Below are 65,940 nucleotides of genomic sequence, written 5' to 3'. Positions count from 1 at the left end.
TTTAATAATCAAATAATCATTAAAAAAACGGCCAAGTAATCACATAATCAAAAACCCCATGAGGGCCCTCATATTTTGAAAGAGCAATTTTGTCCACAATTCAAACAAAACAACTAATTTTACAATGACTTAAGAATTATAAAAGTATGAAGAAGCCAAAAAACAACATTAAAATGTATTTGCAGGCCCCCTTGAAGTTTTTTTTTAGGACTATGACATGGGCATTTTGAAAAGTTGGCAGGTATGCATCTATATATTCCATTGAATATGTAGCCATGTCAATCTCTTCAAGGATTTGTATAGTAAGATCTTACTATACAAATCTTTGATCTCTTATATCATTATTTTGTATATATGTATGACATGTACATACGTGTTATTGTTTATATTCACATACCCCTGATGGGGTCTAGGAAATAAAATAGTTTCAAAGTTTCAAAAGTTTCATTATCTACTTTTAATGTAATAGTACATCCACAGAGAAACATTGTAGTGGCGGATAGGGGATATGTAGTTGGAACCCCCTCTTTGTCCTGGGTTAGGAACACCCCCCTTTTAAAATAGCTGGATCCGCCCCTGCATTGTCTCCTTATGTAACAGTGGTTTGATTCCTCCAGTGAACAATACAAATCCTTGGTGTACTTTATCCAGAGGATGAAAATTCCTAGTGTTTTTTTTGTTTTTTTTAGGTAAACGGACAAAAAGTCCCAGGACATAAAGTCACAAATTTGATAGGACAAAAAGTCACAAATGATTTGTTGACAATTGATTGAATATTTAAGAGAAAGATCTTGAAATATTTTCTTTTTATTCATTTCTAAGTTTAGGAAATTGTTCATAAAGCTTGATAAATAAAAAAAAAGAGAAATTTTAAACATGTTTAACCCCGCCACATTATTTTGTATGTGCCTGTCCCAAGTCAGGAGCCTGTATATTCAGTGGTTGTCGTTTGTTTATGTGTTACATATTTGTTTTTCGTTCATTTTTTTACATAAATAAGGCCGTTAGTTTTCTCGTTTGAATTGTTTTACATTGTCTTATCGGGGCCTTTTATAGCTGACTATGCGGTATGCGCTTTGCTCATTGTTAAAGGCCGTACGGTGACCTATAGTTGTTAATGTCTGTGTCATTTTGGTCTTTTGTGGATAGTTGTCTCATTGGCAATCATACTTCATCTTCTTTTTTATATATAAGAATATATTTCTTGGCAACATGAAGTCGTTTAATTTACAAACCACTTCAACATTTTGTTTTCATAACAATAATATCATCATTATAAATATAAATTGAATAAATTTTAATTACCAAGTTGCTCTATATATAATATTTCAAGAAAAACACCAAAAAATGTCTTAAAATTAATTTTTTTCTTGTTCAAAGAAATATATTCTCAAAACCGAATTGTACCTTTTTGACCTGTGACTTTTTGGCCGTGACTTTTTGTCTGCGACTTTTTATCTGTGACTTTTTGTCCTGTGACCTTCTGTCCTACATTCTTTTTTTTTAATCCACCAACAAAAATTCACTAGTTTTTTTTGTGTATTTGTATTGACTAAAACTTGCATAGCTGATTTAAGTAAAATATGGACAAAATAAACTAGTGTTTTCATCCATGGAATGTTCACAAAAATGTTTTGAACCGGGAATGATTGCACTGGTGATTTTGAACCAGGAATTATTACACTAGTGATTTTGTACCAGGAATGATTGCACTATATAGCTAGTTACGTTGATTCAAGCTTTGATTACACTAGTATTTAAGATTCATACATTGATGGAGTGGTTAAGTACCCACTTTGAATACATGACAGTGGCGGATCCAGAACTTTTCATAAGGAGGGCTCGCTGACTGACCTAAGGAGGGGGGCTCATTCCAGTCATGCTTCAGTGATTCCCTATATAATCAACCAAGTTTTTCTGACAAAAGGGGGGCCCAGGCCCCCCAGGCCAGAGCCCCCTGGATCCGCCTATGCATGATGACACAATATAGTGCTTAATTTATAAGAATTACATGTAATTTTTGATAATTTTTCTAATCAAATCCATCAAATCTTTTAAATTTTCACTAATTATAATATTAATATATACTAGATTGCCAAAGTTTTTCTGTGCATTTGCGTTGTGGTAGATTTTGATATGAAATCATATCTTCTATGTCAATATCTATTAATCAAACTGGTTTCTTGAAAACTATTCAAATTTAATCCATTAATTTTTGTATACAACAAATTGGTCTAATATGAATAAAACAACGCATATCAAGATCAACACTTTCACTCTATTTACATCTAATATTCTCTAATGCGGTCTCACCAAGGATTTGTATAGTCTAATCAAGGATTTGTATACTCTCGTATACTCTTTTGTTTCTTGTGTACTTGTATAACATTTCTCCTCTGAAATATTCCTTCATGTTGGGTTGTCCTTGGTACTTTGTGTTCTCAAGCTGCATTGTGTTGGAATGTAAAAGCACATTTTCAGAAGATCACTCTTTGTCATATCGGGTCAGAATTATTTAAAAGTCAGGGTGTGAATGCATGTTGCTAAGAACACAATTCACACAATGCAATAAGGCCCAACATGTAAATTTAAGATAACCCCAAGGTGACTGGGGTATAAAACTATGGTAATCTTGGCCTTCGTTTGACAGGCAATTAATCCTTTGCCAAATAGAGGTTTCCATCTGGCTACGAAGGATGTATTTGATGCAGCCATATCAGGTCAGAATGGGGACATTAAATATGATGCTTCATCTTGAGAGAGTTCCATACCCTCTGCAAATTAAAAAAATCCCTAGGAATTTCCCATCTAGTAGTCACTATATGGCCTGTTGAAAGCTGGTCAAGTTTTCCCCTAAGCAGCATGCCATTGTTTTCCAGTGCCAGTCCAATTTTCCTGCCCTTCCATGGTGTCCAACCTTTAAAACTTTGCTATGGTGTTATTATTAGTTTCTCATCCTGATAATCACAGCCACTTGTCTCAGAAAAAAACCCCATTAAGGTATATATGGGGAAAAAAATTCTGACACAAATGCCTGTGCTGATAATACAAGAAATTGCCACTGGATGTTAAGCAAACATTAATCAATCAATCAATCAGTTAATTTAAAAAGCTTGTACAAAAAGATGACTTATAGAACTAGAATTTTGCAGCTCTTTATATTTTATTTACCCACTCTTACTAAATGTGTGGAATAAATTTTTGACTTCTCTCTCCATTGGGAAAGAGACATTTGACAACTATACATCATGTTGGCCAGATTATAGATATTGGATAAATCATCTGGAAATAAAACCCGAGTGCACACATTGAAATGTCTTGCCTGCTTTACTGAACAATGGTTTTTTGTTGAAAGTCTTACTTATAAAGGTTTCACTACAAGTATCACACAAACTTAACAAGTTTAAAGGTCCATGACAATGATGTCAAGGTCAGATGAATCCTATAAGACAGACATGTACACCTTACAATCATTTCTGACCAAATAAAGTTGACCTATTGCTTATGGTAAGTGACACAAAAACTTTACATTAACCAATGAACCATAATAGTGAGGTAAAGGTCAGATGATACCTGTCAGACAGACATGTATGTACACCTGTCCTCACAATTATTTCATACAATAATTATAGATGTGATCTTTAAAAAACCCAGACCAAAACACAAAAACTAATTATTGACAATGAAGCATGAAAATGAGGTCAAGATCAGATGTTACCAGCTAAACTGTCATGTATACTATAAAAATCATTCCATATAACCATAAGATGAGGTCGTGGTCAGATGAACCCTGTCTGACAGACATGTAGACATTTGCAAGGAACCAATATACCAAATATAGTAATCCTATTACTTATAAGTGAAAAATTGACATGACACAAACAAATTATTTAAAGCAGTCCATGAACCATGAAAATGAGGTCAAGGACAATGGACATATGACAGACCTCAGGGTGCTCGAGTTTCTCACTGCATTGAAGACCTATTGGTGGCTTTTGGCTGTTGTCTTCTTTTTGGTAGAGTTGTTGTCTCTTTGACACATTTCCCATTTCTTATCTCAATTTTATAAGCTTTGTAACATAAGGTACTCATACCTGTAGCCACGGGGGTTGGAGGGTTTCGGACGAACCCCCCCCCCCCCCCCCCCTTGAAAACAAATAAGCACTGTTAAAGTCAACATTCTGTTCCAATTGTGACTGTTAAAGTCGAGTTTGTGGGTCCAAATACCCCCCCCCCCCCCCCCCCCCCCCCCTTGGAAATTCCTGGCTACGGGCCTGGTACTAGTATCTACATACCAGATATGAAGCATCCAGATTCTCTACCTTTTTAAATGTAAGGCTGTATACAATATAAAAATACCAGTTTTTGTAGATCTCATAATTTGTAGAAAATTTAGAAAAATGTCTCAATAAATTCCTGGACTTCTGGACAGTATAAAGTGAAGAAATATACCCTTGGGCTACCTTGAAGTAGGAATGGGGAAAATCTCAGACTGAATACAAAATAATTATCATTTAAAGTTGGTATGGGTTTTACTATTAAAGGTACTTCAATTGTATGCAAATTTGTCTGTCTTCACTGAAACAATTTGTCGCAATTTTTGCATCACAATTTAAAATATTTTATGATTGAAAATGTGATTGTTGCATGATGCCAGAAGGTTATTTACAAATTAATGGGGATTTTGTCCATGGGACACAGATGGTTCCCCAGCTTGCATACATTATAAAGGGACATAACTCAATGTGGTTAAAGTGACACTACCAAAACTAAAACTTGATGTAATAAGCATTGTGTACAAGTTTCATAACATTTGTGTGATGCAAATTTAAGATAAAGACTGAAAAAGAAAAAGTGAGCAATTTCTCCATTTGTAAAGGGGCATAACTCTAAAATGGTAAAAGTGACGCCACCAAAATTCAAACATGATATGTGTTTCGTGGTAATCAGCATTGTGTACAAGTTTCATTACATTTGGATGAGGCAAACTTAGAGAACAATAAATTGGAAACACAGATATATGTCTCGACTATTTGTTATTTTGATTATGCAAAAGTTATGAAAATATTCAAAGTCAATGAACCATGACTAAAGGTACAGGGATAAACAATCCCCATGGAAATAAGATGTGCCAGTGCTTATATAACTGTGTACCAAAAACCACTGAAATCTCATAAGCCTTTCCCTTTAAACAAACATAAACATAAACATTAACTTGTAAACTATGTAAAAGTTTCAAAGTCAAAAAACCATAATGAGGATGTGGGGTTATATAATCTCCCCGGATATGACACTTGCAAATACCAATATATTTGCATACCAAATACCATTATAAACTTAACATTCTTGGTTCATCTTAAACTGATCTAATCACAAATTAATACATGTAAAGTAAGCAAAAGTTTAAAAGTCAATAGACTTTGACTGAGGGAAGCCTGGCCAAATAATCTCCATGAAAACGAGATATGCCAATGCTTCCACAACTGCATAAAATATTATTGACCTACCACTAGTCTAGTGGTTCACTATAGACTAGACATAATCACAAACTAATTCATTGTTGAAGCCTCCCGAAACAGCATACCTATTTCTCGCTTGTTTTAACTCCCTCAAAGTGAGACAAAAACTAATTTTGGGATGTACATACTGAAATACACACCGACAAGGTTAAAACATAATGCCCAATCTGCTACAGCAGTGGCATAAAAAAACTGCAAAATACATCAATGGTTAAAGGTTGTGCAATAATCTGTAGTTTTTCACTATAACGTCATTTCTACTTTGATCTCATTGGCAAAAATACCACATCTCCTTGTTTTTGTACATGCATATGTGTGTTTGTTAGTTTTTCCCAGTAAATTCTAATACTGATCTTTTCAAACAATAATTGTAGTATTAAGATATTTAATAAATAACATATATATTGCACAGTAACAACACCAGTATCTATTCGTCACAACAAAATTTTGTACTTTTCAGCCCGAGGTACTCTGTTTATAACTAATCGTCCATCATAACTAAGAGAAGCAAACACCCAAGGATCTGCCGCTGACCAGTCCACAGCATAAACACTATCTTCATGTTCTTCATACGTAGATATTATACCATCTTGTTGGGGTTCTTTAGATCTGTTGGACGATAAAAGGTTATAATAAAAACAAAGGATAAGGGGTATCCATTCATGACACAAAATCAGCACATGCACAGCAAAGGAACAGCACTTTTATTGCTATTATTCATTGTACTTTATTAACTAGTAACTGCAAAATTACATTGTATACATTCATCTCATAAGTAGTTTCTTTTAATTTCTCTAAAGAATTTTTGTGTTTTAAATCATTTGTATTTATAGCATATTTATGTAAATCTGATTAATCTACTCCCAAATGTCTAGGGTTTTAGAACTTGATATATGCTATTGACACATGTATACTGTTGAAGGCAGTATATTAACCTCTTATTGTCTTTTCTGATTTTGCTGTGATGTCGTATCATGGAGATTATATCCCACATATCTTTTTATTTTGATTTCTGTGTTGCCATCTAATTCAGATATAACCCTCATTTTTTTATATTCATATTTCTGTGTTGCTGGCATGGTACCTAATTTAAGGTGGTACCTAACACTACAGGGAGATAACTCTGTAAAGTCAGCTAAACGTTTTAATTACGTTGTGTTGTAAAAGGAATATTAAGCTTCTCAATGATCAAAATTGGTGTTTGTCAAATTGCTATATAAGCAGTGTAATTTTTCTGACAAAACAGTTGGTTCAAAAATTGGTTGTGGTCAATGGATGTTCACGAAGAACCTGCAGTACAAAGTATATCACTGGATTTAGCTCTTTGTGTAAGTGTATTATTAAAGTACTTTGCTTTGAGCTCAGTTCATTGTTATGCAATTCATTCTTTGTGAAATAAAGATGTGACTGACAACTCTCATGTACAAAGATTTGTCAAAGTAGTATCACCTCTATGTACAATGTAAGTATTAGTGAGATAAAAGCATATCTTTATTAAAGTCTCAAAGTAAATACTTTGACAAAATTTTATGAAAATTAAACGAGCCAAATTAATTTTAGTGCAAGTGTTGGGTACCACCTTAGATATTCCAGACATCTCACCAAATTTGAAATATAATTACACAATTTCTTTGAAAACACAAATCATGAAGAATGTAATAAGTGCATTATACAGGTGCAGATCAAGGATTTTGAAAAAAAGGCCCCTGACAAGGCAATATTAGGAGTAATTCTTGTAAAAAATCTATGCATTTATCACATATAAAGCTATCTAGCCCCCTATATCCAACTCTGTTATAATTCAGATTGCATGATGATATAAGTAGAAAAGCACATGAAGCTTCAACACAGTCTTAACAAAGTGCATTACCAGTATTTCTTTGAACAAGATATTTTAAAAGGTTATACGGTACCATTAATTTCAAGTCATTTTTATTGTCTCAAGCTGATTATGTTCACATTTGTGTCTAGAATTTTCACAGTCAATTAAGAAATAACAGTACTGTAGTTGAAGAGTTACCACCGTCAATTGCAGTTTTACTGGCAATGCGTAGCAGAGACAGTAAAACGGAGATTTGCGACCGTCAAATCAAAATTGAAGGTGGCATCTCTTCAACTACAGTACTGTTATTCCGATTCTAATGCATTTCAAAAAGAAATAATATGATAAAACTCGGAAAAATGTCTAAATTTGACAAATAAAAAAAAATCCATGAACTTCATGAATGATTTTGGCGCAAAGATGTCATGGATAAACGTGACGTAAGACAGATGAAAACTTACACACTGGAGGTTATAACGTTACCTGTTCGCTTCAAATTCGGATAAAATAACTTTAAAACGGCGAATTCGAGGTAGGTGTTGTTTTATTTGGGATTATATAGTAGTAATCGAACATTTGTTGATTAAATCATTTCAAAATGGTTGTCACTCCTTAGTTACGCCTGGTCAACTGTGGATTTGACGGCAACTTTTAGCCAATGAAAAAAAATGTTACATACAAATTGCATTAGAATAAACAATTTACTTGTAGTCTGGCACCATTGTGTTATCTTTAATCTAAGTGCCAAATCTAGAAATTCTACAAATCTATATAACCCCATTTAGTGTTTGTAGAAACAATCTCATCACAGTGCTAAGGTGGTATGAAAAAGAAATACAGTAAATTCATAAACTATTCATGGATTTTTATCATTGAAATAATGATAGCTGAGACATGGGTCTGTATACTGACTTTTTTTAAATTGCAATAATTGAACTCACATTTTCGTCCATTAAAATAAACAACAATAAAAATGCATGCAATATACAGTAACCATTTAGACCTGAGTTGTAACTAATAGTTGTTTTGAAGCCTACCTTTCAATTTCATCATGATCATCATCACTATCACTATCATTATTATCTGCTAGATTACCATAGGGTTCAGATGACAGGGATACAACACTGTTCAAAATAACTCGGCTATCACTACTGGACGATAATATCAACTGATCATGGAAATGGTTGTATTTCACAGACCATACCCTGAAATAGAAAAAGAGACAGGTTAATCTCTGATTACTTCTAAATATTTATCATATCAAAATCTTGAGAGGAAACAAAACTGTTGGGGACTTCCTGTCTGGTCCTCGTACATATCACATAATTAATATGAGACAGGTGCAAGTTTTGATTAAAACTGATATCAATCTGATATGATTTTCATGTCTACAAATACTTAGTTTGATAGAAGTTTTATTTTAGTTTACATTTCGATTGTCAAAACTACTTTGGTAACTTTCACTGGGGTTTATTCATATGTTATACACATGCCTTGGATCCATAACTGTGCAACAAAAAATAAATAATGCATCAATCTAAAGCTCTGAAAATGGATTTACATGTATGAAATCAAAATAATGCAGAGAAATATCATGAATGAAAAAAATATATAAAAATTTCTTATAGACCTATTTGTTATAATTACCAATGAGAATGTTGTGACAGAACAGCTAGTGACTCTGTGGGATTTCTGATGTCCCAGAATTTGACCTTACAATCATCACCACAGCTTACTATATAATATTGTTTATTTGGATTGAAGTCCAAGTCTCGGACCAGCTGACCATGAGCATTCTCTATTGTATAAACCTGTCTAATGCAAAAACAGTAAATATTAAAAAAGTAGAAAAATCAAAATATAAAATACATTTAAAAACTACAAGTATTTTAATCAAAGCTCATAAATTGATATTCCTGCTCAATATAAAACAGTCCAATATTTGTAAGTGAGTCAGTGACGGTACATATGCACCTTATGTTTATTTTGGTAGCTGTACAGAAAAGTAACTTGTGTGGTTCTAATGTCCCCATCCTTATTGTAAGAAGCAACGTATATAATGGTTCTGATTAACACCCTCTTTTTTATGTTATTAATGAAGACTGCATGAAAACTACATGATTTTATATGTATCAGTTAGCAATTGTAGACAAGATTTTTTTATGGTTACAATGTTCTAATATGAATATGTCAGTAGCTGTAGATATGTTTACTTACCGGTAATGTTCTTTTGTTCTAGTCACCCCTGTTCGTGTAAAAAGTTGTTGACACATTTACTATTTGTCAAATGCCTATGTCATTTGTGTTTGCCTATGTCATTTGTGTGTATCATTATGCCTATGTCATTTGTGTGTATCATTATGGTTTTAGAATAGACTTTGTGAGTCATTTATAGCGGTAAAGACTTACTGCATAGTCCTAATGTCCCATCCTCGTATGTGTGTGTCATTTGCAGTAGCTATCTGTGTACAATTATGATGAGGATTCCATTGACCACAGGTAAATTTGGAGTTACCTTTACTATCTAATCCTGTGGAAGCTGTCATCTGTTAACAGATTTTTGAAAAATAAATACAAGCAATACTTACACATTTTCAGGGTATGAAAAAATATTATTCATTTTATACAATTAAATCATACTTGCTTTTTATTTGAAAAGTTTAGATCACTAAAAAAATGTAATTTATTAACTGTAAAATTGGAAATTCCAAAGACTTTACAAGTAACAAGACAAAGGGAGGTAATTCTGATCCTGGTGTGATTTTGCATGAGAAAAATAAATATCAGTTGCAAGACAAAATATAGAAATATTGGATTATGCTGTTAATGTACCGGTATGATGTCAGATGATAACACAGTTTAGTTTTTGTTTCAAAAAAAGTTCTGACAGATTATTTGACCACAATTGAAAGAAGGGTTGAAATGAGTACCTTTGCAGTACTTGAAGATGTGTCAATATCCCACAATACTATATGGTTATCTGCAAAGCCTATCACAGCTGAAGTATCTCCTGTTGGGTGCCATAAAACACTGTAAAAAGTAGGATATTGTTCATTTCATGTAGGTAAATACCAGCTCAGATATAACATTTGAAAAAGAGGCTGATGATTCTTTTACATTCACAAGCAATTCAAATGTATATATTCAGGACAAGAAAGTGTTAAAGTGATTTGAATGTTTACTCTGCTTTTTTGGAACTATATGAGGCCTTTTTTTTGTTGTTGTTATTATTTAAACGTGAGGAATACAAAATGTGCATTTGACATTCCAAATTTTAATCCTGGTGTCTATATATGATGAGTTTATTGAGCTAGACAGACACACACAATCTGTGAGTTTGAACATGAATATTATTTATAATGCTTTTTTCTAACTTTTCTGTGACTGGTTTAATACATTCATGATTTACCTCTGATTAAAACATGCACAAAATTATAAACAGACCTTTTCATGTCACCATATTCTGAGTTATTCAGGTGACAGACCAATCGTACAGCCGGATGTGCTGACTGGTCATCTGCTTGACCACTATCAAAATCAGATGGTAGTCTCCAAATAGCTGCCTTCATTTCTGTCTTTGATTCTGAAGCTGCAGATAAAAACATATTAATGTATTTATGAATATAAACACTGCTTGGTAATAAACTGACACACAGAACTTTTAAACTTAATTTTCAACATACTAGCTTACAAGTCTGTAAAGGGATGTGTTATCCTACGTAGACATATTCTGACTCTGTGCAAACCAGTATTTGCTCTTACTGCTAACTGCTGTGTACTTAGCAGACAAGCAGCAAATATGAATTTTCAAGCCTTTGATTTGCTGTGACTTGGGATTGAACCGAGGACCTTCCACACTCAAAGCAAGAATTCTACTACTTAGTACTGAGGTGTTTATACCATTGAATGATGATGTACAGGTATCATCATCATCTTAGTTATTGTTTACTAATATTTTAAACACAATTTAGTTAACTCTTTATTTATCTGTAATTTTATAAAGAAACAGATGACTAGGTTGTCCTTGATGGTGATTTTGTATTTTTTAAATTTTAGTTTCTATGCAATACATGTATACCAGTCGAGTCCATGATCTGAAATAAGTGGCAGGATGGTAAACAATTGTTTTTCATCAACTTACTTTTTTATTATATACAGTCATTTTATTTTATTTTGATGACTACAGGGATTAAGGTTCTTTGTCAATTTGATTAGATACTTGTTATGTGCCCCTTTAATACCCATTCCAAATATTTAGCTTAACTTAAATTTACTTTTGTTGTAACATGTTGTCATTAAGTCTTTATCAATGGTTGAGGCCTTAATATTCCAGATCTCTCCTTCAGGATGTAGGTAAATGTTTTTGTTAATGATGTTGTTTTCATCATCAAAATCAATGTGATGAATCTGGAAAATAAAATAACATCAGAATTATTTTTTTCCTGATGGGATATCATTCAAAACTCAATTAGACTTCACACATGTATCAGGTTATACTGAAAATTAGGTTTTCCAGTGAGCTTATGCATAATTATAAAATTGACAGAATCTTTAGGTATCATATCTGTTGTTATACAGACATGTAGAATAGCAGTCTCATTTTTAAAGGCCTTATTGTTGCCTATACATGCTATAATTGCTGATATCCACTTCATTTGAACTTTGGTGGATAGTTGTCTCATTGGCAATCATACCACATCTCCTTATTTTTATAGTGTTATTAAGTTTTAACTGATTAGCACAGATTTTATAACCTCAAGTGTACCAGAACCCATCAGGCATGTCATCATATTTGACCAAGTAAGCAATAGAAAATGAAACAAAGACATAGGATAGAACAAAGGTAGTGAAAAAAAATCATGCTTATCAAAATTACTTCTTTGCCCAATTCAGTATATTAAGGTTTCAATAATAATACAATGTGTCAAGATATTTAAATAATGATTCATGTTTAATGAAGAATTTTGTTCCTGCTGATTTACCTGATTTTCTACTTGTAAAGACTGAGTTCCAACCAGAAACCTGATCTTATCAGTTTCTCCTGTTTGTGCAGTTAATGCTTTGGCCTGTTAAATGAGAAAAAAAATATCATTCTATTAATAACTTTAATTTATAGAAGAGTTATACAAATAATAATTGTGTCACTGCGACTGCATGCACTGTTTCTTTAGGTTTAATATTGTTATTAAGCTTTTACATGTTAAACATGTACTCATATCATATTTCATGTGTCATGTACTGATTATCATATTACATTGACGAATGACAACTCCAAATCAAGCACACCTTATTACTAACATGCTCTCTACTTCCTGCTAAAAAAATACTGTCTTACCTGCAAAATCTTCTTATACCTGTGCTCTAACTCTGAATTCAGGCATTGAAACCGGCTGATAGCCTTTGCTAATAGCAATATATATTTACAAGTTGTTTTTTCTATTTCTTAGATTTGTGGTTTGGATCTAAAGTTTTTGTTTTTAACTTTTTTTTGTATTCTTTGAATACCATTTGTTTAATGTTATATTTATACTATTTGTAACTATCATTGCATATATAAATTTTTTGTGGGCACTTGCATGTATAAACTTATATACACCTTATCGCTATTTGTCCGCCATTACTGGATATCACACAGGTTCCTGTAAAATTATGACGTCATAAAACAAAATAGCTGACGCCACAATGAAAAAGTGATTGTTGTATGCGTCAAAAGTTCAAGCAGCCAAGTCAGCCGGAATTAGCGATAAGGTGTATTGTCCTATCCATGTGCAAACAAGAATGTGTCCATAGAACATGTACAGTGGACCATGAAATCGGGGTCAAATCTCTTATTTTAAAATTAAAAAGGTCATACCACAGAGAACATGTGTACGAATATTCAAGTTGATTGGACTTCAAAGTCATCATAAATTACCTTTACCAAATACTTTAACCTAAAGCAGAACAGATGGATGGACTAACACACAAACCTGAAAAACATAATGCCCATAAATGGGGCATGAACATTAATATGGGGACAATGTCCCCAATTACAGTAGAAAAATCAATAAAAAAAAATCCAAAAAAAATAAATCAGGAAAATTTCCAGATTTTTTCATTCTACTAATGAACTCAAAAACGTTAACTTTTTTTCAGATTTACTTCCTGTCCCAGTTTTCCCCGCATTTGCGCAGAAATCCGCATTTGCGCAGAAATCTACTTCCGTTTCTGGTCTTGTATGCATGAGACTTTGAATAAAATATATATTTATCAGTCTAGTAAAATAAACGACAATAAAGACAACAACACCCATCAATTACCGCATGGTGATTAATTTATTGTGGTCGACATGTTTCGCCAACAAGCGTGGCGTCTTCAGGACAATATTATACATGAAATCAAACAGTGAAGTACAAATTTTGCGGTTGTGCGGTTTGCCTGAACAATAGAGGTTGTTATGACGACGTTATACAGGTTGGGAACAAACCCCCTGTATGGTGATTATACCTGTATAGAGGGATAATCCTTCTATAGAGGGGTAAAATTATCCCTCTATAGAGGGGTATTTTTGTTTAGACTGGATTTAAATCAAATTAGGTCAGAATGGCATTCTCTACTTATTATGGCAGTAACCTGGAACAGTTGATGCACCAATTGATGTACTTAATTTAATATGCACATGCCCAGTTTGATGCTTATCTGACTAAATATAAAATCTATTGTTCACCATGATTGAAAGCTGTGATGATCAGGTAAATTCTACTCACTTATGCCTCACTGAACAGAATTTCTATTGTTAGATTTAACATGAAATTTAAAGGTCAACTATTCCTTTTGTTGTTGATCAGGTGTTCAGATAGGTATACAATAGATTGCAAGTTTTGTAACTTTAGCAGAAAACTGGTTATCCCAATTTTTAGTAAAGTGCATATGTTGATGCATATAATGCTAGAGATTATAGCCAATATATCTAGAAAATGCCATTCTGCCCTAATTTGCTTTAAATCCAATGCAAACAAAAATACCCCTCTATAGAGGGATAATTTTATCCCTCTAAAGAAGGATTATCCCTCTATACAGGTATAATCACCATACAGGGGGTTTGTTCCCAACCTGTTATAGATATAAATAGAAAGTGAAAGTGAAAGTAAAATAAGAATCTAGTATAGTTAAAAGAGAAAGTTAGTCAATAAAGTTATTAACGATGTGGTTATCTGCTATTCTTGCACGTCTGTGTAGTCTAGTAAAATATAAGATTGGAACTCAAACCATATTCATTTTTAATAATTGTTTGATATGAAAAAAACGTTACCTGATGAAAGCGTTTCTTTTGTTTACATTGAATATGACGTCATAACTTAAAGGACATCACAGCTAAATCCCTAACAACAGAACCAAAATCGGGAACGTTACGGTATTTCCGTTTCTTTTAATAACATTTTCGTCCCCATTCACAGGTTATGCCTGCCTCATATTATGAAAAAATATAGGATGGCAGGTAGATGAAACTTACATATATGAATCATGGATTAGAAATGAAAAAAATTCTTGAGACCCGATTTATATAGACTCAAGGACGTCAGTCGGCTCCAGGAGCAAAGAAGCAGTGAGTGCATCCATTTTGGACGAGCAACTATCCAATTTATATCTGGGACTAGTCCAAATATTTATAACGTCTTGGAAGGCTTTTTTGCTTTGAAAGAACAAAATATAATAGCCTTGCAAGATGTCATATAATTTCATATTATTATTTGGACTAATTTGGGACGAGTTCTAAAGCGATTGATGCCTTACAAAACCAATTAGTATGAGAAGCCGACATTATGGTCATCTTGCAGGAAAAGCATTTTTTTTACAGTTTTTATCAAATATAACGGAGATAACCTGAAATTCTAGCCCATAAATAACCGGCGATTCGTCGTCCATATCTGTGTGTCTGGTCCCTAAAATTGTTTCTGTCGGACATGGGATGGGGGAAAACGGAAACCAGTAGCCTAAGTAATTTTTCGGCAGTCGTAAAAAGCAAAACATAAAATTATTTAATTATTATTTTAAAAAGTATATAACTGTAGCTTATGCCAGACAAAATGTATTTGATGGCAATGTAATCTGTTTCAATACTCTTTTTTATTCCATTTATGAAATTATTTTTTATGACATTTTACACATAATTTGATGACGTATACACAGCACAGTGTCCGGTCGTCGAAAAAATTAGCAGGTAGATAATTTTTAATTTACCCTTTTCTTTTATATACTGTTTGCCCCTAACGTCTATGACAGAATGTCCTGTATGCTTATCCTTTCATACCCCATTAACATTGGAGTCTGAAATTAATGACAAATAGTAAAGACTAAAGACTTGAGAAAGGAAAAAATTATGGTGAATGTGTCAAAGCGACAACAACCTGACAACCCGACCATAGAGGGGTCTCATTTGGGCTGTCTGATCCCAGATCCCGCTTACTGTTTTGTCAGATTCCCGTATCCCGCTTATACTTTGTACCTAAGCAATTTTCATTTATTTGTAATTTCCTGTGTCCCGCTAGACCTTAATTCCCGTTTTCATGGCAAAATATTAAATTGACTTTCCCCTGTCACATTTACAAAAAATCGGCAATCCTACGTCACGCTTAGACCCCAATGAGACCCACCATAGAGTAGACAACAGCCGTAGGCCTCCAATGGGTCTTCAATGTAGCGAGAAACTCTTGCACCCGTAAGCTTCCTTCAGCTGGCCCCGTAAAAAAATATGTATACTAGTACAGTGATAATGGACGTCATACTAAACTCCGAATTATACACAAGAAACTAAGATTAAAAATCATACAAGATTAACAAAGGCCAGAGGCTCCTGACTTGGGACAGGCGCAAAATTGCAGCGATGTTAAACATGTTTATGAGATCTCAACCCTCTCCTATACCTCTAGCCAATGTAGAAAAGTAAAAGCATAACAATACACACATTAAAATTCAGTTCAAGAGAAGTCTGAGTCGGATGTCAGAAGATGTAACAAAAGAAAATAAATAAAATGACAATAATACATAAATAACAACAAACTACTAGCAGTTAACTGACATGCCATCTCCAGACCTCAATTAAACTGATTGAAAGATTATGTCTTCATCATATGAATATCAGGCACAATCCCTCTCGTTAGGGGTTTAGTATCATACTATCATAAAATATACGAGAAGAACATAACCCGTGTCATGCCAACAACTGTTTTTTAAAAATAAATGTGTTTACTTTAGTTCCGATGCAAAGACCCTATAAGTGAATCAATATTAAAGCCAAAATATGCAATCTTTAATGACCTGACAACAGTATCGTAACTATATCCCTTCTTAATAAGTCTGTTTAAAGGTTTTGTAAGCTTTTGTGGTGAATACTGACATTTTAGTGCGTTGTAAAGAATATTACCATAAAAGATTGGATTTGAAATACCAGAACGTATAAGATGTCTGCATGTTGAGTGATATTTACGAATTATTTCCTTATACTGATGATAAAATTGAGTAAATGTTTTGACTAGTTTGTGATATCGAAAACCCTTGTGTAATAATTTTTCAGTAATACATAAATTTCTCTCGCTAAAATCTAATACGTTGTTACATACATGAGCGAATCGTACAAGTTGAGATATATAATCACCATAAGATGGTGACAAGGGAACGTCACCATCTAAAAATGGATAATTAACGATAGGAAATGAAAAATCATCTCTTTTCTCATAAATTTTTTTATTAAAGGGAAACTTCGCAAAAAAATAAAAAATTGATATGTTGTTCTTTAAGCATAAAAAATCCCATTCTCATAAATATAAAAGTTTTATTCTCTATTTAAAGAGTTCAAAATTGATTTCTGAAATTTACTATCAGTTTTTGACATGACGCCATCTTGCCGGCATCCCCGATGTGAAAAGTCATGTGATATCACGGTTTATACAAAAACCGCAAAGTTTCAAATGAATCGGGGATTCAACGGACCGTTCGTTAAAATCTCCCGTCATCAATCGGAGATTGCCGTGCAGTTGTCCTTCAGTGTCAAAATGTCTTGTCAAGTGTACGGTTGTTCTGTCCGACAAGGTTACGGCAAAAGTCTTCATCGTTTTCCAGACCCCACAAAAAAGAAAGAGTTATATCAAGCATGGTTGTGCAACCTTAACCTTACATCAAATAGTTTCATCTTTAGCAAGCACAAGTTAGTGTGTGAAGACCATTTCGAGAAAAGTTGTTTCGAAACAGATTTGATGGTAATTATACTATTTTAATAACAGAATAACCTTGCAGTTATAGATAGATATAATGTTATCAAATCTTTATATGATGAGATCACGTTGATTGAAAAAAAAAATCTATGGTAAGGAAATAAAGATTCAATTACAAGTAATGCATTTTCAGTATTTTGTAACAGCCACTGACTCGGAAAAGATTCATTAGAATGTCTGTTTTATACAAAGTGCATTGGTGTATGTAAAGAGTTTCGTATTTAGTATAGATAATGTTTTCAATTAATAAAGTTGCAAGATTAATACCTTTTTTGTTATATATAGTGTATTGGTATATCAGGTTATATGCCAGTTATACGGTATATATAAAGAATAGTTATGTATGAAAAGATACAATAATTGTTAAATGTATACGATATTGTTTTATTGTCAGTGATATTGACACGGAAAAATATTTTAGCTGGAACATAAATTAATATGTTGATATAGTATAAATTAAATATTCCCAGGTTATTTATATGTGTATTTCGGAATATTGGACATCTCATTGTTTTTTCTTTTATATGGTGTGTTTTATTAAAAAAAAATCAAGTAAGATTTACATAATATAAATTGATACGGGATCGATGTAAAATGGACACTTATAATGTTGCGTTTAACAGTTAAACGTGTGACCCTAGTATGTTGTAAAATTATTTTTTTTTCTCTATTTGCTACATTTTTTTATACATTTGTCGGCTTCCCCGCGACTTGATGTTGGCATTTCAGACTAAGTTAAAAATTTTGATGGAGGTCGTGTCAGAACGACAGATTCAGTTAGATATTCCAGTGACATCCTGTCGACTTAAAATATGTAATACACAGTTATGTAATACATGTCCCGGCATGGCCTCTTTATTGAATGCCAGGTGTGCACAGGTAACATTCATTGTATAAAACTTAAACTACCAGTTGTTATAAACATCCGGTGGTCAGTATATTTCTGTGCCTGAAAAAATTAATAAACGTTGTTTGAAATCATAAGTCCACCTGTTTTTTTTTTATAATAAGAAAAAAAAACATATAATTTATAAACATGACCTTTGTAAATTTTTGGATAAGAAATATGTCTTAATTGCGGAGTCATTTTTGACGCAAATACGGCGCTTTTTTTGGCGTTTGCAAAAAATGCAGATATAAAGTAATGCAGCACTTATCTGCTTATCGTCACGTTAATATTAATTAATTGTAGATTATATGTATATTTCCGTATCTTTATAATGATAAATAAATTGTTGAATGGAAATTTAAAGTTTAAAAATCATTGAAAGGGGAAAATATTTCTATGAACCCCTAAGCTACTTCGATAGTTTTAATCGGTGCATTTATACGTGTGAGTGCATTATCATTACGTTTGCGCACAGCTTTAGAATACGCAAAGCACTTTTTATAATTTTACAAGAAATTAATGTATGTAATAGTTTTATTTTGTTCAGTGGAAAATATTAAATCCTTGATGCATAAAGACAAATTTGGCCTTGCAAGTTATAAATGCTGAAAAAGTCACGGATAAAATGTCACATATATATAGTATACCTTTTGCATTAAAATGGTCAAATTATCATGAGACCTAACTCAAGTTGAAAAGTAAAAAAATTAAAAATATATAAATTAAAAAAAAGTGGCATATCTAGGACAACTAATAATTATACGAAGATGTGGTATGAGTGTCAATGAGAAAACTTTCCCTCCAAGTAACAATTTATTGATGAAAACTATTATGAGCAAGGTATGGCTTTCAACACGGAGCTTGGCTCATACCGAACAGCAAGATATAAAGGGTCCCAAAAATTACTAGTGTAAATCCGTAATGTTTGATGTCCTTTTTTGCGTACTTCTAGATTCTATAACTGACAGAGAGCAACTATGTATTGAAAACAATTACTAGGTATTCAGACCATCCAGTGGTCCTTATGACGTAAAAATGTTTTTAGATTTCCTTTGAATGACCATGCCCCCCAAAGAAAACCCATAAATACACGTAGTTAGTAGACGACAGATTTTTTTTTTGATTTTTTTTTGGGGGGGGGGAGAGAAAGAGTTCACCGAAGAACATTCAATTAAAAAAAAGCAGGTGCGGGTGTTGCTCTTCTGTGTGATCATTCATTTTAAATTTCTCGCCTTCTTAGTTTTAACAATATTATATTCAAGAAGTGCCTGAAATATGATTATACAATATAAATACAGGGATTCGGAAACAAAAAGAACTTATTTAAATCCGTCTCCCTTTAAAAAAGAATGACAAAATTAAGAACATAGTATATAAGAAACTCGTATAATCTAAGTTTCAATTCACATCTAACATGTTTATTCTAAGGTCATCTTATTTTACACATTTCAGATTTTTTAAGTGTATGCATAACATTTTTTTTTTAAATGTTAGAAGTATATTTTAGCTATAAAAGTATATTCCAATTTGAGTTTGTATAAATTTTATTCGTATGAAACTTTCGTTACTCTTAAAAATGAACAGAAAGGAAATTAGGTCGATTATTTTGTTTTGTCAATTACAAAAATTGGTTTCTATTGAACAATTGTTCGCACCTTTTCAACTTACTGTGTCTCACAGAGAAATTTGCCACCTGTTTTACTCCACAAATGTTGGAGCCCTTTGTGCTAAAATAAATGCGGTATATAACAAAGTTAGGAGCCAAAAATTGGAATTTACAATAAATCATTATATTTCAGGGCAGGCTTCTTGGCTTTACCAATAGACGCCCTAGACTAAGGTCAGACGCTGTGCCAACAGTGTTTGCTTGTAATCAAGACACCAGGGAGGACAGTAACCTGCAGACAAGAAAAAGAGTATTGAACCAGGTAAAAAGTTGAACAGTACTGATTTTTTTCCACAATGTTTGATGTTATAAAAAAATAAAAACGAGTATTGACTAAATTGACACATTTGAAATAAGAACACAATTTTATCACTGAGAATGGATATATAAGAAGTAGTTAACAATAAAAGTTTGAAGTAATTAAATACAATCAAAAGAATGTTTTGGACAATCTATGTTATTTTTTCTCAGTATTGAAGGATAAAGATTTGTTTAACTATACATCTAACATGAACTTAAAAAAGGTGGATAAAGGCAATTGATAATAATGTCCAGCCTACAATATTACAGGTCTGGGGTACTATTTTTTTATGGTCAATGTGTCCTCCTGTCCGTCCATCTTCTCAAATCTATTTATAAAATGATCAAAATAATCTGTTGTAAATTATGAGTCATATAAGCCTGAAAATTCGAACAGATATACCTTATACATGTAGCATGGTTCTCCTAAAGACTATAATGTGCATGCCGAAATTGAGTTGGTCCCAATCAGACGTTTACTGAAGATGGAAACTGTTGATGGTTTACTGATGACACATTTTCTAATCTTCGAGATTGGCAAGAAAAATAATTTGTTTTACCATATTTCTTCAGCGAAACATAGAAAAGCACTCCAGAGTAGAAAACTTTTTTATTTTAGTACACTCCTAATAATGTTTCAACTCTTTCAGATTCCAGTACCATTAGACAATGTGGCCAAGGAGGACAAGTGGAATTCAGCTTTGACTGAATGCAAAGGTAAGCATATATATATCCTTATTATTATAAACTGGCTAATCAGACACTTTTAGCAACAACATAGATCAGAATAGTTATACATGTACCGATGATGTTATAACCAGGATACTCCATTCTTTAAGTAACTTTTAAAAATAATTGTTACTTAGACTTCACCGGTAAAATGTTTTCATAACTAGTGAATAGCATACACTATTTTCTTATTGCAGACACGAGAGAAAAACCTACAGTAACTATTGATAAAAAGATGGTTTTAATATTCCAGTAATTTAAAAGTTTTTTAATGTGTGACATAAAATTGACTTTGCCCAGTCGATGAGAACACAACCGAAAGCAAGGCTTGTTGTCTTGACATGGTTTACATCTTTGGATTTTGCAAGTACATATAACACTTTCGTGCGATTCCACCTGCATACTGTAAAAGTTATGACTTAAACCAACCGACTTAAACCAACCTTCATTTTATTAAGTTTCTAAGTAGTAAATGTTGAAAGGCATTATTCTTCTGAGATGTTGAGCTGAGGTGTTCTTTTTTCAGGTTTATAAATTATATCACGCGAAAAGTTACTTGACAAATGTTTGTTGTTGTCTCATTAACAACTATGTAACTAAACCATGACTTTTTTTTCTTTAGAAAACAACATTCCAAAGAAGAAAATAAGACAAGGGGAGAAAGCTGAACAGGAAAATATTGGAAGACCTGTAAGTATCATTTGTTTTATTCTTATTGCTAAATTCTACGAGGTCAATATTTTGTTATGGGAGGAGACTTCTGCAGAAACATGGACGATCCTGGGGGGTCTGTACCCACCCCCCTATTTGTGTGGGAAAGAAATAGTTATTTGGGTATATTGGGAATCACATAGGCATGACTGGAACAGCCCCCTTCTTGTATGATACAATTCAGGTGCGGATCCAGAGGGGGTTTCCGGGGGTTGGAACCTCCCTTTTTTTGGACGATCAATGCATTTGAATGGGGACATATAATTGGACCCCCCCCCCCCTTTGTCCTATGTTAGGACCCCCCCCCCCCCTTTTTATAATTGCTGGATCCGCCCCTGCAATCCGTTGTCTTACTTATAGATTGTTAATTATAGAAAATTAGATTTACTTTTCAAAGTACCGGTATGACAAATTAAGAGACTTAAAAAAAAATCTTGATACACGAAAATAATTTATAAAAGGATTCACGAAAGTCGATGATTTGTATTAATTTTTTCACCATTTATATTGAAACCAGTTTTTGTATCACTGAAACGCATATTATTATTTTATTCTCAACCCTTTCCTTTCCAGTCAAAACCGTTAATGGTGGACGTCAGTGTGCAGACTTTAACACCTTCACAACTTCAGACTGACTCAGACATTGGGACATCTATGACTAACAACAGCTACCTCCAGATGCCTGTAATCCCAGCACAACCATTGGATACAGCGTTTATTAGCTCACCAAAGAAAGACCAGGACACATCAGATGCATCCACACCTTCACCACCACCCAGTCCAGACAAAACAGACAGTGACTGTTCGTATGTTCCAAGTGACGAATCCCACGACTCCAACCAGTCAACCTCTCCAGACTCCCAACATATCACCACAGAGCCAAAGATCATTGCTTTCGAGAGCTGCTTGAGGGCACTTTTTTCAAGAGTTGTATGCACAGAATGTGGGGAGCCTATATTTTCTGACGAGTCAACGATTTTATATAATGGTACGGCCATGAAAGTCAAATTTCTGTGTATGAGAGTTCACCAATCATCTTGGGAGTCCCAACCGTTAGTCAATAGTAAACCTGCTGGTAATTTAATGGTCGCAACTGCTATCATCTTGTCTGGAGAAACCTTCTCAAGGATTTCCCACTTTGCAGACATTCTATCCTTGAAGTTTATTGGACAAACACAGTACTATAGTATACAGAAGGATATAGCCATCCCAGCCATAGACCATTATTACAGCCTGCAACGAGAAGTTGTTCTTCAGCAACTTCAGGGTAAACAGCTTGTCCTTGGTGGAGATGGCCGTTGTGACAGTCCTGGCTACTCAGCAAAATATTGCACCTACACTTTCATGGACACACTAACAGGGGTCATTCCAGATTTCAGTCTAGTCCAGGTCAACGAGACAACATCGTCTACAAGGATGGAGTTGATAGGTTTTCAGCGCTCCCTAAGTAATATTGAAGATGCAAATCTTGCTGTTGATGTAGTTGTAACGGACAGGCACGTGCAGATACGGAAGGCAATGGCAACAGACCACAGCGATAAAAACCACCAGTTTGATGTATGGCACTTATCCAAGTCTGTAAAGAAGAAGATCCTCGCCATAAAACCAAAGAAGTTACTAACAGAAGTGAAACCATGGATTCCATCTATATGCAACCATGTCTGGTGGTGCTCCAGAGAAGCTAAAGGTAACCCAGATAAGCTAGAAGAGACGTGGACCAGCTTGTTATACCACATTTCAAACAGACACACATTTCCAGGAAAGCTAGTAACCAAATGTGGACATCCTCCATTGAGCGCGAATGCTATAAGAATAAAGAAATGGTTACCTAAAGACAGTCCCGCCTACGAAGCCTTGGAGAAGGTGATCACCAACAAACTGATTCTGCGAGATATTCGTCACTTAGATCGGTTTTGCCACACTGGATCGTTAGAGACATATCATTCTATGATGTTAAAATACTGCCCAAAACGCCTGGAATTTGACTACCCATCCATGGTTGCCAGAACTCAGCTAGCTGTCGTAGACAACAATGTCAATATCGGAAGGAAGCAAAAGACTGGCGCCAATGGTATGCTGTCCTTCACGACTCGGTGTCCAAAAAGCACTGGTAGATGGACCGCTCGTAAAGTGTACGAAAAGAAAGAATATGACTTCAAGACAGATATCTTGCACTCTGCCATCAAAAACCAACAGGAAGGAACCAAGAAGAAAACGTTACACCAACTGAAGTCCCTCACGCTGCCGAGAAACATCAGCAAGGACCCTACACCATGTAAAGAGGACTTGGTCGACAGCCACAGATCTCGGTTTTTCTAGTTCAAATGACTTTGCCTGGACCTTTTTAACAATTTGAAGCTTTTTCTACTTGTAATATGATCTCAACCTCATCTTAGTAAAATTTTCCATTTTCCATTCTCAATTTTATGATGTATTTATTGGTAAATAAAGTCCAACTGTATACACAATCGCATGTTTGTTTGAATAAAAAAAGTGAGGTCGTTGAATAACCAAATAGAGAACAAACAGAGAATGAGCAGCGGAAGGGCTTGTAGTCATGTTAAAAAGGAGAAGATAGTTTAGAGAAAAAAAATCGAATAGAGAACAAAAGAGAATGAGTGTCGATCAGGTAAAATAGTCATTGTAAAGGAGCGAAGATAAAGAGTGACATAGTGAAAAAAATGTTAGCTTGACAAAGTTATTGCTTGCTTTAGTAGTTTTAGTTACTAGTATATAAATACACATCGTGTACCGGATAGATATTCTTGTGTTCTAACTTCGTGTGCAAGTTGCTGCATTGCAGGGTTAAAAATAATTATGTGTCATGAAATATATATGACGAAATGTTTAAAAATGTGTAAATCTATTTTTTTTTAAATTGTTATATCGTCGTGTCACTGTGTTTCTTTGTTAAATTTATTTAGTTTGTTAATGATTGTGAAAACAGTATTAAATCTGTTTATGAACTTCATACTCGTTTAGTTATTTAATTGTTACAATGAATTTATACTGGTGGCTGTAATATTAGTACGAGTATAGCAGGACAAAATTCCCACACAATATAATTAAATTGGACAAAACTTGTTCATACACATTGACAATTCATGGTCCGACATTCATGTAATATTTGCCAGTTGACTCTTATACTGCTTTAATTTCATCATCTGATTCATCGAATATTCCTATAATAAAACACTAAAAAAAAGAAAGGAAGTATATACAATCAGAGCTTCTCCTTGGTATACACTTTTAAAATACAAATGTATATAGAATAAATTACATCCCAAACACATTATGATTATCTTTGACTTACGATGTTGAGTGAATACACACTAACCATGCTAAACCAATAAAACTATATAGCAAGATGCATAACCTTGTTGGCATTAACTTCTCGTCAGACACAAGACAAATAATCGCTCTCTTGGAGATACATGCATGCAGCTTATGATATCAAGAATGAGAGGTCGCTGTCTGTAGGTTATTGTTTAGACTGTTTACTGACTGTTCAGAGTCAGACATGTCACTAGTATATTCTTGGACGCATTCATGCACCCCATCCAGCGATTGGAACTCTTTTATGATAGTGTTGACAACTATGCTTGTAGGGTGATTCTGTTTTCTTTTCAAGTGATTGACCTCTCCTAACACAAACAAACGAACGGTACGATATTAATCTGCTTTGTGCATTAGAAAGAACCTCTGGAGCTCGTCCTCAATGGCGCTTATACCTCGGGAAAAGTATACATATCATTGTTTCAATGTGTCGAACTGGTCTTATGTTTGGTGTCATTGTCAGCAATACATTTCTCATCTAGGCTTTGAAGTACTACAATTACTGTATTTGGAATTAATAACAGCTACCCTTTAGTTTAGAGTATTAAATTATATTAGAATATAGAAATTATTTCCTTTCATTTTCATGTGTTTAAACACGACAATTCAAGACCTCAAAAGAAAACTATTAGTGAGTAAGAGTGGATTCGTGGGAAATTAGTCGTATAATTATGATCTCTAATCCATTTGTAAAAAAAAATCAAGATGGAATAAACACTTATTTTAATAGCTTAGATTTATAATTTATAATTAATGAGATTAAAGATTATTGGCATTCAGTTCACAAATAATTCGTCTAAGTGATTGTGAGTTGTATTAAATTATGTAAAAGAAGATAAAATAAAAAGCAGGCATTGTGCTATTATATTTTTTCAATAAAAACTTTAAAATAAGTTTTGCGATTGTTTGCAGTTGTTAGCATTTATACATCGGCAGATTCAATACAAATAAAATAATTTCGGTAAAGTAAATTGAACACATGTGCAATGGTATCTCCTTAATATTTATAAATTTAACAATTATTTTTTAAGATTAAAAGTACTATAATTATTTGACTGTTTATTTGAATCTTTACGAATATTGCCGCATAAAACGTTATCAAAAATTGTTTCAATTTAAATTCTGTAAACTTTCCGAATTACGAATCTGTAATTTTATTTTCAATTAGTTCATACATTTTAATTGTCATCGCGTATTAAATCTAATGTATTAGATATGGCACACACTCTCTGTTCATCCATCCCAAATAACAACACTCATACCTGTGTACGCTTGAATTCACACCTGCGGCTAAATTGCTACAAGGTAAACGAATTGACATGAAGCCGAGAAATATACAGTGACCGTTACAAAATAATTAACACACTCTGCTCACACATAAGTTGCATTGAAATTATTACCAAAATAATAACGGTAAATAGAACGGAAATATTTTCAGTTCAATATAAGTAAAATTGTTCAATAGATATTTTAGGAATAAAAACTCAACAATAATTAATGAAATTTATTCGAAAATATTTACTAGAGATAGTTTTATATAGGAAGTTTAATTCAATAAATACAAAACGGTATACGCATATTCATTTTCGTCCATTCTTATATTGTGGTTAATAACTACGACCATTCGTCAGATGTGCGCTTTTAATTACGTAAATTGTCGATAAGCTATAAGAATTAAAAAGATTTTATTTTTTCCCAGAATTCAACAAATCGGGCTAATACGTCACGACCCACTCGAGAATTTCAACCAAAAAAGTTACAAATACTTGATTTTCTCCGTTATTAGAAGGAATATTAATTTAAAACTTTGCAAATGTGTTTTTTATGTTGAGATGAACATAATAAGATGATAAATAAAAAATCGCGGAATTTCCCTTTAAGCTACCCGTTAATGATATCTGTTTAGTGTTCATGTTCACAGCCACAGGCACTTGTTTCTATTTATGGGAACTATTAATGTTGATAGTGGGTCTTCCCAATAGTGGGTCTTCCCATGGATAGAAACAAGTGCCTGTGTTCATGTTACTGCACTGTTCTCTGAGGCAGAGGTTAGTAATACCCATTAGAGGTATTAGTTCAGGCTTCATATGGTCATATTTGGCTACAGTTAGCAAATATTAGTTATACAGTTCTAATCTGTCAGTGAGCTCATTAACATTACAAAAGTTTAAATTGTTTAGCTGAACATCTACATTTTTTGTAAATTCTACATTATTGATCATGACACACACATTTGAATAATATATTACATGTAATTATTTAAACACAAAACATTCATTTCAGTAAAGTAGATAATGGCTGATGATAATGTTGAAGAATTTTTAGAAGATGAATCTTTATCAGAAAAAGAATTCCACCTCCAGAATCCTGATGTAGTTATAAGGGGGACAACTCTTAGACACTCTGCTACAACAGATACTTTAGATTCTGTATATCTAGAACCAACAGCAGTTGAGGAAGATGTTCAAGATATTATTACGGCCATACCAGATTTGGTTAAAGGTTATATTGAATAGTAATTTTAAAATGAGTTGAGATTTAATACTAGAAAAAAATTGAAAAAATATTTGAATAAGCTCTCGCCGTGATATAGCCTTTTTGTGCTAATGCAGCGTAAAGCAAAGAACAATCAATCAATCAATACTAGAAAAAGAGTCTTAAAAGACAACTTGACTACAAGTTAACTACAAGATTTAACTTCCAATTCGCATTATATATTGTACATGTTGTGAACTTTAAATAATGAAACAAACATTTATCTTACCAAGACAAGTATTTGACAAACTTGTTAAATTTACATGGATCTTGTCCTCATTTCATGTCACTTTAAAACAAAATGACAATTAAACAAAATAACATTATGCATACATGTACATGTATGTTAACTTAATTTTAACCTTTCACAGCCTTGAATTTTATTCAAATCTTATGGAAATATACAGTTGTTTCATCTTAATACATTGTTACAAGGTAAGGCACATTTTCTATGGATTAGTGAATATGAATTGAAGAAGATTATCAGGTTCTGTCTTTAATGTTTTATTTTACTGTTATTTTTCTTTGTTTTCAAAGATACATTTTTGTACATGCATTTTTTGATAATACATACATGTACCCTGTTGGAACATTTTTAGAAGATTTTGAACATCAAAAGTGAATATATTTATCCCAGTCTCTGTCATTCAATAAAACAATCAGATTTTCCTTACAGTATGTACATTATTGCAATAATTATATTGTTTATTTTTCAAACTGAATTTTAATGATGTGTTTTATATGAGAAAAGTGCCAAATTAGTTTGAAAACATTTATTTGAAAATGGCTAGGTAGGTGATAAATGCCTCTTATAATAAGATTATCAATTCCTCAGCCTTTGACATGAATTATATTGTACAATGCAGACTATTTTGATATACAATATATGTGTTCATGTCTGAAGTTGCCAGGGTATATAGTGCTACCCATGTTTGTACATCTGCCATTTTATTATTGCAACATTCTAAGATCAAACAGTAGTCTGTACTTTTTTTGTTTTCCTGCTGAATATTTCTTATATATTTTCTACCTTATACAGAATCTACAGACAGTGATTCTGCCACTGGTATTCTGGAAGAAACAATAGAGACTGTGATTGATGTGGGAAAGAAGGTAATAGATCAAATACCTGATGTGGGAAAGAAAGTGATAGATCAAATTCCTGGTCCAGTAAAGGAACTAAAAAACACAAATGAGGCTCAAGGCCAAATGAATATAAGTAGTTATTTTGCTGATCAAAACTCACTTGACGACCCTTTCAATAGCTCAGCTTTTGTAAATGTATCATCCGAAGATGCCATTCAAACAACAGAAGAAAAGATTCTGGAAGAAAATGTGTTTGACAATTTTGTTGAAGAAGAGAGCAGTGTACATCAACATTTAGAATCCCGACTCTCTCATGAAGAACCAGAAAGTGTTGATTTTCAGGTGGAAAGTGATGTCAACGTGATGGAGGCCTCATTACAATTGATTGATGACAAAGAAGATTTTGAAATGTTTACTGCAGAAAATGACCCTGACCCTGAATTCACTGAGTATGGTGTGTCTCCTGGGAGTAGTTTACTTTCAGAAAGAATACATCAGATGCACTTGTCTGAATCTGATCAGAATGAACAAGAACACTCTGGATTTGTTGGCAGTATTGACAGGCAACTGTCGTCTGCTAGTCATCATTCTGTTGGCAGTGAACCAATAATATCTCCATTACCAGTGTCACAGTTTTCGTCTAACCAGTTTTCTCCTTTTGCTACACCAACACATCAACCAGTACCACTGCCACCTGTACCAGCAAGTCAACTACCAAGTCAGCCGACACCAACACACCAAAAAGTCCATTCGCCCTTGGCTAACATCCCACCAAGCCAACCACTGGGTCAGCCCGCAGCTGAGACAAACCCATCATTTGAAACAGGTAACTGAAAATGTTAGCACAATAATTGATATAGGACATGTACAGCTTCTTTCTTACTTTCACAAGACTTGAAAGATATTTTATTCACATTTTTTTTTAACAAAGAGAAAAGAAAAGTTACAAGAAACAATATTTGTCGTGTAATGAAAAAAAAGAACAATTGATTATTGTTTCCATTAGTTAAATGTAGTGTAAACACTAGCTAGAGGTTCAACCAAAGTAAAAAGATTTTGTTGATTATTATAAGTTTTGTGAAAAAATGAAGAGTTACAAAGCCATTTTTACATGACTGCTGCACAAAAAAAGGAAAGCATAATAACTTATAAGGTTTATCCCTATATTTTGTATACAGAATTTTAGAAAGTTTAAAGTCTGAGTACATGAGTGTTCAATTTTACAGAGACTCCAGTAATACCAACTGAAGTACCCTTTAAAACACCACCTCACACCACAGCATTCTCCGATACAACAGGAGAGGACTTGTTTCTGTCAAGTATACAGATGAGTGATTCAGATCGTCAACATGATGCTTGGTTACCTGGAGATCATTCAAACTTTACACCTGTAGCAGAAAATCTTAGTACACCAGGCTTGGTAGTTAATGAACCTCAGGTAAATCTTTGTTCACATGTCTGTAGTCCACGAACATAGGTTAAATCTTTGTATGCCTGGCTTGGTAGCCAATGATAAATCTTGGTAGATGTAGCTTGGAAGTCAATGAACCTTAGGTAAATCTTGGTACATCTGGCTTGGTAGTCAATGAACTTAAGGTATTATGCCATCTTGCTGTAAAACAGGTATTTTTGGTAGATTCAGTTAAGCTAACTGTGCAACCCTCTTTAAATAAAGAATTATTATTATTATTATTATTATATGTATTATATTCAGACAACTTTTAGTACCTGATGAAATTACTTCTTTATATCTTTATCTGAAAGTTTTTAAGTGTTCACCATATTAAAATATAGAATGATATATGTATAGCATGAAATGAAGCAATTTTACAAGAATTTGTAGGCTTTACTCACTGTTTATTTAGTCTTTGTAACAAACATACACATAACACAAGTTTAAAAATTAGATTGAAGAAAATTATAAGAATTGGTATCAATTTAAGTAGGTTCTTTAAAAAGTTTTTATTCATATCCTTCAAGATTGGTTATTGGGAATGTGTTTGTTCTACCAGTAACTGACAGAATTATTTTCTTTATAGGTTCTGAATTTATCCTAAGAGTTTGATACATTTATTGTCGAGCCTGCAACTTTTGTTGCAGAAAGCTCGACATAGGGATAGTGATCCGGAGGCGGCGGCTACGGCGGCGGCGTTAGCTAACTTCTTAAAAGCTTTATATTTTAGAAGGTGGAAGACCTGGATGCTTCATACTTTGTATATAGATGCCTCATGTTACGAAGTTTCCGTCAGTCACATGTCCAATGTCCTTGACCTCATTTTCATGGTTCAGTGAACACTTGAAAAAAAAGTTCAAATTTTTTGTAATGTTGAATTCTCTCTTATTATAAGTAATAGGATAACTATATTTGATATGTGCGTACCTTGCAAGGTCCTAATGTCTGTCAGACAGTTTTCACTTGACCTCGACCTCATTTCATGGATCAGTGAACAAGGTTAAGTTTTGGTGGTCAAGTCCATATCTCAGATACTATAAGCAATAGGGCTAGTATATTCGGTGTATGGAAGGACTGTAAGGTGTACATGTCCAACTGGCAGGTGTCATCTGACCTTGACCTCATTTTCATGGTTCAGTGGTTATAGTTAAGTTTTTGTGTTTTGGTCTGTTGTTCTCATACTATATGCAATAGGTCTACTATATTTGTTGTATGGAATGATTGTAAGGTGTACATGTCTAGCGGGCAGATGTCATGTGACCTTGACCTCATTTTCATGGTTCAGTGGTCAAAGTTAAGTTTTTGAGTTTTGGTCTTTTTATCTAATACTATATGACATAGGTCAACTATATTTGGTGTATGGAAATATTTAATGATCTTAATGTCAGTCGCGCAGGTTTTACTTGACCGTGACCTCATTTTCACGGTTCATTGCACAGTGTTAAGTTTTGTGTTTTGGTCTATTTTTCTTAAACTATAAGTAATAGGTCAACTATACCGGTATATGTTGTATAGAAGCATTGTTAGCTGTACATGTCTGCCTGGCATGGTTCATCTGACCTTGACCTCATTTTCAAGGTTCATTGGTCTTTGTTTAGTTATCTTGGTTAATGTTAAGTTTATGGTACAGTTGTTATAAAGCTTAGCTTTTTACTTAGGACTATCAACATAATATCAATGATTAGTATAGAAGGCGAGACATTTCAGCGTGTGCACTCTTGTTTTATTAACCATGATTGCTATGATTGATTTCAGGGTGATCCAGTGAGAGATTTAGTTTATCGATATATGGGAGAACAGGAGGCTATAAAGAGACAGGTGTTGACTATAGACAGTGTTACACAAAACATAGAAGGACTCCAAAAATTAATTGTATGTATATTATTGTATCAGTGGTTAGAATGTAAAATTGTTAAGATAATTTTATTTACCATTTGAATGGAGCAATCTGACTTGTTAAGTTAAACACCTGCACCCAAAATAGTGTTTTACAATCATATCAGTTTAGTTTATATTGGTTCACTAGTTTGTGAGTTAGATTCAGATTATACCTTGTTATGAAAATGGGGTAAGTGGTACTTAATCTCTGTCTGTGTGCCCATCTCAGGAAAAATCCCTTATAATCAGAGTAATTTAAAAACTATCAAGCTTAATGTAAGCTTACCTTTTTGTTTCCACATCCATCACTTATAAACTACCTGTTTACAGAATACTTATATTTTCTTGCACATAATGCCCATTTAATGAATTCTTTTGCTTTTTTTTCTCAATAGCTGCAAATTAGAGTGACTTGCAATTTGGCAACAAGTTTTATGTTGGCATGCTTTACTGTGTGAGGCATTTTCATATCTATCACCGATCATCTTCTAGTTCACTGAATACTTATTGAGCTATCAATAGTTTATCTTCTTATTTTTTGCTTTTCTGTTTATGTCATTTTCAGGGAGCCAAATTTTAATCAGTGAAAATGTAATATTGTTTGATGAATGATTCTATGAAACTTTTTATAAATGATTCTTTTCTAGGCTGGTGGTTGTTACAGATCAGCTGTAGATTTAACAGGGAGGTTGTTGACAGAGACAGGACAGGGCCCAGATCAAGTAGGACAGATAACTACTCACACAACACATTCTTTACAGGTAGGGTAGATAACCTATCATAATAAAATAAGATGGTGTTTGAATGTGAATTCTAATATGATGACCTATTTATAGTATCAACCATTTTAATCACAGAATAACTGCTTTAAGCACAGATTCATTAATACACAAAATCTGCTGTTGGATGTTACCCCCATCTTATTTATATGGCCAGTCAAAGTCAATTTCTTTCACAGTAAAACCCACACTTCAAATATAACACAGTTATCTCTTTTCTAATACAAAATAAACAAATCAGTCCATTTCGATGTAAAATGTCATAAACTGAAAATTCAACAAAATTGTTATATGAAAATAAATCTAGGGCTGCCATGAATTATTTCTTGATTAAACAACTCTAAATGAAGCTATTTAAAGCAACTATAGCTTACTGTGTTTGAACTTATACAATGAGTAAAACACATACTGTATAGCTATAGAATATCTTGACAATTTTTAAAACAAGTTAAACGAGAAAACCAACAGCTTGATTTATAACAAAACAGAAAACAAAAAAAACAAATACCGGTACTGGTATGACATACATCAACCAATGAATTAAAGACTCCTGACTTGGGCAAGTGGTGTCAAAGTAAAATATAAAAATAAACTGTAAAAATCAGTTAGAAATAGCTTGACTCATCAGAACGGCTTGAAGCAAAAAAAATAAATCAAAAAATCAAACAATACTGGTAACTAACATAAAGACAAGTGGTGATCTTTAAGAACTCAGTTACAGAAAGCTAGTTCAAAGCCAATTAAATGATATTCATCCAAGGTATTTAGTGTTTAGATGTTCTATTAAAAGTGTCTTGAGACGAGCATAACCTTTGTTTTCTTTCAAAAATGGGTCCAGAAAAATTTGTCAAAAATATTTTTAGGTAAAAAACGCACTTTTTTTTATTTCATTTTGGAATTAAAAGAAAGATATGATCTGCTGTTCCTTTCCTTCCCATGAGTGACTTATATACATGATATAGATGAAAGGGAGACATGTTTAATTTCACCTAAAGAGTTGATTCCTTGCCTTATTGTTAAGATTTCAAACCGGTCAGTTTAATAAGTCAGTATGTTCCATGTCAATTATCATAGTTGTGACTCAGTAACCTTGCCTTAACTTGTAGTTAATCAGTCTATATTCTATGTTTATAATTAAAGTTATGGTTTTGTCGCTTTGCCTTGCTGATGAAGTTGAGATATTATAGTATTGCTGAATCAGAATTCCAAGCTTTCCAGAATTTAGACACTCCTGATCTCTACTATGAATATTATCCTAGGATGTATCCAGGCAGAAAAGGTAGGTGGTAAAAATAAAATAAAAACTTGTAAATGAGAAGAGTAGATATCATCCCTTGAACACAATTTTTGGCTTATTAAGTCCAGTACGCTCAGGGGTGATTTACTTTTGAATCACAAATTGCCAAACTCTTGAATACATTACTGTCTAATAAAGTCAAATTAGTTTAAACTTAATAACTTTCTGTCTGTCAGCACAATATAAAAACTGTCAGCACAATATAAGAACAAGCTATAACAATCAATCTAAAAAATGCCTAACTCATCAGCTTTACACAAAGCACACAAAATACATCGAACAAAAAGACTTAAGGCACCAAGTACCAAATCAGAGAGTAAATCTTTGTTACTGAAAGTTAGTTCAAGGCAGTAACATCTAATAAAAAAAATATGTTTCCAAATCTAAAATATCAGTCAGTACACAACTAATTGAGTTTAAAGACGTCATAGACAGTCAGAGAAAAATACAATCTTTTACAATGCTAAAATATAAAAGTTTAGGCAGATTGTAGGACTGTACATGTTCATAGCTGAATAGCAATTGTATTTAGTAAAAGTTGGAATGTGGTATCCCAATTGTATTAAGTTTTTTACAGATACGGCCAATCTTTCAACCAAATCTTAGTACATGTATCTATGAAAAAAAAGTGAATAATTTAAATAATTTGAATTCCTTTTTAGGTTCAATGGTTCCTTTTGGTATGAGAATACTACATGCTGAGTTACCACATTATTTAGGCAGGTCACACGAAGCTTTAGATAGACTATACTATGTATTAGCTGTAGCACAAAAGGTATGCAGCAACTTTATTATATCAATCACTTTCTGAAGTGGGTTGTTTAGTTGTGATTTGGGGATGTTTGTTCCACTTTTGTGTCTGCAACTGCACCTGATGGACAGGATTTTTATGATATTTTCACAGAATCTTTCATGATTTTCTTTTGCACTTACTATTTTTTTTTTTTTTTTTCTTAAATTTTGGTTTCCTTTATGAGCATGGTTTGGCAATTATTTTTTTTTTTGGGGGGGGGGGGGAGTAACAATTTTAATATAATGGAATATGATATATTTTTGGTTAGTCTGTAATGCTGATTGGCAGTCACTGGATCATAGTTTTAATAAAGAATTAGCTCTGTTTGCTTAGGTACATGTGGGATCTAAATCTATCATTAAGATTTGTTACTTTTGTAGATTTTGATAAATCTTGAAGATGGTTTGGCTGAAGATGGCAGTGCAGTAGAAATTACTCCAGAAAGTAGAAAAGGTAAAGAAAATATAGACGGTCTAATAATGTACATTCTTTTTCAAGATGTGATTGACAAAACGTTAGTTATAGTATATAACAATTTTTTGGGAACTTATTTCAATAAAATTTTATATATTGTAATATCCATAAAGACTTAGAGATAAATTTATTTATATTTCTATTGTAGTTTCCAAGGAATTATGGCAGGAAAGAGAAAAACAAGTATTATATGTCATAGGAAATACATTCCTAGCAATTAAGGTGAGCCTTAAAAGTCCTTTTATTTCCTTGTTTGTGTTTAGGTTCAATAGGCTGCTGTTAATGTATATGATTCTATACTGAGTAAAAATTGTTCTTGTAAGGCTGACCTATTGAGTGGCATTGGAAGAATATACTTTTATTTCATGAAAACAATGCAGTATGAGTTGCTAAATTTGAAAACACTTGAAAGTAAAAAAATATGAAAATGGCGCTTTTTGGCATCATTGATAGTTTTGCATAGATGCCTTACTTTGACCTCATTTTAAGGATGATGGTAAAAAAAAGTATTTGTGATTAGTAAATTTTAAAAGTATCTGTGATTAGTAAATTTTGGTTAAACCTTATACTGAAAGATACTGTGTTGATTTTACAATTCCTCTTTGTAAACTTAAAATATGTAGTGTGACTTTAATCTCATATAATTTGTATGGAAGATTTGCCACTCAGACATAAAGCAAGCAACAAATAATCATAAACGTCAACATATTCAATTATAAGCAATTTATATGCAATGCATGTGAAAAGTTTAGTGTTGAAAATATTAAAATTTATTAAAAGAAAACTGTTGCAACCTATTTTTGGGAATACCTTTATTACAGATCAGTATATTTTGTAGGATTATGAAGCTGCTGTTAGTGTATATGATTCTATACTGAGTAAAGATTGTTCTTGTAAGGCTGACCTATTGAGTGGCATTGGAAGAATATACTTACAGGTAAAACTGATTGGATCAAATACTAAATTAAATGTTATATATTGTTTGTTGATTTAGAGTAAAAAGACCACTCCATTTTATGCATCAACCATAAAGTGGCCAGGGTATTTAGTGTTACCTATATCTGTCATTTGGCTTTTAAAATCATAAGAGTTGTTTAGACTTTTTCATGTTATAATATACCTGCTGATATTGATCTGATTTTTGACACATTAGTCTATATTGATGACAGACTTTGGTAGAATTACTTCCCTTAGACCTAAGAAATGTCATTAGACTGAACTGTTTTGTTGTAAAGCCTGCAGATCTCCTGCTACTATTTGGTATAAAATCTTACATAGTTACATGTGTGACTATGCTTTTATATAGCATCTTTTGAGATCATTATGATTTTAAATATGGCCTTTGAAAATAGTATGGTATACTCTATATATATATTTTTTTTTTTTAGATTGGTAATGTACCAAAAGCCAAAGACTGTTTTAAACAAGCAGAAGTACTATCTGACAGTCAAGATAAATATGTTAAATGTAGAAATTTTATAAACAGGTAAGAGATAAAAAATGTTTTGATACAGTTTAAGTGTTTTAAAATAAACTGTATTTAGTTTTGTAATTTTAATGATAGAATATAGATATATTTGATATGGTTTTTAGAACTCTTCTCATGTTGGTTATGTTCCAGACTATATGAGTATTTGGACCGTACGCGTACGGTCCGGACCGTATACGTATACTCGTACGGTCCGACCATACGCGTACGGTCGGACCGTATGAGTATACGCGTACGGTCCAGCTGATGTTTTGGGATCATATTGGTTAAATTTAAACAAATATTTATCAAAATCCTTATTTTTAGTTATACAAATTGATTTTATTACATGTATATGGATGAAATGATTAAGCGAACAATTGAAATTAAATATGTGTTTATTTTTATATCCGTGATTCCTAATTTGGTACTCAAGGTGACACTGACTTCCACAAAGAACGTCATATTTTTTTTACAGTAACATAATTTGTTCATGCACGTTGCTTTGCATTTTTTTTGTAAAGTTCCTTAATATTTTAAAACGATTGTCCTCCCACTCTAAGTTTACTTCCGATAACTTCAATTTTAATTAGCATACTTGGCTTCAATATATGAATTACTGACATGCTATAAAATACAGGAGATTAACAGATTAAATAAACGTGATTTTTTAAAATAGTTATAACATTATTTTGTTTTATTTCAATTACTATTGAACTTTGTACATTAATTTGAGATGTAAGCTATGTTGATCTGTTATAGACATTTGTATCTGATAAACGTGACCAACTTCTTAATATAAGACAGAACGTACGCGTACGGTACGATCGTATGCGTATTTTGAAAATATACGCATACGGTCCAGACCGTACGCGTACGGTCCAAATACTCATACAGTCTGGAACAGTTATACAATTGTTTCATCATTGATTGTATCATTCCTCTCTTAATTTGATTTAGCATATCTGTATTTTACTGATTTTACTGATTTTCAAAGTCAAAACATTATACATTTTTGTACTACAAAAAAAACATTAAATCAAGAAAGAAATAAAGCATGCATCATAATCATAAAAAGGTAAACAATTTAATAGTTTTTAAATGTTGTTTTATATGGTCTTATAAATAATTTTAATTTCACTAATTTCAGAGGTTTAGAGGGCATGTGTTTAAACAACTTTTCAGAAGCATTTGAGAATTTTAAGAATGCTGTTGAATGTGATCCTAAAAATTCCTCAGTAAGTATTAACTAATTACCATTTTCTGATAATGCAAGTAAGAAATTAAAATAAAGCAAGGTTTTGATCAAGTTCATTCGTGAATTGTTTGATAATTTAGATATTTCTGTATTCTTATAATGTATTTATCAAATTAAAAAAAACAATAAAAAACAATACTGGCTCAATTTCAGTGCTCTATTTAAATTAAATGGACTTGCGAGTCATATTCGCTTCTGAAGTTATCCTTGATGGTAGTTAATACTGTTGTATGTCTTTTCTCTACAAGAGATAATTGAATAATATTAAGACATATTTCACAAGTTTAAAGATTTTTATTTTGCCTTATTCAATGTTATATTTGAACTGTCATTTTATGAAAATGTGTCCAAGTAGTGATACAGAAAGAAGAATACAGTGTAATCTTTCTTTTTACAGGCTGTAAACAATATGGCTGTTTGTTCCTTGTACGTTGGAAAGTTAATGGAAGCTTTGAAGAGTCTGGAAGTCTTAGTACATGAAGATCCCGAGAGAAATTTACATGAAGGAGTTTTATTTAACTTGTGTACTTTATATGAACTAGAATCATCAAGAGCTTTACATAAAAAACAAGCATTACTGGACCTGGTCAGTAGACATAAAGGTGATGGATTTCCTGTTGCTTGTTTGAAAATGGCTTGAACATTGCAGTTATTGCTCCATATACTGACTGCTTTGTAGAATTTTGAGCAGTATCTTCTGAAAAATAACTGGCTAGTGTTTCACAAAGCAACAGTAAGAAGTGAATTCAAAACTCTTTTACATTTTTTTAAGTTATCTACTGGTAAAAGATACAATTGCTTTGAAAAACAATATTCCATACATTAAAATAAAAAGGGACCAACTTGAGTAACAACAGTTCTGTGTGTATCTTTGATGTAGCTTCTAATATCTTTTTCTATGGTTTAATATTGTACTGATATTTTTATCAAAATACATTTTTGGAACATCTTTAAAATCACCTCAACAAGTGCTGTTAGTTTTGTGTAAATAAAAAAATCCAACATTCAAAATAACCTACATTAAATTGTATAAGGGACCAAACTTTTCCCCAAAATTATTTTCATAAGACCCAATTTGTTATATAAATGACAGGAGTTGTTGAAAATTACTCAATGAAACCTAAGCCTACAGACACAACATAACCCATCCTTTATCAAATGAACTGAAACTCATTAAATGAATTAAAAACAACTGCCATGTTTGAATTTTACAAAGAGTTGCCATAAAAACTTTTATCTAACAGATATACGGTAGGTCAGAAATATTGGCATGTTTTGATGTGGAAATTGTGTTTTTTGTGGGGAATACATGAATTAAGTAAGTAAGTAACAATGCATGTTCTAATATTTGTAATCAATCTATAGAATGCCAAAGTATACAAGTGACATTTCACAAAGTCTTTACGTTACAATATAAGGTTACAATATAAGACATAAGTGACCAAAATGTTGGGAATATGTGAATTAAGTAACAAAACGTTGCATTTTTGGTTACATTATTCCCTACCTTTTTATCCAAATAAATTGAAGGACAAAATATATAAAGATGAATGCACAATAAAAAATGAAATCAGAATTAACATTTAAAATCTTGTGCAATGTGCAATGCCCTGTTTAAATATGCGCATGTAATTCTTCAAAGTGGCAATAGGTATATTGATATTTAAGGACATGCCTAAGTAAAAATATTAGTTTGATTTTGTCTTTTATCATTAATAAATATGATTGTTTTGCTACATGAACATTTGAAAAGTGGTAGGGGACCTTATTGTTATAAAAATAATCATTGGATTATTTCTTTAATGAAATCAATATATGTTAATTTAGAGAATAAGTTTTCAATAGGGACAGTGCAATGATTTTCTCACATTATTTTGTTTTTCTTGTTTCAGTTTGTTTTATTGTATTTTGCATTGTACTCATTGTACTTGATAACACATAACTCATGTGTATTTAGAAATAAATTATTTATAAAGCATTTAGTTTTGTTGCCTTGATGTTAGTTGGTCAGATAGCTATTACTTTAACATGTTTGAGTTGAAAATAATTGAAGCAGTAATATAAATAAGATGCTTTATTTTGAGATGATGGTATTTTTATTAGGTCTTTCCACTTATATGTGGAAAGACCTATTGATTGTGTTCTGTTTTAAGCAATCAATACCTTATGGGACTGACTTGATATCTAAATCTCCCAAGACTTATCACTACCTTTTTGATACACAAAATATAGTGCACTGATTATAACATTCTATACATCCTATCCATGAACATTTTCAGAAATTTAACGATATAATATATGCTCAAATATTCAAGGCACAAAATGATGTTACACTTGTTAAGAAAATTACATAACTTTTTCAAGGTGCAGGAATCTAATATCTGTTCTAAAAATATAAATGATGTCATTGTTAAAGTCATCTTTAAAAAAAAATGGAGTTATCTTCCTTTGTCTAGAATTGCTGTTAAATCAACTACAACCAATGAAATATTTAATTTTACTTCCCATTGATAAATTGAAACAATCTTTACCATTCAGTGCTAACAAGCACTTTGATTTCTTCTTCCACCACATATTTATCCTATCGTTGTATAGGGAATTTGCTAGATGTTGCTAAAATTTTCTGCAAATGATATCGAACAGTTATTGCGCTTTTGAAACTGACCCTTTCTAATTGAACACTTTTTATTGTAAGAGTTATCTTCCCAAACACTGTATTTCTTGTTTGGACATCTCCTTCGCAACAGTAAAAGATTACAACAAAATTATTTCACCAATTTGCTCTTTATAGATATTAAAGATCTTAATAATAGTTTTGATCAAAGCCGCCCAGTTACTCCATATGAGAGTTATTTCCCTTTCTGTATTTGAAATAAGTAAAATGTAATTGTAACCGGTAAACTATAAGTGATAGAGACCTAGGGTCTTTTGAATTGAGGTCCTTGGTCCACCAAAAAGAAAATGAGGTCAAGGTCAAAGGTCAAGGTCAGATTCTTATTTTATTTATTTATTTAGCTTTTTAACCGGATTTTTGTGACAAAAATGTCGGTTATTGATTTGTGAATGTACAGGGGGCGGCCGGGCGGGCGGCAATCAAATGTTGTCCGTGCATTAACTCATGAACCATTCCACCAAAGCCTTTGAAATTTTAATATGTTGTTCCTGACAACTAAATGAAGGTCAAGTTCAATAATGGCGATTTTGACTTTTACCGTTCAGGAGTTATGGTTCTTGAAAGATTGAAAAATGGAGTTTCCAGTCGTGTCCATGCATTTACTCATGAACTGCTCTACCAAAGCTTCCAAAATTTTAATATGTTGTTCCTGACAACTAAATGGAAGTCAAGTTCAATAATGACGATTTTGACTTTTACCGTTCAGGAGTTATGGTTCTTGAAAGATTGAAAAATGGAGTTTCCAGTCGTGTCCGTGCATTTACGCATGAACTGTTCTACCAAAGCTTCCTAAATTGTAATATGTTGTTACTGATGACAAAATGGAAGTCAAGTTCAATAATGAGTATTTTGACTTTTACCGTTCAGGAGTTATGGTTCTTGAAAGATTGAAAAATGGTGTTTCCAGTTGTGTCGGTTCATTTTCTCATGAACCATTCAACGAAAGCTTTTGAAATTTTTATATGTTGTTACTGATGACATAATAGAGGTCAAGTTAAATAATGACGATTTTGACTTTTACCGTTCAGGAGTTATGGTTCTTGAAAGATCGTAAAATGGCGTTTCCATTCACGTTGCTGCATTTACTCATGAACCATTCAATCTAAGCTTTTCAAATTTTAATATGTTGATACTGATGACAAAATGGAGGTCAAATTTGATATTGACAATTTTCACTTTCACCATTCATCAGTAATGGTTCTTGTGATATTGCCAGGACACAAATAAATGTTAATAAATCCGGTTTGCTGTTGTTGTGACAGCCTCTTGTTATTGATTATTTTTCAGAAACTTATATATTGACAAAAATATTTTTACTAAACTAACATTTGCTACATGTGGTAACATACATATTTGGTTTAAAGGGTGTGTTGACATTTGATGGAAGTTTCCTCCTTCCAATACTAAAATAAGCATTATTATAACACAAGGTTAAAAATACCTTTATCCAACTTACTGCTAAATTGTTGCAGTATCTAATTGACCATTACATGAAGCATATCATTAAGAACAATTATAATTATGCTTTGAATGTCAAAGCATGCTAGTCATGGGAGCAGGGGTTGTTACTCAGATCACTGTTCAAAGGAATAATTGTCTGAACATCTTATATGATACACTGTTGGTCTAAGTGTGAACTTGTTGGTTATTGATGCAGTCTGTTGATGCATTATTGACAATTTATTTCTCTTCTTTAGTCACCATTTTGAAAGGAAGACTGACTTTTTCCTTGTTTCTGTAAAAATATTTCAGCTATTCTTTTTTTAATCCAAATTATCTTTTCATCAGGAGTTACTACTGTCAATTCAAGAAAAAGATTAAGTTGTATATGTGTTGTTACCAAGGCATTAAAAAGTGAAAAAGAAGTGCCAGATATATATTTTTTACATTACAGGAAACATTAAATAACATTAATATTTAAATGTGTTCAAGAATGAAAATACAAACACTCTGAACAAAAAAAAACATAAAATATATTTTGACTTGATAGTGTGAATTAATATTTGTAAACATATTCTATTCTTAAACAATAATTTTGATGGTTTGTTGCAGGTTAAAACACAATCATTTAGTTCAACTATGCAAAAAATGCACACACTCAAAGGTATTGCCACGAACATCATGACTGGTTCCTGAAGTGGAGCAATAACTGGTAACCACTTTGGATCACACAAACTCATTCACATTTTTTTTTTAGGTGGCTGCATATTCTATTTAGTGTTTTGTGAAAGGTTTTTTGTCTTTTCGTCAATTTTTTCTTTGATTTGTGGTTTATGCCCCAATATCATCTCTCAACATTTTTATTATCTACACTATAAGTTTTGTCTACACAGGAACATATATATTAGATATTCTGTTCCCAGGTCTACACTAGTTAATTTGCCATTTAAAAATAACCGTGCAGTTTTTCTTTATATGTTATTTTGTCCCCAGTGTTATTAAGTATGAACAAAAGCCAACCAGGTTGATTAAATTAGAGACCTTTAGTTTGGCATCCATGTGGTTTGATTTATTACCCAACAATGTTAAAGACCTGTCAAGAATCTCTTTTTATGGAACAATTCAGTTAAAAGGTCAACTAGTGTAATATTTGTAAATTATTTTGTTTCCAAATTATGCCTAGTTGACTTGTGCCCAAGGTAAGATAGTAAATCCTGATACTACTGAGATCATGCTTTTGAAATCTCGTATACCATGCATAATTTTACAAAGCATTGGCGATAAAATGGAGTTAAATCTATCAAAGTGTCAGAACTTTAATAATGATAAATGTCATATAGTTAAAAAAATTCACCTTGAGATAGTATAAGTGCATGTGGTTTCCGTGTTCTTGGTGTACTGCCAACAGTAATTGGTGATGTGCATAGTTAGGTCGTCAATTTAAGCTTGAGTGTGCAACAATTCCAATCTATTTAGAGGGGGGCAGATCTAGAAATTTTCATAAGTGGGGGCCCACTGACTGCCTAAGAGGGGGCCCGCTCCAGTCATGCTTCAGTGATTCCCTATATAAGCAACCAAATTTTTTCCTAAAAAGGGGGGGGGGGCTAAATCCGCCTCTGCTCCGTTAACATGTTAACAACACCTCGATTTTGGCAAAAACAGTTAACAAAAATGCAAATTGGATTGAAAACAGTTAACAGCTTTAAGTTGTCTCAGATAACAGTTAACAACACCTTGAAAAGGACCAACACAGGTTAACATAAAAGGGTAGTTTCTCAATCAACAAATGTTTGCCATACATCAGTTTCCTTATTGTCGCTATGATATGCTACTTGATCCAACAATCGTGCTCAATTTATCGTGATAAAGAAGTAAGTCGGTTAGCATATGTTGACAAAATTAATGCAAGACAGCAACTTTGACCCAAATAAGAGGGAATCATTTATCCCAAAATAAAATTGTCATGTATTTTGTCAGGTTGATGTTTCTTTTTATTATAATCAGTTCTTGAACTGCATTTATCATAGACATCATAGCTTTTGAAACTCAGTACAGAGAGCTCATCAGAGCTCATGTTTCATTGTTATTGGGACTTTATAGAATAGGGAAAAGAAACGGGTAATGCGCGGTCAAAGAGACAACAAACCAACCCAAGAACAAAAAACGGCACAAGGCCACAAACGGGCATGTTACAGTGAGAAAAACCAGCACCAGAGGGTGGATTCATCTGTGGCCTGAACAATTATGTATACTAGTTCAGCAAAATAGACGCCACATTAACTTCCGAAATATTCCCCAAAAAAACCCTAACTTTGACTAACAAAGGCTAGAAGTTCCCGACTCGTGACAGGTGCAAAAAAGGGACAGAGATAAACGTGTTTCTGAGATCCAACCCCTCCCTGATACCTCTAGCCAATGTGGAATAAACAAACACAGAAAAACGCACAGTAAAACTGAGTTCAAAAGAAGTACGAGTTCGGTGTCAGAATAGGAAACAAGAAACTAAGCAAAATGATAAGAATAAACATTATTTAACATAGGATTACTAGCAGTCACTGCCATGCCAGCTCTAGACTTATATACGTTGTTTTCAATTAAGACTTCGTTTGGGCTTGTATTATATTTGCCTTCGGGTTTATATAATGTTTATCCTATCTTGACAATTCAAAAGTCTATCCTAAATTGAGGTAAATTATACATGTATGGCATTTCAAATATCAGTTCGATTCCTAACATCACTGAAGTCATTATTGTCGAAATCGGGATATGATCCGTTGTACGACCTTCAAGTCAAATGCGTTTTGTTAAAATATACTTTTTACTTTTTTGGTCTATTCATTAGTAAATGCTGTTTCCACTCTACCAAGGAACTTGTTTTGCATTTGTCATGCTAGCTTGCTATGTGATATTGGTTTTGTTTATTTTTTTTACCTCATTTTTGCGGTACATTTTCTTTTACTGTTTTCTGTTTGGTATTTAGTTCATAATTCAGATCCATTTTGTTATATATGGGGATCTGTTTATTTGGCAATCGACATGACAGTCAGCACTGTTTAAGAACATCCGTTGTACGACCTTCAAGTCAAATGCGTTTTGTTAAAATATACTTTTTACTTTTTTGGTCTATTCATGAGTAAATGCTGTTTCCACTCTACCAAGGAACTTGTTTTGCATTTGTCATGCTAGCTTGCTATGTGATATTGGTTTTGTTCATTGTTAAAAGCTGTGACCTATAGTTGCTAACTTTGACGTAGTTGGTATATGTTATCTCATTGATTATCATACCACATCTATTTCAAAAATAGCAAAAGCTTCGGAATTATGCTCCTGTAAAATATGATATTAAACAGCTTATTAAGTAAACCAGAAAGAAATATGATATGAATGCTTCAGTTTATTTGAAACTTCTCATTTAGATTGAGATCACCACCATACTTTATAACGTTTCAAACTTTATCTACCTTTTTAATTTTATTAGTAAATATAGGTTCACTTAACCCAATATATTTAATCTAGTACCTACTTCGTTTTGGTTTCATACACTTGCATCGTTTTCATTTGCAATACCAGCAATTCATGTTTTAAAATATATTCACAGGTATATAGTAGTTTAAGGGGAATTTTTCTTTCTCTTCCATAATTATTTTTAAAGATTTGTTCACCTGATATTTTGTCGACACTGACTCAACAAATGAATCATATTCCACACTGTAATGAATAGTTCGAAACTAACACCCTCTTATATAATTTGGGTTTTATTTATTACCTTTTCCGTGAAAGAATATTGCTGATATTTATAAACATAGTAACTTGATATACCCACTGATGTAAGTTAACATTACTTTACCACGAATGCATCCCGGCTTTGTGTCGCCGTATTCCCAAATGATGATATGATAATTTGTATCTTCATTGCATCTTTGAAAAAAATATTGACTCTATATGTGCACCGAACATCCCTTTTCATCTTCAAAGGTATACCTTACTTAAGAACCGTTAGTGGAGTTTTCTTACAGCTAACGTTTATATCATGTCTTTGTTCTTCTGGTATCATTATGTTATGCTGTGTTTTGTAAGTTCTTCTTTTCTTTTCGACATTTTTGATTCGTTTGGTTGAGTATTTCTCATATTAGTTCTGGGCACTTTTTCTGTTTGCTTTTGATATTGACATGTTTAGTTATTTTTTTAGGAGATACGTTTAGTAACTACCTTCCTTTCTACACTTTTGTGTTTTGTTTTACTTCTTACATAGGTTCTTGGCAATTTTTTGTTTGCTTTTGATATTTGCATTTTTGTTATTTCTTAGTTGACACATACAGTAGCTACATTCCTTTCTACAATTTTGGGTTTTGTTTTACTTTGTCCATAAACTGGCAAACAAAAAACGTCTGCATACAATTTTGTATATATCGGTGTCAGTTCACTGAAAAATTCGACCGAAATTCACGCTATTCATCCTAATATTTAAATATCTGATTTATGTAAGGTCCGTGTAACACTTATCAATTCAAAGTTTTAAAAAGTTTTAAAATTTTAGATTTTTGGAATTTTTATCAAAGTTTCAAAATATCAAAATTCCAAATTGTGTAAAAGTTTTGAAATTTTGAAATTTTAACCAAAAAATTAAAATATTAAAATTTTAAACATCGTTTGTAAATTTGATAGTTTAGAAATTTGATCAAACTTTTAAAATACTAAACCTAATGTGCAATTTTGATTATTTCACTTTTAGAAAGTTTGATTTTTTACATTTTTGATTAAAATATCAAAAAGAGAAAAGGGGCGAAAAGAGGGGTACCTTGAACACGACCCTGGTTCAGTGGTGGTGCAGTGATGGTACAGTGATAATAAACGTCATACTTACTTAACTACGAAATATAACAATAAACTAAAATTAAAATCATACAAAACTTATAAGACCAAAGGCTCCTGAATTGGGACAGGCGCACAAACGCGGCGGGGTAACCATGTTTCGTGCGATAACAACCCTTCTCCTATACATCTAGTAAATGAAGAAAAAACAAACCCACAGCAAGACACACAGTTAAACGCACTTTAAAATAAATCCGAAGTCCCATGTCAGAAAAGGAAACAAAAGAAACTAATCAAAATGACAATGATAATAAATTAACAAAGTACTACTATATCTAAAGCTAGCAGTTACTGACAAATGCCAGCTCCACCCCTTAATTAAGCTACTCTAAAGATAATAACTTCATCATATGAATAACAGGCTCCCTGTTGGATTTATTGCTTATCTGTTCCTAAATACTCATGAAATATTTGTCACTGGCAACCGAAAATGGATTAATTAAAATAGGTTGTTTCTGAACATTTGACAAATTTAAGTTATTTATAAACAAAATATTAAATAAATTTATAGATACATGTAAGAGAGAACTTATAAATAATTTATAAAAAAACAGCTTGTGTTTATCTTTTAAATCAAAAAAGTTGTGCATTTCTGTCGGGAGGAAAAATATGTCCACAAATCAGAATTTCGAGCAAAGATCCAGTGAAATTTCGACCTCTTTTACTCAAAAAGTAGCATATGAAGGTATACTTTTTATTAAATATTTAATTTAAGGTAGCACAATACAAAGATTTTGTTACTCCCAATCAGACAACTTTAAACTGATGTATTTCATTTCATCCTTCTTTATATTTTATAAATGAGGTATCAAAAGAAAGAAGAAAGATTAATCTTTCAAATTGTGATAATTTCATTATGACATAATTGCTACATAATTAATTATTATGTAATTAGTTGCTATATTGTGATGTCCACACTTGAATGAATTTAGCTTCTTTGTTCTTCATAGTATCCCAAAATGTTTTATATATTCTTGTACAACACAGCTTCACCTCCAAAACTGTGTCTCAGATTTCCAAAAACATCAATAGAACAAATTTTATACCCAATTGAATTTAGTGGTCTCTAATGAATTGATGTTGCAAACTTCATTGAAGATTTATGAGAGAATGAAATACAATAGGAAAATTCTGAGACAGTTTTGGAGGTCAAACTGTGTTGTGCACGAATCTATAAAATATTTTGGAATGCTATGAATAACAAAGAAGATAAGATAGATAAGATAAATACGTTTATTGCAATAAGAACAATTATGCTATAGCACATTTAAATTACAACATTATCATGTGTAAGCAACATGAAATTTGTATTAATACATAGGTATACAAAACTGCAGAGAACACAATTAACAATATGAACATTTTGTTAATGAAAAAGACAATTAGATGCATATATATAACTACGTTAATATGAAAGTTCTGAGTTTCCAACTTTCACGCAAAAAACACATCAAATTGTAAATAACAGTTTTTGTTTGAACTTGTAGTAGTGAATACAGTTTGTTGATATTTGGCCATGTATGATAATATTTTGAGAAGTATTTAAGTCTATACTGTCTATATGCTGGACAAACCATAATAAAATGATATTCGTTCTCTATACATTGCATAGTACAACATTTACAAATTCTATCCTCCCTTCGTTGTTTTATGTAACGACCAGTTTCCATATTTAGTTTTAATACACCAAATCTTAATAAAGACAACATTTTAACATTGATATTTTTCAATATATATTGTTCCATCTTAAAACCTGTTTTTATCATTTTGTACAATATTAGTTTTTCAGAGCTCTCTACAGACTCACGCCAGCTCTGATAAAATTGATCTAACAGACGTTCATTCAAAATATCAAAATTTACATTAACATTCTCTTGTGCATACCATAAATAATTAGCTAGCTAAATTCATTCAAGTACAGACATCACAATATGGCAACTAATTACATAACAATTAATGATGTAATAATTATGTCATAATGAAATTATCACAATTTGAAAGATTGGTCCTTCTTCTTTCTTTTGGTACCTCATTTATAAAATTTAAAGAAAGATGAGTGGAATTACATCAGTTTAAAGATGTCTGATTGGGGATGAAAAATCTCTGTATTGTGCTACCTTAAGCAGGTAACAGTAGCTTATATATCTTAAAGGGAAGAAATTCTCACCGTCAGAAAAAAACTGTTTGGTTATATCTATGTTCATGGATATGCTCTTAAAAATGCACAAGTAACAAATACGGAACAATGATATCCCTTCATACAAAAAAAATCCATTTCCTTTTATTTTCTATTTGAAAACAGTGGTTGGTCCTTTAGGGCCCCTAATGGATATATTATGGTAAATGCGTATACTTTGTACAAGCATCAGTCCAAACGTTGTCTAAGGGTGCAACCATTTAACTTAAAAATTGGGAATATGGTTGTTTTGTCGAAGTGAAGAAAAAAAAAAACGCGCTGAGCGCAAACAATTTTATTAAGTTTTCCATCGCTATTAATCAAATTATTTGGTTCAGAAGTTAATACTATAAGGCATGGGGGAAGTCTGGATTCAGAATATTTTTTTTTGTCCTCTGCTTGCACAGATTTTGTTTTCTCCAGCAAATTGGAGATCAGAATATTTTTATGTACCTGGGCCCAGTTTCACGAAGCTGTCTTAGGACTAAGACATGTCTTAGGATGGTCTTACGACATATCTTAGTCCTAAGTTGGTTTCACAAAGCGGTCCTAAATTAGGACATCTCTTAAAGTTGGTCATAAAGTTAGGACAACGCGAGAGGTGTCTTATGATGGTCTTAGGATAGTTATACGTTTATTTATATAAATTACACTCATTTTTTATATTAAATTTGAAAAAAAATATCTTATTATTATCTAATTATCTATTCTCCTGTTCCTGCTTAAAACATATATACATTGACGGATTATCAGGATTTGTCAACAATGAAAATTCGATGTATTGATATAAAAATTGCACGATTTTATCTCTTAACCTTTTATTACCAATAAAGTCGAAATTGAATTCAACTCACTTGTACCAAAACAATGTCATAATTTTATATTCTATTTTCTTAATTTTGCATTGAAAATTTCATATTTATATTGATGTATTGTTTAAAGATAATTTATATATAAATTACTTTTATTTTTTTATATTTATTTTGCAAATTATGTCATTATATTAATCAATACGTTTAGAATAATTTATGGTAAGACATACTACATTTACATGATTTTTTTCCGTAGATCATATTTATATTTGAAAATTTAAAGAACTTGCGACAGGTTTAGGATGTCTTAGCTAAGATGATCCTAAGACAGCTTCGAGACGAGGTCTGAGATATGTCCTAGGATAGTCATAAGAGGATCATAAGACATGTCCTAAGATATGTCTTATGACATGTCTTAGGATAGCTTCGTGAAACCGGCCCCTGTATTAAAGCCCCTCGTGGAAGTATCCAAGTAAAATAAAGTGTCACTTTAGTGACTATATATATATATCGGATTCCCCGAAAAATAACTATTTATCACTATATGATATAAACTTTTTAAAATGATTTTCAATTTCCAAACGCCGACACATATAAATTGATAGATGGGCGATTAATGTACAGCGGCAACTATTACATAAATATGAAGGTTGAAAATAATGTTTATGTTGTACGTTTATGATATGAATGTATACAGCGTTTGCAAAACCAAAACAATTAGTTCGATGTTAACGACTTTATTTGGCCATATTAACTTATTTTGATTCGAGCGTCACTGATGAGTGTTTTGTAGACGAAACGCGCGTCTGGCGCAACTTCATATTTTACATTCTAGTATCTATCTATGGTGACTTTATGTAGATACCTTGTAGCAGTATCCTGACTCCAAGCTACTAATATTGGTCTTATTCTGAATTTCAGCGTAAAAAATATCAAAAACCTCCCAAATTCCAGACAAACACAACGTTCATTGCGACACCATGAATTCAGTATTCCTGCTGTACCAATACTTAGATCTGAAATCGTTGATACAAGCCACAAGGCAATATATGATCGTCATGCATTCGATAAAAAATAATGAATACAAAACGTTAGAATTTACGACCGAAACGCTTTTCTGGATCTACCTTCTTCAGGAACGCTCAAAACTGAATATTTAAGGCCAACAATTTATAAAAAACAGAAATAGTTGATTAAAACGTAAAAGACGATCGTTCAAAATGTACATAAAATGATATATTCATCTGCCGACGTACTTGCAGAAAGCAGACGTAAAGCATAACAGAAAAAATTGAAATCAAATGAGATAATACAATGTGTATCAGTGAGCCATTTTATTGCTTAAAGTTCAGTAGAATATATATATATATATATACATCTTCTTTTTTTTATATACTCAACCTTACCATACTATTTGACCTACTGCGAGTTGGTCATTTTTTACTGTTACTATTAAAATATGGGTGCTGGGAACACTAGAAAGTAAAATGGTCAGTATCAGAGCCGTGCGTTTAAAATGAATTCTCTTCTTTTGAGAAATATTTATTTTTGTCATCCAATTTTTCACCTGTTACAACTGCCTGTCTGTGGTTTTATGTTTTACATTAACTTTTAAGTACATGTATCAGTATGTCTTCATTTTATTTTGTTTCGTTTCGTTCCGCTTTTATTTCGTTTTGCAGTTTACAAGTACCCCTCTTTTCGCCCCTTTTTTCGTTTTGATATTTTAATCAAAAATCTAAAAATTCAAACTTTCAAAAACTGAAATAATCAAAATTGCACATTAGGTTTAGTATTTTAAAAGTTTGATCAAATTTCTAAACTATCAAATTTATAAACGATATTTAGAATTTTAATATTTTAATTATTTGGTTAAAATTTCAAAATTTCAAAACTTTTACACAATTTGGAATTTTGATATTTTGAAACTTTGATAAAAATTCCAAAAATCTAAAATTTCAAAACTTTTTAAAACTTTGAATTGATAAGTGTTACACGGACCATGTAACACTTTACAGGTTTAATCGAGATACATAAAAATGTCAGTGAACTTGCAAAGAAATTTCATGTTTTGGTTATATTTGGTTACTATTCATGACTACCGGAGCGACATACATGAATACCCCTATTACAACTGCAACTTATTTCTGTTTCAGATTTATTTGTCTGCTCATACCGTTACGTAAATATTGTTTTGTGTGCTCATATTTCTATAAAGTTGGTAAACTGAAAAGTCATACCAAGATTAAAAATGCATCCATGCCTTTTTATGTAAAAGTTGGTAAAATGAATTTCTACAAGTATATGTTCTTTCTGATTATGAAATCAATGTTTCAACTGTATACGATTTTGGATAATTTTATTATATATATAACAGAACAAAACACTAACAGCCTCGGTATATATGTATACGATACTAGCTCAAATAACGAGACAAATCAGAACTCTTAAAACTGAGAATGGAAATGAGGAATATGTCAAAGAGACAACAACCCGACCAAAGAGCAAACAACAGCCGAAGGCCTTCACATAGTTCGCAAAGATAACAGTAACTGCAGAGATCATGATTGAAGAGGGATGCTCAATTCACATATTTTTTGTTTTACAATTTTCCCACACTATACTTTTTATCTCACATGCCAAAAGTGTCATCCCCTCATTGCGTACTTATAACTTTGGATCGGAGATTTTAAAAGTTAACAACTTCAAAACTATTAAATATTAAATGATCAGAATAATTACTACAGTCCGATTTTTTGGGAAAATACACACCAGTGTGACAAGTCTGAGGGGACTGTAAACCAATAATTAAATTACCAAATAAGTTTTTTGATGGGAACAACTGTATAGATAAAACAAGAAAAGCACGCAGACAGTATATATAAGTCTACTTTCCTCATCATAATAACTTTATTCTACATTAATGCTAAAATAACTAAATGACAAAAACATTTCATTTGCATCTCGTTCTTGGTAAAGATTATAACGAATGTAATTCTGTTGTTATGATGTTTCATCCGATACTGAATATCTTTGTCGACATCATCTCCACAATGTTTCATGCTTTAGCTTTTAATGGAAATCCATTGTACCTCAAGACTGAGACCATGTATATATATATTTATAAATCACAGATAAAAAAGACCAATGTCTAAACATGACTCTTTGTTGTAATATCACTAGAAAGTCATAAATCCTTTCCAGTACAGAATCCCTTTAAGGGTTTAGGATCCTGAAAGCACTTTATACCTGAGAGTATTTGATGTGAAATCATTTAATGGTTACGTATCTGGCGCTGGATCACACTGTAGTATGTCAATCACAAACTGGATTTTCGCGGCTCCCTCTATAAACTCTTCTAGGCTTATCTGATTGTCCGAATTTTTATCAAGAACATTAAAAATATTTTTAGTCATATTTTCTGTGGATGTAAATTCTTCGGGTAGACGACTGTTTGTCATTTTACATACAGCCTACCAGTAATAAAAAGCAAAACAGTATTAGTACATTTTAATGATCGTTATAAAACTAATCTAAGTGATTAACATAGATCTATGATCAAATGAATATTTATTTTTGCAGTAAATGGATTTATAACTAAGGTACATATATATCCTTCCCTTCTCTTATAGTGGATCATAGTGATTAATAAGCACCATTTACCATGAAACGTTATCAAATGTTGGGTCTATAGCGCAAGGTTATATTGGACACCTTGCGCACTTATATCTCTGCTCAGTTTCTGTGTCATACTTTTTTTATGATTCAGTCCGCGACTACTTTATCTATTGATCTCATATTTTATAGCAATTGTATTAATGGTTATGTAATATAATAGTTGCCTTTACAGTATTTAAAGGCCGGAGATGACACAGGTTCTTTTTTTTTTGGCGGGATAAAACCCCATTGTCGCAACCGATCAACAGTAGAGATTACACCACTTGATTGTATACCTCTTTTAAAAATTACCGAAATCTATACAATAACAAATACCTTAAAACTCAGAAATTATACAAAAATCTATAGAAAATAGCAAATTAACATGAATGCATTGCCGGTCTGTTGCATTGTACAGACAATGCATCACAGTCGTTCTTGTTAAAGGGGCAGCTGTTTAAGTAAAGACTATTACAAAATGTATACACATTTCATGTAAGAACTTCCAATTGTTAATTGAATAAAAAATATACCATTACTTAAAATATTTGCATATAAATCAGCTTATTAATAAAAGTATAATGACTTACGTTGAGAATATGGTTCATTTCATCCTGAGAGATATAGCCATTTTGATCAATGTCATACATACTGAAAGCCCATTTCAGTTTTACACTGGGATCTGTACTTCCAGACATACACAATCCCAGAATAAACTCCTTAAAATCAACCATATTATTATTGTCTACATCGAAGGTGCGAAACACTTGTCCAGCAAATATTGAAGCATCACCGTCAAACAAGCTGTTATAGACTCTAATGAATGCTGTCCTTGAAAGAGCAGTTTCACCTTGGCCAAGATGTTTCTCGAAGTCTTTGTACCAATCTTGAATTTCATCTTTTGTAAAGTCTACATCAATGTGATGTTGAAGTTCGTTGATTGTTTTAGGTTGTAGCTTCTTTGAGGATATTTTGGCGCCCATTTTGGAACTTTTTCTGCAACAAAAAAAAGCACAAGTAGATGAACTCCGTCACATTTTCGTGCTTTAAGATCTTATTTTTTATAATTGAAATATTTCTTAGTCCTAATATTCACTGCGAAGAAGAAATTGCGACTTAGTTGTTCGTAAAATTATTTCTTTTCCCGTTCATTAATTGTGCAACAAGTTGAAACGAACATTTGAGTTTCAAACAGCGTCAATCAATCATATTTCTTGCATCTTTGCTAAATTGCAAGCCGTGACCCTATAAAGTCGAATAATCAACCCAGTAACAGCAAATGTATTATTATTCATGATGTCTTGGTTTTTTTTACAAACATACGTCATCTTTCTTTAAAAAGATCCGTAAACATTTTATTCAGTTTAAAATTTGATAATATTCTTTTAAAACTAAAACAAAAGAAACCATATACTAACTGAAACGTATGAGTTATCATTACCATTTATACCATGTGCATGTAAACTTATGCTTACCTAATGTAAACTGTGTTTAGGAATTTAGACGAACTGACGACAGTAACTCTTCCAGCTTACTTTAAATAATACAAAAATTGGGGAAATTCAATATGTGGGAATACCTACTCTATTTTAGGGAATAATAGCACTTTCTTAAGTTACAACCATTGTTAAAGTTGTAAAGGGGTGTAATCTATGGGATGACTGAACGCCTCAGAAATTGTATCCGCTTCATTATTTGCTAGATGTTATCGATTTAAAAAAAATTCTACGCCTTCAAATTACGCCATCAATTATACAAATAGAAGATTTAAACCATTTTATGTTTATGCTGTGTGAAATTATTCATTGAAGTTTTCGCAGTATACCATTATGAGATTTACAGATTTCATAAGACGAATGAACTTAACTATATATATAGCACATGGTCTTACAAGACGAAAATTATTTTACCCGGGTATAACTGACCATTTTTTCACACTCGACCAGAGAGCAATCCGAGTATGAGGATATACTTTAATTATTATACTTACCCTCCCGTAGATACTGACAGCATATTCTGTATTCTTGAAACTCACAAAGACAACCGACCTTCAACGGAACAACCATCGAGAACAGGACAATTACCAAAAGAAAAGGGTGTCCCGTTTATTAAACATTTTTGTATGGATATTGCCACATGGAATTGTAATATCAAGATCTAAATAAGGATATCAGTCGCTTTTATTGTTTGTTCATAAAACGCGTATCCCGAAAGGTCAGCATTGCTGCTGATGACCTACCAGTTTCCTATGGTATCATTCTTAGATAGCCAATGCTTTTGTTGTTAGCTTCCGCTTACTCCTATTACAAAAATCTTATAAGATAAGGTGACTTTTTAAGTACCTAAAATCAAGTATTAAACTTTTAATTTTTCATATCTTCTGAAAAGTTAAACAAAAAAAAAAAATGCATGATTCATGGATTATCATTTATTGGTCCTATTATAAATTTCCAAGTAATACAAACTTACCTTTAAGAAGGCGGCAATTATGTTTATTTTATCAGAGCGCCCACCATTAGACAGAAAGTTATACAAACTTTAGTTTACCTTGAGCTTTTAAAATTTAATTTAATTTTTATTAATCTGTATTTTTGTCGAGCCTGCAACTTTTGTTGCAGAAAGCTCGACACAGGGATAGTGATCCGGCGGCGGCCGCGGCGTTAGCTAACTTCTTAAAAGCTTTATATTTTAGAAGATGGAAGACCTGTATGCTTCATACTTTGTATATAGATGCCTCATGTTACGAAGTTTCCGTCAGTCACATGTCCAATGTCCTTGACCTCATTTTCATGGTTCAGTGACCACTTGAAAAAAAAGTTCAGAATTTTTGTAATGTTGAATTCTCTCTTATTATAAGTAATAGGATAACTATATTTGGTATGTGCGTACCTTGCAAGGTCCTCATGCCCGTCAGACAGTTTTCACTTGACCTCGACCTCATTTCATGGATCAGTGAACAAGGTTAAGTTTTTGTGGTCAAGTCCATATCTCAGATACTATAAGCAATAGGGCTAGTATATTTGGTGTATGGAAGGACTGGAAGGTGTACATGTCCAACTGGTAGGTGTCATCTGACCTTGACCTCATTTTCGTGGTTAAAGTTAAGTTTTTGTGTTTTGGTCTGTTTTTCTCATACTTTATGCAATAGGTCTACTATATTTGTTGTATGGAATGATTGTAAGGTGTACATGTCTAGCAGGCAGATGTCATCTGACCTTGACCTCATTTTCATGGTTCAGTGGTCAAAGTTAAGTTTTTAAGTTTTGGTCTTTTTATCTAATATTATATGCCAAAGGTCAACTATATTTGGTGTATGGAAATAAATTGTGATCTATAATGTCAGTCCCGCAGGTTTTATTTGACAATGACCTCAATTGCACGGTTCATTGCACAGTGTTAAGTTTTTGTGTTTTGGTCTATTTTTCTTAAACTTTAAGTAGTAGGTCAACTATATTTGCTGTATGGAAGCTTTGTTAGCTGTACATGTCTGCCTGGCATGGTTCATCTGACCTTGACCTCATTTTCATGGTTCATTGGTCTTTGTTTAGCTATCTTGGTTAATGTTAAGTTTATGTGACAGTTGTAATAAAGCTTTATACTTAGGACTATCAACATAATATCAATGATTAGTAAAGAAGGCGAGACATTTCAGTGTGTGCACTCTTGTTGAAATTTAAATATTTTAGTGCACTTTCTTTAAATTATAAATGTTGCTTTGATTTGATTGGAAGTGTAAACATAAGGTAAACGGTAATTACCAAGTACCACAATGCTTTAAGATTGTTGGTTGTTGTTACGATGCTTTAAGTTTCATGACAGAGTGTGGTTCACAATGCTTTAAGTGTGGTTACAATGCTTAAAGTTTCGTGATACAGTATGGTTGTCAATGCTTTCAGTGTGGTTACGATGCTTTAAGTTTCATGACAGAGTGTGGTTCACAATGCTTTAAGTGTGGTTACGATGCTTTAAGTTTCATGACAGAGTGTGGTTCACAATGCTTTAAGTTTCATGACAGAGTGTGGTTCACAATGCTTTAAGTGTGGTTACAATGCTTTAAGTTTCATGAAAGAGTGTGGTTCACAATGCTTTAAGTGTTGTTACAATTCTTTAAGTTTCATGACAGAGTGTGGTTCACAATGCTTTAAGTGTGGTTACAATGCTTTAAGTTTCATGACAGAGTATGGTTCGCAATGCTTTAAGTGTTGTTACGATGCTTTAAGTTTCATGACAGAATGTGCTTCTCAATGCTTTAAGTGTTGTTACGATGCTTTAAGTTTCATGACAGAGTGTGGTTCGGAATGCTTTAAGTGTTGTTACGATGCTTTAAGTTTCATGACAGAGTGTTGTTCACAATGCTTTAAGTGTGGTTACGATGCTTTAAGTTTCATGACAGAGTGTGGTTCACAATGCTTTAAGTGGGGTTACGATGCTTTAAGTTTCATGACAGAGTTTGGTTCTCAATACATTAAGTGTGGTAACGATGCTTTAAGTTTCATGAAAGAGTGTGGTTCTCAAAGTTTTTAGTGTGGTTACGATGCTTTAAGTTTCATGATACAATATGGTTCTCAATGCTTTAAGTGTGGTTACGATGCTTTCATAACATTAACGGTACCAATTTTTCTGCACCAGATGCGCATTTCGACAATACATGTCTCTTCAGTGATGCTCGTGGCCAAAATTTGTAAAATCCAAAGCTTATATAAAAGATGAAGAGCTATAATCCAAAAGTATAGCCAAATCCGTGAAAGGAATCAGAGCTTTGCATGAGGGAGATACATTCCTTAATTTATAATAATTTTTAATATTTTGTAACAGCAAATTTAATAACAACAAAAAATCCGTATTTTCATGCCAGTAGCGGAGTCTGGCTACTGGGCTGGTGATACCCTCGGGGACTAACAGTCCACCAGCAGAGGCATCGACCCAGTGGTAGTAATAACATTAACGTTAAGTTGTTATAACGAGTTAAATTCGCTAAATCGTTATAACAAGTTAGCTAAATTGTTTAAACAAGTTAGCTAAGTCGTTTTAACAAGTTAGCTAAGTCGTTTTAACAAGTTAGCTAAGTTGTTTAAACGAGTTAGCTAAGTTGTTTAAACAAGTAAGCCAAGTCGTTAAAACAAGTTAGCTAAGTTGTTATAACAAGATAAATATGCTAAGTCGTTATAATAACTTAGCTAAGTCGTTTAAACAAGTTAGCTAAGTCGTTATAACGACTTAAAAATAAAACTCTATCCTGACACCAACCGGCTTCCGTAGAAAAGCATCTTCCGGTATGTATATTGAAATTGGTTGCCGTTTGATACTGACACATCTCATTTTATTGAATTTAACTAGCAGTTTTCTTTAAAAGTTTGGTTAGTGCATGCTTTTATTTGCTAACTTTGATTGTTATAAATGTTATTTGTACTGATAAAATCATTCCCAGATGCTTCCTGTTTTTTTTTATATCCTTTTTATTACGTTTTGGTATTTTTAATTACCTTTAAACAGTAACTGCAACAATTGGTTGTATATAAAAAAAATTAATATTATTATGCAACTTGCGTGACTTGATATTTGATACTTTTTCTTCAACTCACAAAAGTTAGTTTAAGTTGTTTTGAAGTTAAGATAAAAGATAACATTGTGACTTCAATCAAACGTGCAATGATTTGAGTTCGTCGATGGTTATCTTTTTCTTTAACAGAGGGTTTACATTTGTCACTTTAATAGCATTTCTTACATCACATCTTAATCTGCCCAAAAACACGTTAGATTTCGAAATTATTTTAAACTGAAGGTTACGAAATGGAGACAAAACTGATTCGGTCCTGCTCTAATCCATTATGTTTTTTTACTTTTATAGTAAGCGTTGATATTTGTATCTGACAGTTTATTTAAGTTGTGGTGCATGAATAAAAGGAGATTCGAGCACAGGCACTTGTCTCAGATATTTTCTATATATACCTTTATAGAAGGGGAAAAATCTGAGACGAGTGCCTGTGGATTGGAGGTAAATTTCAACGAGACAGCATCAAAACGAAATACAAAAAAGACATTTATGTATATATTTATGCTTTGAAAGGAAAAATCGAGTACTTTTGATAAACAACAGTATAACAATATGGGAAGTTTTCAATATGATAATTTTGATAAAAGGGGGGTGAAAGATACCAAAGGGAAATTCAAACTCATAAGTCGAAAATAAACTGACATGGCAAGAAAAGAAAATGACTCAAAATACAAACACAAATACACAAAATACAAGTTGATTCTGCTCCTTGTGTAGGACCAATGTTAACACAAACCCGATTATAAGTCTAATTCGGTATGTCATATTAAGGACAAAGAAGTATGGGACTGTGGTCAATAACGATTGGAACATGTCCGTTGTCATCTGTGAACAGCGATCCCATTATGGCCAACCAATTCGTGTTAGCGTCCGTAAAATTATCATTGTTTATGAAGAAACCGGCCTATAACTTCGACCCATTTTTGCCCCTCATGTGATTTGCAAGTGGCATGTTTTAAAGTGCAGAGTGTGTGCCAATCTACACGAGGAATCGAATTTGAACGTCCTTATTATGACCGGATACATTGATGTGCAGTCATCATATATACTAATATATGGAAGTTATTAAGATCATTACTATTGTTAGTCGGATTGTATAAATTATCAAGAAATTTCATCCGTAGAAAACCTACATAAACTTTAAACTGCTGCAATTTTTGTTTTTATGATGAAGGAGTTATTTCTGGTGAAAAAAAGATAAAAAAAATTATTAAACCACAAAAAGGTTGATATTAAATGTACATGTCAAGTCTGAAGTACTAGTAGTATCTTTTACTTTAAAAATATGTTTGCCAATTTACGAGATACTATCACGCAAAACATTTATTAAGGTTGCATGTGTATACAATTAAAATATCTTCATTTTTTTTAATTGAATTCAATTACACCAGAAAGGAACTAAATAGATATTTAATATTGTGAACCAGTAAGGCGTAAACTCGTATTATGCATATACGTATCAACACAGTTCTTCTATTACATGAACCTTTGCATGGGAAATTCATAGGTATTCCCTTTTATATCAAAATTCATTGTCATTTGCATCCGTTTCCGCGTCTTACAAAATATATCTATTTTTTGTATTTTTAATTAGCAAATAAATATCTTTTAAACGCTACTTAAATAGTTAATGTGAATAAACTGGAATTAGTTAATTTTGAGTTAAAATCTAAATAATCTATGAGTGAAAGTGTTATTTTTAAATTACTTATAAATGATCGTTTTACTGTTCATTAATTTCACATATTCTATTCCAGATACAAGTATTATATTAATCAATAGTATACATGGTTGATTTTGATGTATTTAACATGCAACCTACTATAATATTCATTTCACCTTCACTTGTGAAGCAAGACCTGCTTATCCTTCTGTTCTGGAGCGCCCGAGACCCCCCGGTTTCGGGTCGGATTCATTGGGCTTAGTCTTTGGTTTTCTATGTTTTGTTTTATTAACTGGTTTTTGTTGTTGTTGGTTATTTTCACTTTTTTTTTGCAACGGCATTGTCAGTTGTCATCGAATTATTATTTTAAAAATCCCTTTGGAATCTTCTACCTCTCTTTTATAATTCCAAAGCAGAGACGAGAATAGAGACATATTGTTTAGCTGTTCAGAGACGTCTAGTACATGTAAACGAGTATTTATCGACCAAGTTTCGGTATGATGCCGATAATGATCATGATGACTTCATTTTCACTAAAACTTCGTTGGTTTTGAGATAGACGAAATCATATGATTTTAATTTCTATAGTATATAATATAACCTTTGGTTTGATAAGTGGTGATGGATCACTTTCTTATACAATGCGTCTTTGCATGATTTTTTTCTGTCTTTCAGATTTATAAAAAAAAAGACAACTGTTCAAAAGATAAAAACTCCTGTTCAAACTGCTTCTGAAAAAAATACATGCATTGGTACAGGTCTCATACTGCGTTTGGTCAGCATTCGCAACTTTAAACCACCGAAAACTATATTGAATAGCAAAGGCATTATGTATTCTTGGCCTTATACTTATAGAATGCCATTATTTATGGTTGTAAGAGCTTATGTTTGTTGTTGATTGTGCATATATGAGTCGACTTAAAATAAAATTTACCTACTTACTTACTTATGTACCTGGATTAAGAATTTCCAGGACCACGTGTTGGTGCTACTAAATGTATCTTGTCACATGTGTTTGACTCCTTTAACTTTCGATTTCACCACATGTCGTGCGCTTAGAAATAAAAGCGATATTATACATTTATTCCCGTGCCTGAGGGAGATAAGAAGATTTGTTCACCCAAGAATATTCCTATTTCACGAAGGCTCTGCCACATATTGATAAACAGTACGGATAAACATTCATTATTTAATTGTTTTAAAGTCTGAAATAAATTTGAACACGATAATGATATTTACTAAAGCTATTTAGAAAATAAGAAGTTCAAGACGTTATGTACATAAACCGCGCGTAACTTCGCATGATTCAGTCCCGACATGTCAGAGGGGAATATGATACTCAGAGGTGAATATGAAGTTTTGTTCGTCGTCACGTGTGAACGTTTCAAGAGTGAGGTTTAGCTAGCTATAAAACCAGGTTCAATCCACCATTTTCTACATTAGAAAATGCCTGTACCAAGTCAGAAATATGACAGTTGTTATCCATTCGTTTGATGTGTTTGGACATTTGATTTTGCCTTTTGATTTTGGATTTTCCTTTTTGAATTTTCCTCGGAGTTCAGTATTTTTGTGTTTTTACTTTTTTCAACCAATCATATGTTGATTTCGCTATCAAAATCAACATGCAGTGGAATAATATGTTATATGACTTTATTTGAACAAAAAGGTAAAATAAGCTCATTCTGAATTCAGATTTATCATACATTATTAAACCACATAAAGGGAAAATTATACTCTTTTTTGCATTCTGCACCCAAAAAGCAATTAATTTGTTTGCTTAAACCAAAACCATATACTTTTATGCGACTATAATTATCGAGATAACGCAATTATTGTATATATTAAAAGATACGGTTATTGATAGATATTATTTTAAAGTGACACTCCCTTATAGTTTCCATTTGACTAGTTTACATCATATCTCCGGAAGCTGATAATGACCATAGCATAATATACGAAGAAAGCCTTCTCTTTGGTCGGGTTGTTGACTCTTTGAAATATTCCCCATTTCCATTCTCAATTTCATCCCGTAAGTAAAAAAACTAGGAGGGGACACATGATTTTTGTAATTCCATAAAAGTGAAGAAATATTGCCGAGCGTAGCTTTAGGGCCCTGTACGCCACATGAACCGGCAACTAGAAATGAAGACGATCTCGAGAAGCTTAATTTATACTGTGAAAAAAGTTTCTTTATTTACTTAGAAATATAAGTTCAAAATATTTTGATATATGAAAAAAAAAAAGAAGAAACAATACAAGGATTCCTCACTCCATGCCCCAATGTAATTAAAACATATAACTCAGATTTCGTTATACTCCATAACGAAATCCAAGTTCTATATTTCAATTAGATTGCCTATTGAGTATAACGAAATCCTAGTTCTATATTTTGATAAGATTGCCCCCTCCCCAACCTCACACATAGAGGACTAATATCAATGACTGATTGATGGTGAAGGACTTTAATCAGAACAATATGGTTCAAAGCCAAGAAAAAGATATTTTACTTTTCAATATCATAATATTATTGATAATGGCGGAAGTTTTTGAATGAGACTACATTTCTTAGTCAGCTATAAGGAAAACATATTTTAAAGTTGAATACAAATGTCCTTGTTGAATCGACAAAATGTGTCAATGAAGGATAGGAATACATCGTGTTCTTAAATTGGAATAACAATAAACTAGTGTGTTTAGATCAATGTAAAGTGATAGAAGACAAGTTAGAAGACATGTAATCATTTGTTTATTTAGTTTATGTTAATATTTAGTCTAAACACCCTCAATATGAAATTAGGAGATGTGGTATGACACACAAGTCTTTATTGTATAAAACTGCGTAAATGGTCATTAATGTGTATTCAAAGATTAATGTGGGCTCAAATTTAAAGTTGAAGTACCTACAAAATTTCTGATGGACGTATTTCCAAATGAAAAAAAAAAACGAAATGTGTTCTATTAATGTAGCTGAAAACAATTTATCCTTTGACTTGAACAGACAGTGAATAACAGTTTTGTGGCAGATCCTCTGAATATACTGTTATGGGGGAAATTGACTGCGTATTGCATATTTTTCAAATAGCTTAATACTGATGGCCAAGTTCAATGTTTTAATGTTAGAAGATGGTGTTTTCTCGGCAATTTTTGTCCACATATGTACATTTGAGATGAGCAGAAAAGTTTTTTTAACTTTGATAAAACATTGAAAACATCACATTTCTGTTAAATGATATTCAATTGCAAAATGACAATAATTCCAGTAGTTAAAAGCTTATAAAATGATCGACTCAGAATTCTTCATAAATAAACCACCATTTACTTAAATAGTTCTGTTGCTCCGTCGTGTGTTTTTTACACACTACTTTTGTCACCATACATCCCTCGTAAAATGAAGAAAAAAAATTACTATCTTGCAATGTTTAGAAAATGTCTGAAAGTCCTCCTGAGTTCTGAACAATACGGTAACCTATAGTTGTCAATTTTCGTGTCATTTGGTCTCTTGTGGAGAGTTGTCTCATTGCCAATCATACTACATCTTTTTTATATTTACATTTATTTTTGAAATTTACAAATTACGAACTCAGCCTAGTATGCATTGGTCGGTAACATAACTTTGTTTGCATAAAACAAAAAGTCTTTTTTCGCATGTTCATGATAATTTCTAACTAGCAAAGTTGGCTTGATTGGTAAAAGCTTCGAAATATTAACTGTTCGGTCTGAGTTATATCCAGTGATAATTTACATGACCCCTTTCAAACGTTTTAGCGTCATCATCACCAGATGAATGAATTCAGGAGCGTGTCACCATGAAATGTTTCGTTTTACAATAAAAAAAAATGATTGTAGAATGTCACAGCAAATGAAGTGAACAATGTGTGAATGTAGCAAGTTGTCAGAACGTCTGATGAAACTTTATCCCTCTCACCTGATTATTACTGGAGTATAATTGGTATGTCAGTTCAAACCATTTAGAATTATTGTCGTGCTAACTGTCTCGATAACACAGTTTATTAATGCTACAATGCACTGTACAGTGTAAATGTTTAGTGAAAACAGGCACGTACCAATACAAACTTTGCAGATTTTCTTTATGTCAAATGACCTCGTTTTGTATATTCCGTATACCGCCTTTTACTATAACTGATTAAAACTTTCAATAAGTCTTAGTCAACTAATTAATGTATCGAAATATATTTTCGACCACAAATCGCACTTAGAAATTTTTGAAGTTGTGTTAAATTACAAATTATGCTATCAAGTTTCTTTATGAAGAAACACGCTATCAATATAAGACATGTTATAGAAAATAGAACAAAACTTTGGCCTTGGAAACTTAAAAAGAGTTATTTCATCTTGGAAATCAAAGATAAAAAAATGAAGTCTTTGTTCCGTACACTGTATTCTGGTTTTCACAATTCCTGCATCGATATGAAAACAAACAAAGTATGATGCACCATGAAAATGTGTAATATTTCAATTTACCATTAAATTGAAATGGCTGTTCACCGATCATAAGACTACTTACACTACATTATACTATAAAGTAAAGGTCAGGTGTTACCAAAAACTGTACAGCAAAGATCGTGTTTGAAAACATGAAAAAGACAAAAAAAAAACAAAGATCATGTACAAAATATGACCAAGACAAAAAGAAAACCAAAGATCATGTACAAAAACATGACCAAGACAATAAAGCAAAGATTGTGTATGCAAACAAGAGCTAGACACTAAAGCAAAGATCACGTGTGAAAACAAGACCAAGACAATACAGCAATGATCAAATGTGCAAACAAGACCAAGACAATAAAACCAAGATCACGTGCGAAAACAAGACTAAGACAATAAAACA

At 32.4% G+C, this 65,940-nt stretch overlaps 4 protein-coding genes across 4 annotated transcripts; 2 read left to right on the top strand and 2 right to left on the bottom strand.

The window, feature by feature from the left end:
- Positions 1 to 5,887: 5,887 nt before the first annotated feature.
- LOC143053188 (EARP and GARP complex-interacting protein 1-like) lies at positions 5,888 to 15,308 on the bottom strand. The gene is made up of 9 exons (XM_076226167.1): positions 15,205 to 15,308; positions 12,324 to 12,407; positions 11,616 to 11,748; positions 10,786 to 10,930; positions 10,272 to 10,371; positions 9,751 to 9,887; positions 8,989 to 9,156; positions 8,379 to 8,546; positions 5,888 to 6,128 (listed from the first exon to the last, which is right to left on the bottom strand). Exons 1-9 carry the CDS (start codon positions 15,244 to 15,246, stop codon positions 5,954 to 5,956), a joined length of 1,152 nt encoding a protein of 383 aa, XP_076082282.1. The 5' UTR covers positions 15,247 to 15,308; the 3' UTR covers positions 5,888 to 5,953.
- Positions 15,309 to 15,466: 158 nt separating this feature from the next.
- Positions 15,467 to 40,221, top strand: LOC143053140 (trafficking protein particle complex subunit 12-like). The gene is made up of 14 exons (XM_076226164.1): positions 15,467 to 15,541; positions 27,506 to 27,724; positions 28,797 to 29,669; positions 30,070 to 30,281; positions 32,052 to 32,168; positions 32,822 to 32,935; positions 34,094 to 34,232; positions 34,913 to 35,025; positions 35,424 to 35,496; positions 35,666 to 35,739; positions 36,356 to 36,454; positions 36,906 to 37,003; positions 38,136 to 38,223; positions 38,641 to 40,221. The coding sequence occupies exons 2-14, from the start codon at positions 27,517 to 27,519 to the stop codon at positions 38,881 to 38,883; spliced, it is 2,451 nt and encodes an 816-aa protein (XP_076082279.1). The 5' UTR covers positions 15,467 to 15,541; positions 27,506 to 27,516; the 3' UTR covers positions 38,884 to 40,221.
- Positions 20,266 to 24,934, top strand: LOC143053124 (uncharacterized). Its single transcript, XM_076226163.1, has 4 exons — positions 20,266 to 20,408; positions 21,097 to 21,163; positions 21,798 to 21,865; positions 22,460 to 24,934. Exon 4 carries the CDS (start codon positions 22,472 to 22,474, stop codon positions 24,203 to 24,205), a length of 1,734 nt encoding a protein of 577 aa, XP_076082278.1. The 5' UTR covers positions 20,266 to 20,408; positions 21,097 to 21,163; positions 21,798 to 21,865; positions 22,460 to 22,471; the 3' UTR covers positions 24,206 to 24,934.
- Positions 40,222 to 52,559: 12,338 nt separating the features above from the next.
- Positions 52,560 to 55,462, bottom strand: LOC143053108 (neurocalcin homolog). Its single transcript, XM_076226161.1, has 3 exons — positions 55,350 to 55,462; positions 54,465 to 54,870; positions 52,560 to 53,690 (listed from the first exon to the last, which is right to left on the bottom strand). Exons 2-3 carry the CDS (start codon positions 54,855 to 54,857, stop codon positions 53,499 to 53,501), a joined length of 585 nt encoding a protein of 194 aa, XP_076082276.1. The 5' UTR covers positions 54,858 to 54,870; positions 55,350 to 55,462; the 3' UTR covers positions 52,560 to 53,498.
- Positions 55,463 to 65,940: the final 10,478 nt, after the last annotated feature.

The sequence above is a fragment of the Mytilus galloprovincialis genome, chromosome 1 (genome assembly GCF_965363235.1).
Source record: "Mytilus galloprovincialis chromosome 1, xbMytGall1.hap1.1, whole genome shotgun sequence".
NCBI classification, from domain to species: domain Eukaryota; kingdom Metazoa; phylum Mollusca; class Bivalvia; order Mytilida; family Mytilidae; genus Mytilus; species Mytilus galloprovincialis.
The sequence above is the reverse complement of the archived record's forward strand: the minus strand, read 5'-3'. Positions and strand labels throughout refer to the sequence as shown.

Bases quoted from the DNA above. Each gene is read 5' to 3' on its own strand.
- LOC143053124 (XM_076226163.1), top strand. From the start codon at position 22,472: ATGGTGGACGTCAGTGTGCAGACTTTAACACCTTCACAACTTCAGACT.
- LOC143053140 (XM_076226164.1), top strand. From the start codon at position 27,517: ATGGCTGATGATAATGTTGAAGAATTTTTAGAAGATGAATCTTTATCA. The intron at 34,233-34,912 runs GTAGGTGGTAAA...ATTCCTTTTTAG, and splicing joins GATGTATCCAGGCAGAAAAG to GTTCAATGGTTCCTTTTGGT. The intron at 35,497-35,665 runs GTAAAGAAAATA...TTTCTATTGTAG, and splicing joins TACTCCAGAAAGTAGAAAAG to TTTCCAAGGAATTATGGCAG.
- LOC143053108 (XM_076226161.1), bottom strand. From the start codon at position 54,857: ATGGGCGCCAAAATATCCTCAAAGAAGCTACAACCTAAAACAATCAAC. The intron at 53,691-54,464 runs GTAAGTCATTAT...TATTACTGGTAG, and splicing joins AAATGAACCATATTCTCAAC to GCTGTATGTAAAATGACAAA.
- LOC143053188 (XM_076226167.1), bottom strand. From the start codon at position 15,246: ATGGACGACGAATCGCCGGTTATTTATGGGCTAGAATTTCAG. The intron at 10,372-10,785 runs GTCTGTTTATAA...TACTTTTTACAG, and splicing joins GAATATGGTGACATGAAAAG to TGTTTTATGGCACCCAACAG. The intron at 8,547-8,988 runs GTAATTATAACA...TTTCTATTTCAG, and splicing joins CTGTCACAACATTCTCATTG to GGTATGGTCTGTGAAATACA.